Source organism: Monodelphis domestica, chromosome 4 (genome assembly GCF_027887165.1).
Source record: "Monodelphis domestica isolate mMonDom1 chromosome 4, mMonDom1.pri, whole genome shotgun sequence".
Classification (NCBI taxonomy): domain Eukaryota; kingdom Metazoa; phylum Chordata; class Mammalia; order Didelphimorphia; family Didelphidae; genus Monodelphis; species Monodelphis domestica.
Window position 1 is genome coordinate 415468374 of NC_077230.1, and position 70133 is coordinate 415538506.

The 70133-nt window shown below is 48.4% G+C and overlaps 2 protein-coding genes and 1 long non-coding RNA gene across 3 annotated transcripts in view; 2 read left to right on the forward strand and 1 right to left on the reverse strand.

The window, feature by feature from the left end:
• The first annotated feature begins 4260 nt into the window (after positions 1-4260).
• TNFRSF4 (TNF receptor superfamily member 4) lies at positions 4261-14657 on the forward strand. The gene is made up of 11 exons (XM_056826207.1): positions 4261-4366; positions 5583-5705; positions 5926-6031; positions 7425-7494; positions 8070-8230; positions 9227-9289; positions 9645-9766; positions 9898-9964; positions 10120-10325; positions 10943-11062; positions 11194-14657. Exons 1-11 carry the CDS (start codon positions 4261-4263, stop codon positions 11253-11255), a joined length of 1206 nt encoding a protein of 401 aa, XP_056682185.1. The 3' UTR covers positions 11256-14657.
• A 10350-nt stretch (positions 14658-25007) lies between these two features.
• Positions 25008-41749, forward strand: TNFRSF18 (TNF receptor superfamily member 18). The gene is made up of 6 exons (XM_056796049.1): positions 25008-25346; positions 27601-27732; positions 35048-35135; positions 35720-35805; positions 37382-37513; positions 37842-41749. Exons 1-6 carry the CDS (start codon positions 25184-25186, stop codon positions 37961-37963), a joined length of 723 nt encoding a protein of 240 aa, XP_056652027.1. The 5' UTR covers positions 25008-25183; the 3' UTR covers positions 37964-41749.
• A 27035-nt stretch (positions 41750-68784) lies between these two features.
• The window catches only part of LOC130453576 (uncharacterized), a 2659-nt gene continuing 1310 nt past the window's right edge, over positions 68785-70133 (reverse strand). Inside the window, exons 2-3 of the long non-coding RNA XR_008911595.1 lie at positions 69776-69862; positions 68785-68861 (exon numbers count right to left, since the gene is read on the reverse strand). This is a non-coding gene — a long non-coding RNA (uncharacterized LOC130453576). The remainder of the gene's footprint in view (positions 68862-69775; positions 69863-70133) is intronic.

Sequence of the window (70133 nt, forward strand, 5' to 3'; positions counted from 1 at the left end):
AAATAGATCTTGATCAATGACACATGTGAAACCCAGTGGAATTGCGTGTTGGCTATGGGAAGGGATTGGTGGGAGGGGAGGGAAAGAACATGAATCACGTAACCATGGAAAAATATTCTAAGTTAATGAATTAAATAAATAAACTTAAAACACATTCTGAGTTCTACATTCTCTCCCTTCCTCCCTGCCTCTTCCCTAAGATGATAAGCAATCTGATACAGATTTGACATGTGCAGTCATGTAAAACATTTTTCCACATTAGTCATTTTATAGACAGGTACCGAAACAGAAAAAAAGGAAGAAAGAAAGTTAAATATAGCATGTTCTGTGGCATTTAAACTCCATGAGTCCTTTCTCCGGAGGCGGGTGGCATTTTTCATCAGAAGCCCTTTGGGATTGGCGTGGATCCCTGTATTGCGGAGAAGAGCTTAGTCATTCGCAGTTGTTTTTCATCCGATATGGCTCTCCTGGTTCTGCCCACTTCACTTTGTATCAGTTCATAGAAGTCTTTCCAGGAATCGTGCTGCTCGTCCTTTCTTATACAGCACAAGAATATTCCATCGCCATCCTCTACACAGTGTACTCAGCCACTTCCCAATTGGTGGACGTTCCCTCAGTTTCCGGGTCCAAAAGGAACTGCTGTCGGTATTTTTGTCCAAATAGATCCTTTTTCTTAAAGCAAAGACAAAGACTTTCTAACAGCTAGAGCTATCCAAACGGGGGTGGGCTGCTTTAGGAGGTGGAACTCTTCCCTCCCTAGAGGTCCTCACGCAGAGATTGGGCAGCCCCTTGTTGGGACCCAGAAAGGGTTCCTGGCCAAATATGGGTTGGACTGGATGGACCCCAAGGATGCTTTCCGGGTCTCGAGATTAGGGGTCCATTGAGGCTAAGGAACTGAAGGACATTTTGCTTGGCCTTCAATGACAGAATGTTGACAGGGCTTGGTAGACCATCGCCATCCATGGGAATCAATCATTTGATATGGCAGCTGAGAAAGCAGATACTTCCTCAGGCTACCTGGAAGAGGCACAGTGTGGGTAGAGCACCAGACCTGGAGTTGAGAGGACCTAGATTTAAATCTGATCTAGCTGTGTGACCCTGGGCAAGTCACTTGACCCCAGTTGCCCAGCCCTTATTCTTCTGTCTTAGGGTTTTTTTTAAAGGTTTAAAAAGAAAAAGAGGCATAGAGTGTCCAGGAATAGGGAAACAAGAGTCTAATACTCAAGTCCACCTTGATCAGACCACCCCAGAAGTATTCTGCTCCATATTTAATGCACGAGGTTTGTAAATGGTTGAAGGGTCTCAAGTTCACACCACGAAGGCAGGTTGAGGGAACTGGGGAAGAAAAGGTTGGGGGTAGAGGGTGGGGCGCACGTGACACCCGGAAGGGTCCAGGAGGGGGAACAGTGGAAGGCCTCCCAGAGAAGCCAATTTAAGCTTCATGTCAGGGAGGTCTTCCTCACCCTCCTCACATCCGTCTTCAAGCAGAGGCAGAGGACTCGTCGAGACTCTTCCCATCGTGGCAGAGTCTGCTGTTTCCAGGTACAGATTGTAGTAGGGGCCTCGAAGGTGGATCCAACTGAGATTCTGTGATTCTATGAAAAACACAACTGACAACCTCAGCATCCGCTGAAAGGGGCTTTCCCCTGTGGGGGAGGAAGGACCTCAGGCGCCCGGGGCCCTCAGTGCAGAGGCCGCGTCCCAGAGGGAGGCAGGAAGATGATGAGCTGGCACCAGTACCCCTGGAGGCCTCTGGCACTCCTCTTCCTCCTTGCTGCCCAGCTGCGTCTGGCCTCTCTGAACCAATGTGACAAGAATACCTACTCCTTAGGGGGCAAGTGCTGCCAATATTGTCAGCCTGGTGAGTCCTGGGATGGGAGGCACCCCCGGGGACTGGGGAAGAGGAAAGCCACCAGGGCACGGCACCAGGGGGTGGGCACGAAAGGGCTAAAACTGGAAGGGACCTCTCAGGTCAACTAATCAAAGAGGAAGGAACCGAGGCCCCGGGAGGTGAAAGGTTACACAGGCAGGAAAGAGCAGACGAGGATTCCTGGACTCTGAACCAGCCCGGGAAGCAGGGGATTGAGGGGAAAAGTCAGGACGAGAACAAGCATCTAACGAACGTCTGGCACTGCGCCAAGTGCTTTAGGAAGGGTTCATTTGGTCCCCAAAACAACTCAGAGAGGCAGATGTTATTGTGATGCCCATTTTACAGTTGGGGAGACAGAGGGCGACAGGTTTGCCGGTTGGATTTCAGGTCAGGTCTTCCTGATTCCAGACCCAGAGCTCTATCGACTTCGTAACCTGTGTTATGCCTGTGTGAGGCGTAGACTAGGTGCCAGGCACGGACATAGGGGAAGGGGGTCCAGAGAAAGGTCAAAAACAGTCCCTGCTCTCACAGACCCCCCAGTCTAAGCAGGGAGGCAACATACCACCAACTATGTACAGACAAGACGTAGACAGATGTAGTCTCAGAGGAAAGGAACTCTGAGGAGATCCAGAAAAGGCTTCCTGCTGAAGATGGAATTTTAGCTGAGACTTAAAGGAAGCCAGGAGGAGGGAGAGCATTCCAGGCACTGGGTTCAGCCAAGGGAAAGGCAGGGAGTTGAGGGATGGAATCAGGAGAAAGAGCAATGAGTCCAGGCTCACTGCTTCACAAAATGTATGAATGGACTAAGGTGTAAGTCTGAAAAGGTAGGGAGAGGGGGTGATCAGGTGGCTCCGTGGATAGAGCACTGAGCCTACAGATGGGAGGTCCTGGGTTCAAATCCGATCTCAGACACTGCCTATCTGTGTGACCCTGGGCAAGTCACTTAACCCCCATTGCCTGGCCCTTACCACTCTTCTGCCTTATTATAGAAACTTAATATTGATTCTAAGACAGGTTATCAGTTTAAAAAAATTAGTCCAGACAGATGTGAAGTGACAAAGGTGTGGACCAGGGGAGTGGGAAGGCAAGAGGAGGGAAGAGGGTATATTTGAGAGATATTAGGAATGTAGAAATGGCATGACTTGACAACTGATTGGGCTTGGGGGGGTGACTTGTGTTGTCCCTGGGGCAAGTCTCCTTTCCCTGGTCCTGGGTTTGGCTGCAGTCTGCTGGAAGGGGTAGAGTATGAGCAGGGGATGGCATCTTCTGGCTTTTTTTTTTTAATTTGAAATTTTTTATTTAATTTATTTAATTAATTAATTTCCATGGTTACAAGATTCATGTTCTTTACCTTCCCTCCTCCCCCCTCCCCCCCTGTAACCAATGAGCATTTCCACTGGGTTTTACATGTGTCACTGACCAAGAACTATTTCCATATTAACATTTACACCAGGGTGATCATTTAGAATCTCCATCACCAATCATAGCCCCAGCGACCCATGTGATCAAGCAGGTTTTTTTTTTTTTCTGTTTCCGCTCCCACAGTTCTTCCTCTGGATGTGGATAGCATCTTTCTCATAAGTCCTTCAGAATTGTACTGAGTCATTGCATTGCTGCTAGTAGAGAAGTCAGTTACATTCAATTGTACCACAATGTATCCATCTCTGTGTACAATGTTCTCCTGGTTCTGCTCCTCTTGCTCTGCATCAATTCCTGGAGGTTGTTCCAGTTCACGTGGAATCCCTCCAGTTTATTATTCCTTTGAGCACAATAGTATTCCATCACCAACAGATACCACAATTTGTTCAGCCATTCTCCAATTGAAGGGCATCCCCTCAGTTTCCAGTTTTTGGCCACCACAAAGAGCGCAGCTATGAATAGTCTTGTACAAGTCTTTTTCCTTATTATCTCTTTGGGGTACAAACCCAGCAGGGCTATAGCTGGGGATGGCACCTTCTGGAGCATCCTGGAGGCAGAGGGACAGCTTCACTCCCTTTGAAGGCACTGTGCCTCCTTGGCATCTCTGTATGAGAGCTGTGGTCCTTAGGCACGCCCCCCTCCAACCTTGGGTCCTGGGGGTAATGCTCTTGGAATCGGCAGATCAGAGTTAAAGGGTCCTTAACTGGGGTTGTGGAGGTCCCATCCAAGTCACTGTTGCCCCAGCAAGACCCTGCGGCAGGGAGTCCTCCCACACCCCTCCTTTCTAGGGCCAGGAGAGGGACAGTGTGTGCCCATGGGCCCAGGGCTATGTGTGGGGAGGTGAGCTTGCCTGCCTGGAGGAGACAAGCCTGGGGGTGGCTGCAGTAAACCTCAGGGGTACCCGGCCTCCCTGGGATCTGGCTCAGATATTAGACTCCAACCACAATATTCAACAGTTAGTGCCGGGCACCATGCTACATGCTGGGGATCGGAAGCCAGAGGGGAAGCAGTCCCTGCCCTCGAGAAGCTTACACTCCGCTGAAGGACCCATGGTGAGCCTCGAGGCCAAAGACCTGGGTTGGAATTGTGCCCGAGACCCTTAGGCAGGAGCCACCATTTGTGCCAGGTGGGCTGAGCTCTCTGTCCTTCGGGATGGACTCAAGGACCTCATAGTCAGAGAAAACCATCCAGACCTTCCTGATGAAGGCCAACCTCCTGTCTGTCCCAAGCCCTCCCACCCTTCATCCTGGGTGGGATGCTGACAAGGGCGGCTTCTTGGGCTTCACTAGTCATTTCCCACCAGTACTGCCCCGGGAGATCGGAATCCAGCCTTCTGGGGCTGCAGGAGTCATCCTCACCCCCATTTTGCAGATGAGATCATTGAGGCTCAGACTAGTGTCAGAGCTGGGACTTGAGCTCAAGGCTAGCAGTGTTTCCACAACAGGGCATTTCTATAGCACCTACTATGTGTCAGGCACTGTGCTAAGCACTTTACAAATAGCTCATTTGATCCTCCCAACAGAACTGGAAGGTAGGAGCCATTGTACAGGGGAAACTGAGGCAGACAGAGGTTAAATGACTTGTCCAGGGTCATAAAGCTAGTAAGTGTCTGAGGCAGGATTTGAACTCAGGCCTTCCTGACTCCACCATGCCACTGGCTACATCCATGATACTAGACTGCCAGCCTCTAAGTAATTCCTGTTTTGTTTTGTTTTTTAAAGGCCCTCCCCTTCCATCTTAGAATTAATGCTGGGTATCAATTCCAAGGCAGAAGAGCCGTAAAGGCTAGGCCATGGGGGTGAAGGGACTTGCCCAGGGTCCCCCAGCTGGGACGTGTCTGAGGCCACATTCGAACCCAGGACCCCACATCTCTAGGCCTGGCTCTCCATCGACTAAGCCACCTCCACCCCCCATGATAGGTTCTTAATGCATTTTAGTCTGTAAGGCTGGCCCCAGAAGAAGAGCATTCCCTGAGCAGGGCATAGGATCAGCAGCTTGGGCCTCAGGGAGGGCTTCCTGGGAGAGGTGACACCTGAGCTGAGCCTAGAAGGAAGACAAAGGTTCTGAGGAGCAAAGATGAGAGAACTGTTCCCCAGGCTCAGGGGCTGACTAGTGCAAAGGTGTGGAGGTGGTAGATGGCGCATCTCACTTGGGGAAATCGCCAGAAGCCCTGTTTGGCGAGGGCAGGATGGGCAGTTGGGGGTGGAGGGAGGGGATTGCGAAGATGAGGCGCTGCCCTGGGGATTGGGCGACAGAGCAAAGCTCACGCTGGCTCCCCTCGGCCCCACCGCAGGTTTTGGGATGGTGAAGCGCTGCACCAACAAAGAAGACACTCAGTGCCAACGCTGCGAGGAAGGCTTCTTCAGCGAGGGTCGCATCTACTACTCCTGCAATCCCTGCACTAAGTGCAACGTCGGTGAGAGCTGGAGCCTCCTCCCCTCCCTGCCGCCTCCCTCCCGGGCCGCCTCTGGGGTCCCTCGCTTTCCCCGAGGCCTGCCTTGGCCTGTAGGCACCTCCCTCACAGCTCCCGTGGCCGAGGCCTCCCCTGCCTCCCGCAGCCGCTCGGGGCCTCCCCAGAAGGGCAGCAAATGGAGTCTGGGGCTCTTAGACCAGACTCGGCCTCACTGGACCCCAAGGCTGGCACGACCGCTTCTTCCTGCCCAGAGCTGCCCCCTCCATCCCTCCCGCCAACCGCTGGAAGCAACGTCGTGGGCACCCCCTGGTCTTCCCAAAGAGGGTGTCGTAACGGGCCTCCCCCCATTCCGAAGTCTTCCAATTCTGACATCCTGGGTTCTGAGGCTGCTTCTAGCTCTGATGTTCCCTGTTCTAGGGCCCTCCTAACTCTGACATCCCCTGTTCTAAGGCCCCTCCCGGCCCTGACATCCCCTGTTCTAAGGCCTCTCCCGGCTCTGACATCCCCTGTTCTAAGGCCTCTCCCGGCCCTGACATCCCCTGTTCTAAGGTCTCTCCCTGCTCTGACATCCCCTGTTCTAAGGCCCCTCCCTGCTCTGACATCCCCTGTTCTAAGGCCTCTCCCGGCCCTGACATCCCCTGTTCTAAGGCCTCTCCCAGCCCTGACATCCCCTGTTCTAAGGTCTCTCCCTGCTCTGACATCCCCTGTTCTAAGGCCTCTCCCAGCCCTGACATCCCCTGTTCTAAGGCCTCTCCCGGCCCTGACATCCCCTGTTCTAAGGTCTCTCCCTGCTCTGACATCCCCTGTTCTAAGGCCTCTCCTGGCCCTGACATCCCCTGTTCTAAGGTCTCTCCCAGCCCTGACATCCCCTGTTCTAAGGTCTCTCCCTGCTCTGACATCCCCTGTTCTAAGGCCTCTCCCAGCCCTGACATCCCCTGTTCTAAGGCCTCTCCCAGCCCTGACATCCCCTGTTCTAAGGCCTCTCCTGGCCCTGACATCCCCTGTTCTAAGGCCCCTCCCGGCCCTGACATCCCCTGTTCTAAGGTCTCTCCCTGCTCTGACATCCCCTGTTCTAAGGCCTCTCCCAGCCCTGACATCCCCTGTTCTAAGGCCTCTCCCTGCTCTGACATCCCCTGTTCTAAGGCCTCTCCTGGCCCTGACATCCCCTGTTCTAAGGTCTCTCCCAGCCCTGACATCCCCTGTTCTAAGGCCTCTCCCAGCCCTGACATCCCCTGTTCTAAGGCCTCTCCTGGCCCTGACATCCCCTGTTCTAAGGCCCCTCCCGGCCCTGACATCCCCTGTTCTAAGGTCTCTCCCTGCTCTGACATCCCCTGTTCTAAGGCCTCTCCCAGCCCTGACATCCCCTGTTCTAAGGCCTCTCCCTGCTCTGACATCCCCTGTTCTAAGGCCTCTCCTGGCCCTGACATCCCCTGTTCTAAGGTCTCTCCCAGCCCTGACATCCCCTGTTCTAAGGCCCCTCCCTGCTCTGACATCCCCTGTTCTAAGGTCTCTCCCGGCCCTGACATCCCCTGTTCTAAGGCCTCTCCTGGCCCTGACATCCCCTGTTCTAAGGCCCCTCCCGGCCCTGACATCCCCTGTTCTAAGGCCCCTCCCTGCTCTGACATCCCCTGTTCTAAGGCCCCTCCCGGCTCTGACATCCCCTGTTCTAAGGTCTCTCCCGGCTCTGACATCCCCTGTTTTAAGCTTGCGTCTCCCTCTCAGTGCTCTGATGCTGTGGCTGGAAGGCGGTTTCTGGCCGGCCGCGGGCTCCTGGGACAGCGCCAGTGATCCGGTGATCCGCTCTGGCTCTGTCCTCCCTCATGCCTGGGCAATCCCCTGCGCAGGGTGTGAGGAGGCTTCCTGCACCCAAAGGCCCAAGCAGGGCGCCAGTGCGTGGCCGTCGGGCCACTCTCGCCTTCTGGGGTCACGGCGGTCCGATGAGCCGCTCTGGGGGGCAGATAGCGGGGGCAGAGGCTGAGCGGGAGTCAGTCCAAGCCGAACAAAGGCTCACCTCCTCTGGTCAGCGCGTGACAAAACAGACAAGACAGCAGCAGCTGGGTGGCTCAGGGGAGAGAGCCCAGCCTGGAGAGGGGGGCGGGCCTGGGTTCCAGCGTGGCCTCAGGCTCTTCCTCACTCCCCTGGGCAAGTGGCTTCGCCCCTGGCCTGGCCTTCCCGCTCTCTGCCTGGGACGATGCTCCACACTGTCAAAGGCCTCCCTTTTGTCTCAGAGACGCCAAGTACGACTTCCAGGGCCGCAAAGGAAGGGAGGGCTTAAGAACCCCCAGAGAGGTCGGGGCCGCCCAGGGGGAAGAGGTGGGCCTCGTCTGGGGATCCCTTCTAGCGCCCTTCTGTCCCCCTGCCACCAAGCAAGACCTGCCCGGGGGTGGGAGAGAAACTGCAGAGACCCGGAGGAGCTGCCCTGAGCCTGGGGAGCCCCTGAGCCGGCACCGGGGCGTCGGGAGGCTACCGAGAGAAGACGGCCCAGGAACGCGCGGGAGCGTGGGAGGCCGAGAGGGCCGGAGACAGGCGTGAGTGCGGAGGCTTCTGGGAGAGACGAGCCCAGAGCGGGCATCCCCCGGCACGGGGCTCCAGGGATTCCACGTTGGAGCCAGGGAGATGGAAAAGGGGGCAGGGCCGACATCTGTTATAGATGGGCAAACTGAGGCCCAGGGAAAAGGGGCGCCTCCGAGGCCATCTCCAGGGAGCAAGTGGCCCCATGGGCATCGGCTGTCCTGTGACGGCCAGCCTGGGCTTTCCCCACTGCCAGATGCCCAGGACTAAGAGTTCAGGTCAGGGAGGACTGCTCCATGGAGGTGGTTCTCTGTCCAGTCTTTAGAGGGAGGCTCCCGAGGCGGGAGAGAGTGGAAGGGCATGCCACGTGGAAGGAGGAAGACAGAGGGGGGAGAGGCAACAGGGAAGCCCGAAGAAGCCTTCTCCCCATCTTCCCCTTCCTTCTCCTCCTTCCTCCTCTTTCTCCTCCTTCCTTCTCTTCCTCCTGCTTCTTCTTCCTCCTCCTTCCTCCTTTTTCTCCTCCTTCCTTCTCTTCCTCCTGCTTCCTCTTCTTCCTGCTTCCTCTTCCTTCCTCCTCCTTCCTCCTCTTCTTCTTCCTCCTCCTTCCTTCTCTTCCTCCTGCTTCTTCTTCCTCTTCCTTCCTCCTCCTCCTTCCTCCTCTTCCTCCTCCTTCCTTCTCTTCCTCCTGCTTCCTCTTCCTCCTGTTTCCTCTTCCTCTTCCTTCCTCCTCCTCCTCCTTCCTCCTCTTCCTCTTTCTCCTCTTTCTCCTCCTCTTCCTCCTCTCCCTCCTCCTCTTTCCCTTCTTCCTTCTCCCCCTCCCCCACACTCAGAGCCGGGGAGCCCCCTGGAGCATAGACCTCTGCTGGGGTGTGGAGGAGCCTCCCAGAGGGGGCAGAGGGGACCCCTGCAAGGCAGGTCTGCCAGGGTGTAGATCAGGGGTCCCCAAGGGGCACCTCTTCCATGGGTGGTCAGTGAGAGGAGCACAGGATGCCCCTGCATCTGCTGCCCCGTAGAGTGGTGGTGGTGCTGGGCCTGGGCAAGGTGTGGCAGGCCCATCCCAGCCAGCAGTCCCAGCGGTGGGAGGGACAGTGAACTGGGGAGCCCTGGGGAGCCCTGGGGAGCCCGCCTCTACCCAGCTCTAAGCCCTTTCCAGCTATGATGCCATTTGGTGCTCACAGCAGCCCCGGAAGGAGGAGCTCTTCTTAGCCCCATTCTACAGCCGGGGAAATGGAGGCAGCAGAGGCGAAGGGACTTGCCGGCTGCCTTTGAACTCGGGTCTTCCCGGCGGGCCCTTTCCACGGTCTTGGGGGAGGGAGAGGAGGCCCGGGCCCTGTTCTCTTCCGTTCAGTTCCGAGGCCAGGAATGCGCCCGGGGGCAGCTTGTCGGCCCGGGCCCGCCCCGGGGGGCAGAGGGAGCCCCGCACTGACGCCCCTTCCCCTCGTGCTGCCCAGGAAGCGGGAGCCGGGTCTGGCAGCGCTGCAACAGCTCCAGGGACACCGTGTGCCAGTGCACCGCCGGGACGCAGCCCGTGGAAGCCTTCAAGCAGGGAGTGGGTGAGCGGCTCCCCTCGGAGAAGAGCGTGGGGGGACACGGCCCGGGCCGGGCCCTCCTCCCTCCCCCTCCCCCCTCCCGGAGCGGGGGAGCCGGCTGGGGCCCGATACGCTCTCCTTGTCTTTGCTTCCAGAGTGCTCCCGCTGTCCGCTGGGACACTTTTCCCCGGGAGGAAACACCAAGTGCAAACCGTGGACCAAGTAAGAGGCCTCCGCCGCGCCCGCCTGCTGGGAGGGGCCGGGAGCCCCCGCTCTGCCCCCGCCCGGCGCCTTGAGGGACCCCACACCCCAGGGGGGGGCGGCAGAGGCGGGGGGGGGGGGCCGCTCACGCGCCCGCCTGCACTCCCACTCCTCAGCTGCACCGCCCTGGGCAAACGCACCCTGCGAGCAGGGAGCAGCGAGGCAGACGCGGACTGCGAGGACCCCGACGTGCCCCGGCCCCCCCGAAGCCCTCCAACGTCCCCCCGGACCTCGACCCCTGGCTCCTCCCCCACCAGTGCCTCGAGGGCCGCCACCCAGAGCCTCAGACCGGACCCGAAGCCCAGACCTGACCGAGACCTGTGTAAGCCGCCGTGTCCTCCCCTGGCTCTCCGGGCCCTCCGCCCGGCTGTGTGTAGTGCACTTTGGCTGTCCCTAGAGCCCCCAGGCGGGAGTCCTCGGTTCGAATCCTGCCTCTGGAACTCCTCTTTTGGTAAAGCCTCCCCTTCCACCTCAGAAGCAACACTCTAAGCACCGGGCTGCCCCCGAATCCTCCTTGTAAAGATGAGGAAATGATGGGGGCCGCTGCGGGGCTCGGGATGGAGCTCAGCTCTAAAGAGGGAGATCTTGACCCGCCTTGGCCCGAGCCAGGCCTGGGTTCCAGAGTGGCCTTGGATCCTTCCTAGCCGGGTGACCTTAGGCAAGTCACTTCCCCATGGCCCAGCCCTTGCCCTTCTGTCTCAGAGTGGTTACTAAGACAGAAAACAAGGGTTAAACAATCGAGAGCGCACGAAGTGGGTTCTCCGGTTCCCCTTTGCTCCCGCGGCCTCCCGGGCCTTCAGAGGAGCCTGCCTGGAGGGGAAGTCGCGGTCCCTTCCTTCCTTCTGCAGGGAAACCTCCCGGGAGGCCCGGGGGTTGCTGGTCCGCGGCGGGCCCAGAAAGCAGGCCTCAGCCTCCATCGCGTCCTCTCTCGCCCTCCAGTTCCGTTATCCGTCATCTTCCTAGCGGCGCTTGTGCTCTTGGTGTCTGGCTTCATCTTGCTGCTGCTCATCGCCTTCTTCTGCAGGAGGGACAAGAGGCTGGCTCTCTGCAAGCTGTCCGGTGAGTCCTCGCGGCCCTTCTCCTGCCCCCCCCCCCCCCCCAGCCGGCCGGGGAGCCCGCAGGGAGAGGGGGGCGCCGCGCCTTCAGCCTCAGCACCTCGGTCAGCGGCCTCTCCCTCCCTCCGCCAGCAGGGACCAACAGCTGCCGGATGCCCATCCAGGAGGAGCACCAGCCCAGCCTCGCCAAGGTCTGAGGCCGCCGTCCTCCGTGCCCCAGGCCCCGGCACCTCCTTCTGCGTCTGTGGGGCCGTCTGCGGTCCCAGCCAGGGCAGACCCCCAGAACCCAGGGGGAGGGACCACGGTCATCTCCCTCTGCCAGATGGGGCCCGCTGGGCCTCGCCCCCTGGGCGCTGCCTCGGGCCCTTCTTTTCCTCAATGAGCCTTTGGATTCGGTGACCTGGAAGGCGCCTTCGGCTCTGCCCGGGAGCCTTTGCAGGAGGCCCCTTCCACAGAGGGACTCTCCCGGGGCCCAAAGGAGGCCCCCTTTTATCTTTGCGCCCTTCTTCCTCCCACCACCCCACTTCTGTCTTCTCAAGGCTGGGGAGAGAAGCGTTCAGAGGCCTTGGCCCCCTTTGCCCATCTGCCACCTCCTCTGCCTCCTCCTTCTCCTCCTCCTTCTCTTTCCTCTTCCCCTCCCTTTTTTAAACCTTGACTTTCTGGGGAAAGCTGGGTGACTCAGTGGATAAAAAATCAGGCCCAGAGATGGGAGGTCCTGGGTTCAAATTTGTTTTCAGACACTTCCCAGCTGGGTGACCCTGGGCAAGTCACTTAACCCCCATTGCTCACCGCTCTTCTGCAGTGGAACCAATACACAGTACTGACTCCAAGACTGTTAGACACTTTTATCTTCTGTCTTAGAATAGATATAACTATGGATTCTAAGGCAGAAAAGTTGTAAGGGCTAGGGGTTAAGTGACTTGCCCAGGGTCACACAGCTAGGAAGTGTCTGGGTTCAAATCCAGGGCCAGTGCTTGAGCCACTATGCTGCCCCTCATATTCCTCTTTAGGGCCTTCCGCAACCCTCATCCAAGAAAATAGAAAGACATTCCAGATCATTTGGGCTGGGCATTGTCCCACTCTCCAGATGTAGCACCCACCCCCTCCCCCGGCACCCCTGCCTGTATCAGGCCCCCCTCTGTAACTGTATCAGTTTCCTTATGGCTGGTCATTCTTTCCTGCCCTCTCCCCCTTCCCCATTTCAGGCCATGCCCCCATCTCTGTAGCAGCTGAGCCCTGAGCTGCCCCGCTGGGGCCAGGCCAAACGCTGCAGGCCCATCTGCTCTGCTCTGAATATTCACCCCTATGGGGTGGCCTGTCCTGTGAGCAGAGCCCTGGGGGAGCCTCTGGGCCCCCTTCCAGCAAGCTGAGCTCCCCCTCTGAGGCTGAGCAGCCAGTGCTGCCAGGGGGCCTGAGGCCCTAAATGGGGTTTATTATATAAACCTACAGGCTGGCAAAGCAGGCTGGGAAACTGAGAGGGGGGGCATGGCTGTTTGGGCAGCCAAGGAAGCAAGTGGGGGAGTGGAGACATGGGACAAGGGGGGGAGAAGAAGGGGGAGAGGGAGTGGGAGAGAGAGAGAGGAGGAAAGAGGGGGAGAGAAAGAGAGACAGAGAGGGAGAGAGAAGAGAGACAGACAGAGACAGAGAGAAAGAGAGAGAGACAGAGAGAGACAGAGACAGAGAGAGACAGAGAGACAGAGACAGAGGGAGAGAAAGAGAGAGAGGGAGAGACACAGAGACAGACAGAGACAGAGACAGACAGAGACAGAGACAGAGAGAGACAGAGAGACAGAGAGAAACAGAGAGAAAGAGAGACAGAGAGAAACAGAAACACAGAGAGAGACACAGAGAGAGACAGAGAAGGGAGAGAGATAGAGGGAGGGAGATAGAGACAGAGACAGAGAGAGACAGAGAAGGGAGAGAGATAGAGGGAGGGAGATAGAGACAGAGAGAGAGAGAGGAAGGGAAAGACAGAGACAGAGAGAGAGAGAGAGGAAGGGAAAGAGAGACACACACAGAGAGACAGAGACAGAGAAGGGAGAGAGAGAGGAAGGGAGATAGAGACAGACAGAGAGAGAGAGGAAGGGAAAGAGAGAGAGAGGAAGGGAAAGAGAGAGACAGAGAGAGAGAGAAAGAGAGACAGAGAGAGAGAGGGACACAGAGACAGAGAGAGAGAGAGACAGAGACAGAGAAGGGAGAGAGAGAGAGGGAGAGAGAGAGACAGAGAGACAGACAGAGAGAGACAGAGAGAAAGAGAGACAGAGACAGAGAGAGAGACACAGAGACAAAGAGAGAAACAGAGACACACAGAGAGAGAGACAGAAAGGAGAGAGTCAGAGAGACAGAGAGAGAGAGAGAGACAGACAGAGAGACAGAGAGAGAGAAAGAGAGAGACAGACAGAGACAGACAGAGAGAGAGAGAGGGAGGGAGGGAGAGAGACAGAGAGAGAGACAGAGAGAGGAAACAGAGACAGAGAGAGAGAGAGAGACAGAGAGACAGAGAGAAACAGAGAGAAAGAGAGACAGAGAGAAACAGAAACACAGAGAGAGACACAGAGAGAGACACAGAGAGAGACAGAGAGGAGGGGAGAGTTGACAGGCAGACAGACAGACAGACAGATGGGCAGAGAGAACCCCTGTGCGTGCCTCTGTCTCCTCCCAGCTCTGCTGCTAGCTTGCTGTGGCTCCTCTCTCTTCCACCCTGGGCTCTGGTCCTCCAGGGGAGCCCCTGCCATTCTCCATACTGATAGTGCACTAACTCAAGGCTTTCTCCCCCTGTGGTGCTCCCACTGGTTTCAGGGCGCACTGTTGTAGGTGCCCCTGGCAGCAGGAAGGCAGACTGAGGCCAGGAGCCCTCTGGGCAGATCCCTCTCCCTGACCTTGTCCTGGCCTGCCTGGAGCAGCAGCTGGGCTAGACTGTGCTCTGGGCAGTTCTGGAAGGGATGCAGCCTGGTCCAGCTCTGCCCTCTCTGTTCGCCTCCCCTCCCCACCCCAGCCCCAGCACCCAGAATGCACTTACAAGGCCGCAGGCTGCAGACACGCAGTTAGCTTGGTGAGAGGCAGGGGGATTATAGCAGACCTACAGACAGTTTAGTGCTCTTGGTGTCAGGAAGGCCTGGGTTCGAGTCCCGTCTCCATCACGGATTAGTTCTGTGATATCCTGACCAGGGCAAGCTGATCTGCCTCTCTGAGCCTCAGTTTCCTCACTTGTAAAATGAGAATAATAACAGCACCCACCTCACGGGTCCTGCAGGTGAAGCACTCAGCCTGCCTTGCCATGTGAGCAGCCACTGACTCTCAGGGAGTGCCGAGTTCCCATTCTACCCCAGACTCGATCTTCTCATTTATAAAATGGGTCATTGGAACCAGAGTCCTGATTTGTAAACCTGGAATCCCAGTAGCAGACAGTCTCCGGCTACATCACCCCCTTCCCCCCCCCCCACCCCTTCTGTGAAGTGGCGGCAGGAAGTCTGGCTTTCTCAGCCTCAGATACAGCCATGTTTGTGGAATAAGTATTGTCTGAGCCTGAACTCGGGCACGGACACAGCGAAGTAAGTGTAAGGTCATTGCGATGCAATTCAATAAACATTTACTAAGCACTTGCTGTAGTCAAGGTCTTATTTCTAAGCCAAAGACTTAAAGAACTAAAAAGCCGGAGCAGCCGGGTTGCTCAGTAGCTAGAGAGCCAGACCTAGAGATGGGAAATCCTGGGGGCAAATGACAAAAAGACCCTTCCTAGCTATGTTACCCTAAACAAGTCACTTCACCCTGTTTGCCTCAGTTTCCTCATCTGTCGAATGAGCTGGAGAAGGAAATGGCCAACCACTCTGGGGTCTCTGCCAAGAAAACCTCCGAAATGGAGTCCCAAAGAGTCAGGCACGCCTGAAAAAGACTGAACAGCAAAAGATAATCGTGGAGAGTGGGATGGGTTGGAGAAGGGATTGACTTGAGTCAGGGAGACCCATTATAAGCTAAGGTATAACAAAGAATTATCCTTAGTGGCTCTGGGCTCGAGAAGGAGCAATGGGTGACAAAGAGACACAGACGAGTCCATCTTCGTATGGGACGGCGTTGATCCCTGATGCCATTCTCCTTAGAAAGATAATTAAAGGAAAATGTGAGAAATAATAGAACACGGGGAGGCAAGAGGAAAATAGATAGAAAAGAGGAAAAGAGTATCAAGCGCAAGAATGGAAAATCCAAGAGGAAAACCAGGGGAGGGAGTTAGTGAGTTCGGTGGAAATTTGTTGTTTCTTTTGATTGGTAAATAAATAAATAAATTACAAAACAAAATAGAAAAGAAAACATACCAAATCGAGGTCCGACTTTATTGAATAAACACAAAGAGGGAACTTGCAAGTTCAGAAAGCCTGCTTGGATAGTGATTTGATTTGGGGGAAGTTGGGGAGAAAAGGGGTAGAAAGGGGGGAAAATAATCAGTTCTGTTTGGGGGTAGGTTGAGTTGGAAAATCAGATGTAGGAATGTGTAGCAGGCAATAAATTGGCTGTCCTGTCTGAGTCTCTGGGTAAGACCCCCTTATGGACCAAGATCTAGGGGTACAAAGAAAGAAGACAGTTCCTGCTCTCAAGGAGCTCATGGTCTAATTCACTAGAGTGAAGGGGGATTGGGAAAGGTTTCATGTAGAAGGTGGGATTTCAGCTGGGTCTAGAACGAAACCAGAGAGCCCAGGAGGAAGAGATGAAGAGGGAGAGCATTTTCTTCATGAGGGACAACCAGTGAAAATGCCCAGACTTGGGCATTGCTACTAATGCCTCCCTTCAGAAAGGACTGCCCATTTCCCCATCAGATATGTTGTCTATATGTATGTAGTCTGCCCCTTGTTATGTGTGAGCTGGGTGAGAGCAGGTGCTGTTTTTGGCTCTCTTTGTATCCCAGCTCTTGGCACACTGCCTGTCTGACCATGTCCTCCTCATCCCCCTTGTTGATTCTTCAGAGATCATGTTCTGAACGTGTTTCCTCAGGGCTCTGGTGGCTTGAGGCAAGTCACTTCACCTCCTTGGTATCATTCTCCTGGTCTAGTCTTTTCCCACAGACAGACCCCCTAGTGGAGTGGAGAGAAAAGTAAATTTGGAGTCAGAGGACTAGGGTTTGGATCTTTGCTCTAACTTATTAGTTTTGTGACCTTGGCTAAGTCATTGAGCATTTCTGGGAGCCTCATTTACAAAATGAAGATGGGGTCTGCCAACATGAAATCTAGAAACCCCAAACTTGTAGCCTAGTAAAATCTGATGAAGTTTTGCAAGTTGGAGACCCCAAAGACTCTTCCAGCTCTCAATGTACAACCCACCTATTTCCACTCTCGCCCCCTCAGCAGATTATCCAGCCTCCCCTGGTCTTCCCCTTGGCAAAGTCCTTCTCTTGGCTGCCAGGCATTTTCATTTCCCCCCTTACTCAGCAGTCTGCTCCTCTCACTTCCCCTGCGCAGCCAGCTTCCTGCCAAGGATGCTCACTGGAGGGCTTTCTTACTCCCACCTCTGGGAGGAGTCCCTCGCCCTCTCCTGGGGTTCTGGCACACAGCAAGCATCCCCTGGCCCATGAGCCTCTACTTCTTCCTTCTTCTTGACCACTTCTCCTAACTGGAGCTGTCTCAGAATGGGCATTTTTCTTCCCCCGCATCATATCACGGACATAGCCCACATGCTATTGGGGGAACCTTTGCTACAGATAACTAAGCAAAACCAAGTTGTGATTGTCTGCCTCCCCCCAACAATACTGTTGAGGACTGCCCCCCCCCAGGGTCAATAATAGCAAACAGCCACCCACCCCCTCCCTGACTGTGCTTGAGTCCCTCACCCTTGGAGGATTCCAAGGTGCCCAAAGAGCAATGACCGCCTCACAAGCTCTCCTCTTCCCTGGCCTCCTCCTTTCCTTCTTCTCTCCCCATCTCACCTGCCTGACCCCCATCCCTCCTTCTCTAGGTCTGCCATACATCCTTTTCTGCCTCCCAGCTGTCCTCTGTGACCCAGGTCTTGTTTCCTCCTCCTCTTGCCGTGATCTCTTCTGGCCCCATCTCTTCTCTGCCTGATCCTTCTTCCCTGAAGTGCTCCCTCCTCATCCCCATCCTTCAGCATCATCTTTTGTCAGGGTCTGTGGCTAGATGGCTGAGGCAGAGGCAAACAGGGTTAAGGGAAGTCCCCGGTGATTATCCATGCACTGGCAGGAACTCTGAGATCAAATACCCATAATACACTCCCCTTAATGCAGGCAGCGGAGGGGAAAAGGCATCTATCTTTAAGATCGTAACAGCTACCATTTACATAACACTTCCTATGTGGCAAGCACCTTACCTCATTTGGTTGTTATCTCATTTGGTCCTCATAACAATCCTGGGAGTAGGGGCTAGTACTATCCTCGTTTTATAGATGAGGAAACTGAGTCAAACAGAGGGTAAATGACTTGCCCAGGGCCACACAGCTACCCTGGGATGGGGACCAGCTCTTAATCTCCCCCCCATCTTTGATGTCAGGGCCTGGATTGAAATCCCATCTCTGATGCTTACTGTCCATTGGACTTTAGCAAGTCCTTTCCCCAAGTCTGGGTCCCCGATTCCTTATCTGTAAAATGAGGACGTCTTACTTAATAGCTCTGATAAGGTTTCTAGGAATTTCCCTCTGCCTTCTGCTCTGCTCCTCCAGGCCATCCCAAGGGGACGCCGTACTCTTCCTCCCCCACCACCCCCCCCTTAAATGTTCCTGAGTGAGTGGAGGGAGGACTGAAGCTAGCAGAGAAACACCTGACCACATTTAGTCCAGAGAAGGAGGAAGCATGATTGGGGGGTGGGGAGAGAAATACCACTAGCTGTTCTCCTTGGGGCCAGGCCCTGGCCTCAGTTTCCTCATCTGTAAAATGAGCTGGAGGAAGAATTGCAAACTTTACCAAGAAAACCTGAAATGAATCATGAAGAATTGGACATGACTAAACTGAACAGCAACAAAAATGGACACAATTGGCTTAAAGAAAAAGCATTTACTAACATGGGAATGACAGCAGTGGTATAAAACATTCCATCATAATCGCTTCTAAATACAGTGAAAATATTGGGCATGAATTTGAAAATATACTGGGAGAATGTACATAATATTTATAAGGAGGCAACGTAGAGTGACTTAAAGAGCTTTGTGCCCTGTCCCCCCCCAACCTGGGGTTCTTTTTCTCCTCCTGCCACCTTCCACACATGCCATGTCTCTACTGGGTGGGTTGCTCCTGGGCTCCCTGGGTCTGCTCCTCTCCACTGAATAGCTTCCAGCTGCAGATTCCTAGCACTAGGGAAACTGAGAGGCAGGAGGGAAGGCGTGTACTTGCTTGCATGTTGTATTTCTCCTGGCCCCCTAAGGATGTGTAAGCTCCATGAGGGCAAGGATGGCCTTATATTGATTTCTGGATTTATTTTTGCCTTTATCTTTTCAGCTTTTCACACACCAGCTGCTTAATAAATGCTCATTGGATTGATGGCCAAAAGGTGAAATGTATGAGGAAACACAGCTTGATCTTCTGAGCATATCAATTTATTAAGCAATATACGCCAACTGCCTAACAGACCGGGACCAAGTCCCTTCCTCCTCTGTTTAGAGATGGACCCCAAATACAAGAGGAAATAGACGTTTATGCATTAAAAACAATTGAATAAGGCCACATGATTAAGAGGAAACCATAGAACATTAGGCAATCTGATTTCTAATTAGAGGAAAGATTAGGGACTTTTCAGGTTGGGAAAGGGAAAGTAATTCAGTTCTCTGAATTCAGGAAAAGAAGTGCCCCAGCCCTCCTCCACAAGTATCTGGAAACGATCAAAGAAACACGGAAACAATAACTGATGGATTAATAGGAGGCCAGTTTTCAGAGAAGGCATATGGGTTGCTTGAGGTGTCCAATTGTGAGAAAACTCCTTACAATATTCTTAGAATTGTTTCTGATCACATCGCCTAGGTCCTTGGTTAAGGATCTCTAAGCATCCCAGAGAGGTGGTCCAGTTTCCCAGATACACAGGGCTACGTTCAAAGAGTACAATAAGGTTTTCTCCCATTCCCACAATTGAATGAAGCTTTCTCCTAGGACAGAATTTGGGCTAAGCCTGTAATTGAACAGAAAGGGAACTGGACCAGCTCCAGAATTGAGTCCCAAGATGGAATCAGGGTGATTCGCTCAATTCCCACAATTAACCACTTGCTGTTCTAATCCCCTCCCCAGTTTTCTCACTGTGGTCATTGTGAGCATCACTGTATTATCAGCAATGACTTAAAAAACCCAATCCTTTTGTCTTAGTATGAATTCTAGGGTAGGCAATTGAGGTTAAGTGACTTGCCCAAGGTCACTCATAGGAAGCGTCTGAGGCCATATTTGAACCCAGATCCTCTTGACTGCAGGTCTAGAGCTCTAACCACTGTGCTACCTAACTACCCATGGCAACGACTTGTTTATAAGAAGCAGTATTAACTTCGTTACTGACAAGTCTGATGAGGCAGGCTGGGAGTTTACTGAGAGCACGGAATAGCAAGAAGCTGACTGTACTGAGTCTAAAGGATGTCCCACTCCCTCCCCCCATCTGGGACATCCCCACTGGGACAATCCTGGCCAAATCATTGTCCACTGTCAGAAATGGAGCTCGGAGGTGTCCAAATCACAGCACTTCAGAGCTTCGTGATACAGGAGAGGAAAGTTGTGGAACCCACTCCCATGGGACATTCTCCCTTTTTTGATTAGTACAAAACAAGCTTCTACAGCAGTTTTCCCTCCAGTTCACAGCAGCTCCATTTCTGACCCTGGATAATGGGCTTCCACTCTGAATAAAGTAAACCCTTGCTCTCTTTCCCACTGGCCCCTTCCTGCCTTTCCAGCCTTCAATTCTGCTTCTCAGTTTCCCTGGTTTGTCTTTGCCTATTGGACTGCATGTGCCCTCTCCTCCTCTTTAGATTCTAAGCTCCCGGTGAGCAGGGAATCTTCTTTGTCCCCCCTTTTTTGCATCCCCAAGGCTTAGCACAGAGGCTGCCTGGAACACAGTAAGGGATTAGACAAAGACTGACCACCTGCCTTCCACCAAGGCTCAGCTGTAAAAGCACCACCTCCTACAGGAAGGCTTCCCTGCTAGTACCCATAGGCGTTTTGTGCATCTACTTGGGGATGTTTATAGCATAATACCCTGGCAGAATGGAAGCCTGTAGAGGGCAGGGACTCTTTCACTGTCTCTTCAGTGCTTAGTCAGATCCAGGACACATCAGGATTGTTGCTTGGTTCTCACTGTGTAAAGGGCTAGCATATTAAGTGAGTTCAGTGTCCCAAACTTCCCATGATGAGTTTGCTGGATAGGAGAGGTGATGGGACCTGGCTGCCCCCTTAAACGGAGCAGAGAAGGGCTCTAATTTGTCCACACACCCAAGAGAGAGACAGGAAGCCGGATGGAGTGTGACATGGTACAAATCAGGGGAGGGGCTAAAAATCAGGGGAAAGGGGTAAAAGGTGAGACCAGAGTAGTCACAGGTCCAGTGGAGTGGTGGGAAGGGAAGGTATTATTTCTTGGATCAATCTGGGAAGGCTGTTTGGTGGCAAGAGAAGAAGATGTGAGGGGGAAACAGGTGTGTAAATTTTTCATTTTTAAAAATTTTCTTTTGATTATCATGCCAGACCCACTTCCATATGGGCCCTTGTTGTAAGAGCTCACTCACACAAAAGCAACCCCCAAAGAAAACTGTAAGTACACCGACTCGAAGGATCTTTATCCATCTGACTCCATTAGTTCTCTCTCTGGAGATGGACAACATTCTTTGTCACAAGTCCTTCAGGATTGTCCCAGATCACTGCATTGCTGACATTAACCAAGCTTTCACAGGTCATCATCATCCAATATCACTGCTACTGTGTACCATGTTCTCCTGGTTCTGCTTATTTCACTCTGCATCAGTTCATGGAGCTCTTCCCAGGTCTTTCTGAATCATCCTTCCTTAGAGAGCAACAGTATTCCATCCCCATCATAGACCACAATTTGTTCATCCATTCCCCAATGGAGGGACGCCCTCTCCATTTCCAATTCTTGGCCTCCACAAGAAGAGCAGCTATCAATATTTTTGTACAAGTAGGTCCTTTCCCCCTTTTTTATGATCTCTTTGGGATATAGACCCAGTGGTGTTATTAGAGGATCAAAGGGTACAAAGGCACAGTTTTATAGCCCTTTGGGCATAATTTCAAATTGCTCCCCAGAATGGCTGGATTGATTCACAACTCTACCAACAATGCATAGGTGTCCCAATTGATCTACGTCCCCTCCCACATTTATCACTTTACTGTCACAGTGGCCAATCTGATAGGTGTCAGGTGGTACCTCATTGTTGAAACAGGCTTTTTGAGGAAACCCAGAACTCAATGTGCCATACTTCATGGGATGCTTCCTGCCCTGCTTTCGGTGGTGTAGTAGTGGAATATCTTTTTTGTTTCTTAAACCCTTTCCTTACATATTTGTACCAATTCTAAGATAGAAGAATAGTAAGGGCTAGGCAAACAGGATTAAACGACTTGCCCAGGGTCACACACACAATTAAGAAGTGTCTCAGGTCACAATGAACCCAGGAAGGACTATCGCCTTTATACAGATGACTCTCACTAGCATCTTTTCTGAGTTCCAGTTCCTAATGGCCAACTACCTCCTGGTCACTTTCATGAGCTTATTTTCTGCCTGTCCCATAGTGATTTGGCCTGAACTGGAGGTAGGGTAGTGAGGCTTCGGATCTGGATTCAAATTTGACCTCAGATCCTTACTTGCTGTGTGTATTTGGGCAAGTCACTTAATCCCAATGACCTAGTGTGTGCTGCTCTTCTCTTAAATACTGAGAGAAGGTAAAGGTTTAAGAAAAAATAATAAAGGGGAATTATGCCCAGGGATAAATATTTAACAACCAACTCTTGGGGTGAGAGGGTTGTTGTCCCCTGTAATGCAGAAGTTTTGTACACAAAGTCAAAAAATGTCCTGAAAAATTCAAAGAGGGCAAGATCATGTCTGGTTTGGGGACTATCAAGAAAGACTTCTTGGGAGGAAAGATGGAGATGAGGGTCAAGGAATAAGGGCTATAGGCTTCTAGAGAGGACAAAACCAGGGAGGTGAAGAGGAGCAGGATGAGACAGAATGGAGTCTGGCTAGTCTAGGAGGTGGCTAGATGAACCAGAGGATAGAAGTCCAGGCCTAGGGATGGGAGGTCCCCAGTTCAAATCTAGCCACAAATATTTCCTAGCATTGTGACTGTGGGCAAGTCACTTAACTTCTATTTGCCTTCAATCCACCGGAGAAGAAGTTGGAATGTTGCTCCAGTACCTTTGCCAAGAAAACCCTAAGAACAGCATGGTCCATGGGATTACAAGAATTGGACATGACTGAATGACTGTCTGGAACATAGGGTATGGAGATGAGGAGAAACATGAGATGAGGCTCTTGATTGTGGAGGGCTTTGAAGGCCAGGCAAAGTTTGGATTTTTCCCTTCTTCTCTGGGCAGTAGGGAGTTATTGAGAGGAAAGGGGCAAGTTGGTCAGAATACCTGGGATGGTTCAGACATTGTAAGCAAGGAGAACAATCAGAGGGTGGTAATGAGAGTCTAGACAAAAGGAGATGAGGGCCTGGGTTAGGGTGAGAATGATGGAGGTGGTGAAAAGGGACCGGAAAAAAGAGATAATGAGGAGAAAAATCTCCCATAAGCACAGATGAAAAAATGGTTGAGAGGTCATCATGATACATGAGACAGCCCCTCCCTTTACCCCACATCCTGCCCACACAATTCATCTTTCATTCAGCTATCACATCGATCTTAAAGCACAGGTCGACTGTGTCCCTCCTCCACTCAATGAACTCCAGTGGCTGCCTATTACCTCCAGGATCAAATATAAAACCTTCCATTTGGCATTCAAAGCCTTTTATAACCTGGTCTATTCTTACCATTCTCCATATACTCTGCCAACCAGTGAAACTCCTTGTTTTATTTTATTTGTTATAAAAATCTTTCCCTTCTGTCTCAGAATCTATCCCAAATATTGGTTCCAAGGCAGAAGAGTGGCAAGGGATAGGCAGTGGTATTAAGTGACTTGCTCAAGGGCACACAGGTAGCAAGTATCTGAGGCCAGATTTGAACCCAAGACCTCCTGTCCCTAGACTGGCCCTCTAACCCACTGAGCCATGTAGCTTTCCTTATTCTTTGTGCCTCAAGATGCTCCATCTGCCACCTCCCTGCCTGTTCTTCAATGCTTGGGACTGTCCTCTGACATCCTCCGCTTCCTTCAGATCTCAGCAGGCATCCTAACTTGGACCAGTAGCCTTTGCCAGTCTTCCTTCATCTTGGTGCCTTCTATCTGAAACCATCCTTGCTCTACCCTGTCTCTATGGTTTGTACAGAATCATTTATGTGTTGTCTCCTCCAGCTCCTTGAGAGCAGAGACTGCTTTTGGTTTTCTTTCTTTTTACCATCAACCCTTGGCACACTGCCTGCTGGTACTTTGTACGTGCCAAATAAACATTTGTGGACTTGAGCAACCAGATGGGTCTACTGTCTTGGGAAAACACTCTTGGGATGCCAGTCTTCCCTTGGATCTATTTGCATGAAAGGATTTATAGCTGCACTTATTGTGGTGGCAAAGAATTGGAAAAATGAGGGGGTGTCCCTCCATTGGGGAATGGCTGAACAAAGTGTGTTCTGTGGTGGGGATGGAATACTATTGTGCTGGAAGGAAGGATGAACAGGATGATTCAGAAAGAGCTGGGAAGACCTGCATGAACTGATGCAGAGTGAAGTGAGCAGAACCAGGAGAACATGGTACATAGTAGCTGCAATAGTGTGGAATGATCTAGTGTCATAGACTTGGCTACTAGCAGCGATTCAGTGATCCAGGACCATTCTGAGACACTTAGGAGAAAGAACGCTGTCCACATCTAGAGGAAGAACCATGGGAGTGGAACTGCTGAAGAAAACATACAATTTGTCACTTGTTCATATGGCTATAGGATTGGGGGCTTGGGCTTTAAAAGATGACTATTACAAAGATGAATAACATGGAGATAGGACTTGAGTAATAACACATGTATACACCCAGTGGAATTGCTTATCAGCTCAGGTGTGGGGAGGGAAGAGGGAAAGAAGAAAACATGACTCATGTAACCATGGGGAAAAATATTTTAAAAAAAGATGTATCTCTGGAGGCAATTAAGGAGATAGAAAGTGGATAGAAAGCCAGGCCTGGAGATGGAAAGTCCTGGGTTCAAATCTAACCCCAGACACTTCCTAGCTGTGCACTCCTGGGCAAGTCACTTAACCCCAATTGCCCAGCCCTTACCCTTCTGTCTTAGAATTGTGACTACAATGGAAGGTAAGGGTTAAAGATTAAAGGAAAAAAATCGATCCACCTGATGAATTCTCCGGGTCCATGCAGGGTCCTGGATGATAGGAACTACCTCTCTGTTGACTTCCTATTCCCAATCTGTCGGCCGATAAATATTTCTAACATCCACCAAGCATCGGGGATGCAAAGGAAGGCAAAGAGACAGTCCCTGAGCGGAGGAGCTCTCAGTCCAATGGGGAGACCGTCCGGGAACAGCTCTGTACAGCCAAAGTATAGCCAGGATGAACTGGGGCCGGTCTGCGGAGGGGAAAAGGCTCCAGCACTGAGGGCTTCTGGGAGGGGGACTTCAGCCAGGGCTGGAAGGAAGCCAAAAGGCAGAGCAGAGGAGGCCGGGGGTCAACCAGCCAGAGGAAAAGGCTCAGAGGCGGGAGATGGAGGGTCTTGTATGTGCCACAGGAAGGAGGTCAGCGTTACTAGTTTGAAGAGGAAGGGAGCTTCCCCCCCCCCGGGGGGGGGGCTCTCCCGTACCTAGCCCAGGACCTGACACAGTTAGAGGGGCTTAATGACCGCGGGCGGCACGCCACCAGCCCCTCGAGGATCCGGAGAGCGCTTAATAGACCGAGAGACCAGATAGTCGTCCTCCCGGCCTGGGCCCGCCCCCCACCCCCGGCAGGCGGGCTGGGCGAGTCACGGAGGGCGTGGGGCGGCAGGGGGCGGCTCCTGACACCTCAAATAGGCCCCTCAGGCCCCGGGGCGGGCGGGCAGGCTGTACTCGTTCGGTAGCTCGTTGGCTCGCGATGGTTGTGGGGACCTCCTGGATCATGGGCCCTTGGTGGGGCATCATCCTCCTGTGCTCGCGGGGCCAGGGGCAGGATCCCTCCCCGTCTATGCGCTGCGGCTCCGGCCAGATCCTGCACCCGGCCAGTAGCGTCTGGCGCTGCTGCAGCCAGTGTAACTCGAGTAAGGAAGGGAGGGGATGGGGAGGCTGGGCAGGCTGGGCCCACTTTCGGCCCTGGACAAGGGTTGCGAGCGTGTGGGAGCGCGCCCGGGGAGGGAGCTCTGTCACCGGAGAGCGGATGGTGGGCAGGGAGAGGAGAGGAAGCGCTGTGGCGCTGCGGGGAGCTGGGGAGAGAGCTGCGGGGGGGCTTCCGCGCTGGCTCTCTTCTTGATCAGACTCAAGCTACCCCAGTGCCATGGGCTCGAATTCTCCCCCACCCACATTCCTAGACCTGGGACCCCCTCATGCCGCCCCTTGGGTAAGAGTAGGCGCTGGCCGAAGAATGAAAAGCCTTGGAAGGCAGGGATTCTTCATTCTGCGCTTCAGTGCCGGGTGCTTGGCATGCTTGCGCATATTGTTGTTGTTATTGGATCGTTTCAGTCGGGTCTGATTCTGTGATCCCATTTGGGGTTTTTCTTGGCAAGGCTACCAGGGTGTTCACTATTTCCTTCTCCAGCTTATCTGACAGATGAGGAAACTGAGGCCAGCAAGGTTAAGTGACTTGCCCAGGGTCACATAGCTAGTAAGTGTCTGAGGCTCGATTTGAACTCGGGTCAGGCCCAGCACGATGCCCCAGTGTGTATTCAGTGAGTGCTTAATATAGGCTTGTTGAATTGAGTTGTCAAGGCCGGCACACAGACGATGAGGGGATGCCTCCTCTAACAGGAAGCCTTTCTGAGCCTATAAGCGTCTCAGAGCCAGGGGACCCGCTAGTGGTCTTTGATCAGAGTTTGCGTGGGGGTCTCCTGGACAGCTCACTGGTCCCAGCTGTACTGGAGGCACCAGGCTGGGCGTGGAGGTGCCCTGAGGGGGGCTCCCACTCTGGTTTCTGTCAGTGGGGTGTGTTGGCATTCATCCAATGTGTGGGTTGTGTAGGGGAAGCCCTGCTCAGGGGAAAGATGGCTGGTGGGTGGCTATTGAAGTGAGTTTGGGGGATGCCGTCTAGAGGGGCGGCATCTAGAAATGACATTTCATTAGGGTGGGGAACTTTTGTTGGGTAAACTCTCTCTGGTAGGCGCCTCTGTGTCAGAGTTTTAGAGAGTTGCCTAGAAGCACAGGAGGCGAATGACTTGCCTAGGGTGTCTTAGCCGGCTTTAGGATATGTTCGAGATGGGATAGAACCTGTGAGCTCCTGACTCCAAGGCTCATCCTCTGTTCATGATGCCAGCCGGTCTGGAAAGTGGGAAACTGAGCTTGGAGGAGACATGATGGCTGTGTTCATATTTTTGAAAGTTGGCCTTATTCAGCTTGGGCCCCCGGGGGCAGAACCAGGACCGGAGGAGTCTGGGGAGGGCAGCAATGGAGGGAGCTGTCCACAAGATGAGTGGATTGCCTGGGGGTTGGGGGGTGGGTAAGAGGCTGGAGCCCTCCTCTAGTCTGCATGGACCGGACAGTAGTAGATATCTTGGTTTTTGTTATTTATTCCCATGTTCTCTCCCCTTCTAGAATGGCATCTTCTTGAGGGCAGGGATCGTCTTTGCCCTTCTCTCTATCTGGTGCAAGGCCAGTGATTTCATAAATATGAGCCTGCTATAGGTAAAGGGCTTTGCATACCTTAAAACACCATATAAAATTTTGTGAGTGATGAATGCTTCTTTTTAAACCCTCTCCATTTCATAATCAATACTGTGTATTGGTTCCAAGGCAGAAGAGTGGTCAGGGCTAGGCAATGAGGGTCAAGTGACTTGCCCAGGGTCACCCAGCTGGGAAGTGTCTGAGGTAAGATTTGAACCCAGGTTCTCAATTCCTGAGCCACCTACCTGACCCCTAAAAATGCTTCTTGATTGATCCACTGATTGGTGGATTCAGTCTCAGTGAGGCTAGATGACTTCTTGACAGTCAGGGGAATAGGATTGTGGAAGGGTTTCCCCATCAGATTCAAGTTTGCTTGGATGGCTTCTGAGGTCCCACTGTGAGAGGTAGCATGCTAGTGTGAATGGTGTTTATTTGGGGTCAAGAAGATGCAGGCTCAGATCTTACTTCAGACGTTTATCAGCTGGGTAACTGTGAGCAGACCCTTCCCCCTTCTAAGCCTCAGTTTCCCCCTCTGTAGAATGAGGGATTGGGTCTAACTCTGATCCTGTGACACAGTGACAACATCTTGTGAGTCTCTGACTGGGGTCACAGTTGTCTCCAAGGCATCTGATCCCCTGGATCTAAGAAGGGGCTGGTCTTGCCCTGAAGATTGTCTTTAACACCTCATGCTCTGGCTCCCAGGTACCAAGGCATGCCAACCTAACCAGCTGAAGGACTGCACCTGTGCCATACCTGGAGAGTACTGCACTAAGTCTGACTGCAAATACTGCAAGAAGCACCCGTGCTCCCCTGGCCAACAGATCCATATCAAAGGTGAGCACCAGGGCATGGCATTGCCCCTCCAGAGGACCTGGCTCTGGGCACAGGCAGCCAGATTGGTCCTCTCCCTTTTCTGCTTTGTGGCTAAGTCAGCAGCTTCTGCCCACACATGTGCCAGGAGCCCAGGGGATGCTGGAGCTGGGCAAGAGGTGCTGGAAAAAAGCCAGCTAAGAGTGGGTGCCCAAGCCAGTTTAACCCAAGGGATCAGTGGGCATTTAGGAAATACCTGCTTTATCCTGGCACTGTGCCAAGCTCTAGGGACACGAAAACAAAACTTGTGGGGTTTGCATTTGAGCAATTATTAAGCACTCCTGTAGGGAATGAAAGCCTGGCATGTAAGACTCTTTACAACCTGATCCTGACTAACCTTTGCAGCTTTGTTTATTATGTTCTTTCCTAGACAAATCAGGTTAACTTCCTATCCCAGAATTCAGGGCTCCATCCCCTGTCTACATATTTACACATTCTCTCCCCCATTAAGGAGAAAGTATAGTACAATGGACAGGGCACTGACTCTGGAGGGCCAGGGTTCAAATCCTGTGTGACCTTGATAAGAAATTCCACAGTCCTGTGCCTCAGTTTCCCCCTCTGTAAAATTAAGGAGTTGGACCAGGCAGACTCTGAGGTCCTTCTAGATCCAAGTGCCAGATGCTTGGGTCCTGGTCTATGCCCTCTCTTCTTCTCTACCTCTTGAACTCGGCTCAGGTGAGGCCACCTCTTCCTGAAGTTTTCCTTGATTCCTTGACCTCTCCATCACTGCTCCCTTCCCCAGTCAATTTACGGGCTCTTCCCTTCCCCAGATTACCTTCCATATACTTAGGATTATTGATTCTTTGATTTAGAGATGGAAGAGACTTTAGGTTCAACATTTATTAAGCTCCTACTGTGTGCAAGGCACCATGTAAACTGTGTAAATCTAAAAATAGTCCCTTATTTTAAGGAGCTCACCTTCTCTAGGTGGCTAGAACATGTGGTCAGATAAGTGAGTTGATAAATTTGAGAAGCAAGAAGGGGCTGGGGAACACTTCCAATAGGAAGTAGACCCTAACATGAATTCTAAGAGGTAGAAGTGAAGAGAGGGAGAACAATCCAAGCACAAAGGACAGCCTGTGCAAAGGAAAGGAGGCAGGAGATGTGGGCAACTTTGTCAGGAACCTTGAGAGTGGGAGGCTTCCTACTTTTACATGTGAGGAAAAGAAGGACCAGAGACTTGTCAGGGTCACACAGTCAGAAAGTGATAGAGCCAAAATCTGAACTAAGCCCATCACTCTAGAAGCACAGACAACCGAAGTCCATTTACCCACAAGCCCTCATTCTAGATGGGCTTCCTCTGTTTCCACTCAAGCAGAGTGAGGGGTGAAGGGTAGATGGACACCCCCGACCTTAAATTCAGTGATTGTTCCTCCCGATAGGGCACACCATCTGTGTTTTCTCCACCAAAGAATGTGAGCTCATGACAGGGGACTGCATTCTTTATTACTTTTGTCTTTGTATCACCATTATAGTACCTGCCACACAGTGGGTACCTCTCAGTGGTTGTTAACTCGAAGGCACTGGGATGGGCCCTGGGGAGGCAATGATAGAAAAATAGCCCAGGCTGACCATCTAATGGGGGAAGGCTGTGCATCAAGGAAGGAGCAGCGAGGCTAGTCATTATGTGGAGGAGAGAGTGATAAAGAAAAGCCAGCTCTTTGGGCTGAGGGTGGAGGAAGTAGCAGCTGAGTTGAACCTTAAAGGCAGGAAGGGATTTAAATGAGTGACCATGGGGGGGGGGGGGAGGAGAGGTCAGAGGAGGCTGTTTCAGCCAAAGAGGATGCTAGAATAAAAGTGTGGGGGTGGGAGAAGGCTGGTGAAGAAAACAGGACTGGGGCGATACAGAGGGGCTAGAACTTGGAGTAGGTGAGAGAGAGGAGTGTGATTAGGTTTGACTATTTGGTTCAAGCCAGATTGTGGAGGGTCTTGAATGCTGGGCTCAGGAAGTTCTGCATTATCTGCTGGGCATTGGAGAACCTTTGAAAGGCTGAGCAGGGCAGCCATGTGGCTAGAACTGTGGGTTGGAAGGATTCTGTGGGCAGAAACACAGAGACTCGGTTGGGTTGGAGGAAGACCAGAGGCAGGAAAACCATCCTAATGGACCAAGCAGAAGCAGCAGGGAGAGGTACCTGGAGCTGTCTCATCAGCACCACTGGATTCAGGGACCTTCTTTATACAAATGGTTCCCATGACGAAAGATTCCAATACTCTATATCATACATTCTTCTATTCTATATAAATTTTTCTACTATGCCATGCAATATATTCTCTGCCTATATCAATCTATTCCATTATTCTATATCATAAGTTCTTTATAATATTCCACACCAACCTGTTCTAATATTCCATATAATATAGTCTAGTATTAGATGTAAATACTTTCTAATATTTGAGATAATATGTTCTACATTTGAATACAATCTATCAATTGATTTTAATATTCTATATAACATATTCTATACTAATATTCCATGTCAATATTTCATAATATTCTATAAATTCTATTAAAGGCTATTAATATATTCATTATCACATCTTTTATATGCTATATCAGTCTATCCCAATATTATCTATAATATTGTATGTTCGCTAATATTGATGTCAGATAGTCTATCCTATTAACATATATAATTTATTCTAATATTCTATACTATGTATCCTACAAATTCTATTCAAAGCTATCAAGATATTCTACATATAATATTCTTTATTAATCAATTTTAATATATTCTCTATAATATACTATATAGAATAACATATTCTATATTACATGTAATATATTCTACATATGCTAATATTATGTATAATCTGTTTGAATAATCTACATCATATATTCTAATAGCCTATATTTTAAGTCTATATAAATCTATTCTAATGTCCTATGATTCTATGTCACATATTCTAATATTCTATATCAATCTATTCTAATAGCCCATGTCATATAATCTAAATATTATATCTCAATCTATTATAATCTATGCCTTTATGGTCTCATATCCTCATATTCTATATATTTTAACACTCTATAAAATCTATTCTAATATTCCATATGATATGTTCTACACATTCTAATATCTATGCCAATCTATTCTAATATTCTATACAATATATTCTACAAATTCTATTCAAATCTTTTCAAATGTTCTATGTAGTCTAATATTTTATTATCTGTTCTAATGTTCTGTAATATATTCTATACATTCTAAGTCTATAACAATCTATTTGAATATTGCATATCATATATCCTGTTTTCTTCTTCTTGAAAAAATCTCATCCTTTTATTTGGACTCTAACACTATTTCAAAGAACATGTGTTGTGATAAATGACTTATTTAATAATAAACGATAAACTTATTTGTGATAAATGACCCAGGAGGATCTGTGTAATCTCACTGAGCCACGATTTCCTGGTCTGTAAAATCATATGTGTCCTACTTACATCATCATACATTGAGGTTTGAATTTTTTTTTATTTTCTCTTTTATTACTGTGAATTTGATAAGCATGAACAAACATGAACATTTGCCCATTCAAAGAACAGAAAAAGAGGACCACAGATGAAATTGTGAGTCTTCATTACATATAGCTTTTAAAACACATATTTCGAATTTAACATGGTCATTCCAACACTGTGATATCATAAATTCTACATTCTTATTTTCTACGCTAATCTATTTCAATATTCTATATAATATGGCTTATACATTCTAATAGTCTATATCATATATTCTCTACAGTCCAATAGTCTATGTCAATCTATTCTCATCTCTCTCCTGAGCCCCAAATCGCCATTATGGATTAGCTGCTTAGATGTGCCAGAGGTTTACTTCCTTTTTGCCTTTCTATCCCCAGTGTCAGGTACATGAACACTTAATAAGTGCTTTCCAAATTCAATTATCAGGCTTAATATGTCCATCATACTTCTCTCCAAATGCATTTCTCCTCTACATTCCGTCTTCTGTTGAAGAAAGCAGTTAGTACGTGCTTATGAGGGACTGAGTGACACATTCTTTCTGTCCCCATGATTCAGCCCCTTGGAATCAGTCTTCTTCTTCACTCTCCTTTGCTCAGCCTCCTGACAATCGGCTGTCAATTCTGGCCCATTCTCCTTCCTCAGCACCTTTTGTATCCATCCCCAATGCTATTCACATGACTTTTTCTCTGGTTTTTGTCCTTGCCCTCTCTCTTTTCTAGACTATGGGAATATTCTCTGCATTGCTGTGCTTCTGGTAATTCCACCTGCCACATAGCTCCCAATGTAATATGCCCTCAGATGTAAACTTGACCCTGTCACTACTTTATTCAAAAAATTTCAGTAGTTCTCTACTGCCTTTAGCATAAAATACAAACTCCTCGGGCTGCCATTTAATCCTTCCATAATTTGACTTCTGCCTACTTTCCTTTAAAATTTTTTTCTAAATTAAAACAAAAATTAACTCTTACCTTAGAAGTGATACTAAATATCAGTGTCCAGGCAGAAGAACCATAAGAGTTAGGCAATTAGGGGTAAGTGACTTGCCCAGGGTCACACAGCTAGGAGGTATCCAAGGTCAGATTTGAACTTAGGACCTTCTGTCTCCAGGTCTAGCTCTCTATCCATTGCAACACCTAGCTGCCCCATACTTTTCCAGAACTGTATTATATTACTCCCCTTTACATAGCCTGTGTTCCAGCCATACTGGCTTTTCCCACAAATCATTGTGCCATCTCCCAACTTTGGGACTTTGTATTTGCCATGCCCCCTCACCTGGAATACATTCTTTCCTCCCTCTATCCCTTACAATCCCTAATTTCCATCAAGATTCAACTCAAATGTCATGTCCGATAGGGACCTCCATTCTCCATCCCCTTTCCATCCTAATTTTATTTATTTATTTGTACAGGATTATTCTCCTGAGTAGAATAGAAGTTCTTGAGGCCAGGGACTAGTTGACTTTGTATCTCTAGTACCTAGCACAGTACCTGGTATGTAGTCAATGCTTAATAAATGTTTATTAAATTGAGTTGTAGAATGTGTGGGGAAGAACTCAGTCAGAAGTGAATAAAAGGATTGTCCTGCAGTGGTGAAAGCTTGGGTGAAGGTCAACGATATTAACTGCAATATTGTAGCTGCCTCAGTGTTTTTGAGATGGTCTTCAGGGGACCTCATCAATTTAGACAAATAGAAGCCAGACAGAAATAATCCACCCACAAGCATTTATCAAGCACTTACTGTATATAAGCACTATGCTATGAGGATCAAGAATACAAGGCCAAAAACCAAAGCCATTCCTTCCATTAAGGAATTTACATTAAAAAAAAAAAAAACTCTTTACCTTCCATCCTAGAATCAATACTATGTACTGGTTCAAAAGTAGAAAAGCGGTATGGGCTAGGCAATGAGGATTAAGTAACTTGCCCAGGGTCACATAGCTAGGAAGTGTTTGAGGTCATATTTGAACCCAGGACCTCCAGTCTCCGGGCCTAGCTCTCACTGAGTCATCAATCTACTTCCAAAGAATTTACATTCTTACTCTCTCTCTCTCTCTCTCTCTCTCTCTCTCTCTCTCTCTCTCTCTCTCTCTCTCTCTCTCTCCCTCCCTCCCTCCTTCTCTCTCCCTCTCTCCCTCCCTCCCTCTCCCTCTCTCGCTCTCTTTCTGTCTCTCTGTCTCCCTCTCTCCCTCCCTCCCTCCCTCTCTCTCTCTCCCTCTCTCTCTCTGTCTGTCTCTCCCCCCCCTCTCCCTCCCTCCCTCTCTCTGTCTCTCTTCTCTCTCTCTCTCTCTCTCTCTCTCTCTCTCTCTCTCTCTCTCTCTCTCTCTCTCTCTCTCTCTCTCCCTCTCTCAAGTAAATTCTATATAATATGTGTTTTGGTAGGTATGGAGAAAGGGATGAGGAAAGCCATTAGCCACTGAGAGAATCAGAAAAGCCTCTGGTGATGTTTGGGCTGAGCTTTGAAGGAGACTGGATGGGGAAGATGAGGAAAGAATCCACTCTAGTCATGAGAGACAGCCCAAAAGGCATGAATGCAAATGAGGGAGTCATGAGAAGTAGACAGGCTAATTTGATTGGAGTTGTGTGTGTGTGTGTGGGGGAAGTGATGCATTACAAGCCTAGAAAGCTAGGTGGGAGGCAGATTGTAAAGGGCTTTGAAGCCTTTCAACTTTATCCTCAAAGTCATGGGGAGTGACTGAAGGTTTTTGAACAAAGCAGTGACTTGAACAGATCTGCACTTGAGGGAGAATATTTAGGCAATATTTAGAAGAGAGACTGGAAACAGGGAGTATATAATATGAAGCTAAGCCAAGGAGAGAGATGAGAGGAACAGGCTGGTGCCTGTGAGGGTGAATAGAAGGGGTAGATTTGAGATTATGAAGATTATGTGCTTTGGGCAGTGTCAGCAGGTTACAAGTATAAGAAAGTGGTGAAATGGCCATGTTTGGGGCAGTAATAATCAGACACCATATGTTATATATATATGTGTGTGTGTGATATTATATGTCTCTTATAGATATAACATATTATATGTCAGACATATATTACACAATGCTTGGTATATATAATATATGGTGTATATTGTAGAGAATATACATAATATCTAGTGTCTGTAATATACATGATGTACATTGCATGTAATATATACCATGTCAAGTATATGTAATGTGCATGCTATACATTGTATAGCATATAATGCAATCTAGTATATATAAGGTACACAATGTATGTTGTATGTAATATACACAATGTCTAGTGTCTGTAATATACATGATATACATTGTATAGAATATACATAATATTGAATGTATGTAATATACACAATGATTATTATATTATATTATAATATATACAGCATGTAGTTTATGTAATATACATGATGTGTATTGTAGGTAATATACACAACTAGTGTATGTAATATACATGCTGCATATTGTATGAAATATACACAATGTCTAGCATATGTAATATACATAATGCATATTATATAGAATATACCCAATATCTAGTATGTGCAATATTCATGACGTATATTGTATGTATTATTATACACAATGTCTAGTGTATTTAAGATCTATATTGTATGGAATATACATGAGATATAAGATGGACTCTGCTTTCCCGGTGGTGGTCATGGCCATAGAGGCATGCCCTCTGTTGTCATAGGAAGACTTGCCTGAACAGAGGGGGATCTATCCCCTCTTTAGGAGGAGGAGGCCAGACAACCTCCACCGGTTTCTGACTCTTTCATCCTCTTCCTGCTCCATGTCTTTCCCAATCATCCATCCCTTGTTCTTTTCCCCAGGGGAGTTCCTATTTACATTCCTTTGCAAGGACTGTGAAGATGGAACCTACTCAGATGGCATCGATGGCAACTGTGTGCCCTGGACCGAGTAAGTTGGGGGAGAGAGATGGACAAAGATCTAAAGAAGACCTGCCCTAGCACATACTTGAGAAGATCGAGGGATTAAGGGCTGGATAGAATGCTTCTAGCAGCTTGATGCAAACTCCCCCCCCCCCCCCCAGTCAGTATGCATTTATTAAGCACCTACTATATATGTCAGGCACTGTGCTGAGCCCTGAGGAGACCAGAAAGGCAAAAATATGGTCCCTGCCCTCAGGAAGCTTCCATTCTAATCTGGGAGACACTTACCCACTTGAGCTGGGTAGCTCTGGTGTTGGGGGCTTGGGAGCCGGAGACTTTCTGGCTGTTGCCCCCGCCTCTCCTGGACAGGCAACAACAACAGCAACAGAGGACTTGGGCGCCTGGCAGACTCCGGTTCTGTGGGCTGAGGCTACCGCAAATGTAGCTCTGGTTCAACGTGTGACTGGCTGCATCTGGGGCTGGGGTTGAGGGCGTCCAGCCCATGGCAGAGGCTGAGGGGATGCGCTGTAGCTGCTTCCCTGTGGAGATGGGGGCTAGAATCCCCCAGGCTGCTCTCACCCAGGGTCCTCTTTCTTTGTGTCTGGGTTACAGCTGCTCCAGGAGTGGATTTCTCACTGTCCGTCCAGGGAACAGAACCCATAATGTGCTGTGTGGCTTGGCTCCACTCCCAGGACCAGGTACTTGTCGCGCCTTCCGCCTCTCCCTCCCCTCTTCCCATGCACGCACACATCACTTCCGGACTGCAGCCTCTTTGGTCCCAACTTGGTCCCACATGTAAACCCCTGGGACTGAATAATTCAATTACCAGCATTTATTAAGCACCTACTGTGTGCCGGGCAACTGGGCTGGGCCAGAAAATGAAAAGGGCTTTGCCCTCTGGGAACTCACATTCTTCTGGGCAGGGGGAGGGAAAGCTACAATTGTTTACGGAGAATACAAAGTATTCTTGAGGAGAGAGAAAGTATTTAGAAAGTTATTCTAAATAGCTCTGGGGGGGGGGGGGGCGTAGGGAGCATAAAGGGCTTCCTGTAGGAAGTGGCATCTGAGCTGGGCATTGGAGGAAGCTGAGTACCCTAGTGGGGCAGGGTGAAGAGGGGCAGCATTGTGGGTGTGAGCCAAAGGCACCTGGGCAGAGGAAGTATTATGTAGGAGGAAAACGAAGAAATCAGTTCCGTTGAAATAGAGGGTGAAGGAGGCAGCTGGGTAGCTCAGTGGATTGAGAGTCAGGCCTAGAGACAGGAGGAGGTCCTGGGTTCAAGTCTAGCCTCAGACACTTTCCAGTTGTGTGACCCTAGGCAAGTCACTTAACCCCCATTGCCTCTTGCCTAGCTCTTAATGCTCTTCTGCCTTGGAGCCAATACACAGGATTGATTCTAAGATGGAAGGTCAGGGTTAAAAAAAAAAAAGACATAGAAGGTGAAGGGAAATGGCCTAAAATGAGTCTGGGAAGGTCGGAGGGAGCAGTCCTATTGAGGAGGATTTTTTTTTTTTTACCCCTTACCTTCTGTCTGAGAATCCAAACTAAGTATTGGTTGCAAAACAGAAGAAGGGTAAGGGCTAAGCAATTGGGGTTAAGTGACTTGCCCAAGGTCACACAGCTAGGAAATGTCTGAGATCAGATTTGAACCCATTCCTCTCAACTTCAGGTTTGGCTCCTTATCCACTGAGGCACCTAACTGCCTGGGAGGATTGAGGCTGAGAGAGACTGGGTTTTATCCCAAGGAGATAGGGCGATTTTTCTTTAAGTAGAAGAATATGTTCAGAGTTATCAACATTATTGGTGTGATGGATAGAGCTGGCCTTAAAGCACAGGAGGTCTGGAATCAAGTCTAGCACAGGATACACCCTGACTTTGATCCTGGGCAAATAAATCATGGGACCTCTTAGCGATCTAGATAAATGAATCCTCTTGGCCTCGAGGGAGTTTTCAGGGGCAGCCAGGTGGATAGAACACTAGATCTGGAGGTCTGGGGTACTTCCTGGCTGTGTGACCCTCAACAAGCCACTTAACCCCAATTTCCTGGTCCTTTCTGGAACTGATACTTAGGATCCGTTCTGAGACAGAAGGGCTAAAAGAAGGAGATTGAGGGCATTTTCTCACATGGGCGTTCCTTACATCCATAGAACCTCAGGTTCAGTACCGATGCCTAATCTGGATGCAGGGGTGGGCTGCTGTGCTTCTTGCTGTCCCTCTCTGTGCTGCACTCCACCCCATGCCCCAACTTAAGAGTCTCACCAGCTTTGCCCCTACAGGTTTCTTGGATTCCTACAACATCCCCGTGGCCATCCTTACAGGCTTAACTGTTGTTATCATCCTGATTGTCTTATTCCACCTGGTCCTCCACATCTGGCCGGTGAAAAGGGAGCCCTCCCCCAAAGAAAGAGGTCAGTCCTGCTAGAAATGGGTGGAGTGGGAGGTAGTACCTCAACTGTCTCTAACACCCCCAGTGAGGGATACCACCCTTTAGCTAAGGCCCTCCCCAGTTTGGGACTTGGTAATGGACCTCAGTTCCCCCAGGAGCTCCTCCCCAAGAAAACCCAACAGCCTAGAATTTGGAAGACCCTTCCAGGTCTTTACCTTCCATTAGAATTCTGGTTTACCTGACCTCCAGTAGTAAAAAGGGCCTCTCTTCCCCTTCCCCATGCTCCCTTGCCTCAAACAAGCCTTGGAGTGACACCCAGAACTCACCCTTTCTTCTCTCTCTCCCTCTAGAACCCATCTTGCCCCTGGGGCCTGGGCCCCCTGATGATATCGGCAACTGCCCTTTCCCAGAGGAGGAATGGGGGGAGAAGACAGCAGAGGACAAGGTCCAGATGGGTCATCCATGGGTATGAAGATTCTGCCCTGATTTGCAAGCCTGGCACAGTCTGGAACTTTGGAGGGGACACCTCAGAGACACAAGGAGAGAAAACAATTTCCTGGACTGCCTCTCTTTTCTCTCTTCTCTCCTCCCTGAACTTGGAGCTTGTTCTGCTTGAGGGTAGGCTCAGGTGGTCTTACATGCAAACCAGATGGGTTCCACCCTAAACAAGAACCCTTAGATTGTGAGATGGTTGAAAGGACCTCGGGCCGGACAAGTGGAAACCTGGATGTTACTCCAGATGTGGGTCCAAGCCTTGAGCTTCACAAAGGAAGCATCAGGATTGGGGGGACCAGTGTGATGACACCCCAACCTGGATCCTGGCACTGAAGAAGGAAGAGGAGGAGGAGGAGGAGAAGGAAGAGAAGAGCCAGCCCTCTGGCAACTTCAACTGTGAATGTATTAATTCCCCAGAGTGGAAATTGGGGAGGACACTCATCGAGCTGGATCCCAGACATGCTATTTCTTCTCCCACTTTTGGACTTTTCCCAGTCTGTTCTCCATGTCTGGAATGTTCTTCCATCTTCTAGAATCCCTTTTGTGGGTTGTTTTCAGTCAATTAGTCATGTCTGACTCTTCATGATTCCATTTTGGGGGGTTTTCTTGGCAAATATCCTGGAACACTTAGTCATTTCCTTCTCCAGCTCATTTTCCAGATGAGGACATTGAGGTCCACAAGGTTAAGTGACTTTTCCAGTGTCACACAGCTAAAATGTGTCTGAAGCCAGATTTGAACTCCTGACTCCCCCTCCCCAGGCCAGTACCCTGGGGACAAGGAGGAGGAGGGGAGTTAGGGATAAGTCCTTAAATCCAGAGACTGAGTGATCTCTAGCCCTAGTCCTTAATCCTTTGTTGGCCTTAGCATGCAGCTATGGAGCAGTTGAACTTATAATCTTTGTGTCCCTTTGACACAAGGTGAAGGAACTAAGTGGCGTGTCTGGAAGATCAGAGTTCAAATCTTGCTTCAGACACTTACTTGCTTTATGACCCTGGGCAAATAATTTTACCTTTCTCAGACTTAGTTTCCCCATCTGTAAAATGCAGATACCTACCTCATTAGATTACTGTGCAGATTGAATAGGATGACATTGTACAAAACTGTTACAAGCCATAAATCACTATTATTACCCTTAACTAGCTGTTATTATGTGTCCAGTGTCAGGTTCAAGCAGAGACCAGAAATCTTTTGTTTCCCCTTCATCAGTCTCAGCAGCAAGGGCTTCCCTCCCTGAGAGGGACCCTCCCAGGTTCGTCTTGAGTCTCACAGCCCCTCTGTGCCTCTGCCTGGTTCCCCTCCCTTCTGCATTAGGGGCAAACTTGATCAGGGGGGAGAGCCTTTGAACCCTCTCTCTTTTTCTATCTTTAGGACCGTTGTCCTTTGATTACAATAACAACCAGCAATTTATAGAGCAATATGTTCTTTCTCATTTCATCCTCTTAACCCTGTGAGAAGGGTATTATGGTGTTGGCTTCCCCCCACCTTCCTCCACCAGAGCCAATTGCATCAATGTAGGGAGCTCCCAGGTGAGGAAAGTCCATCTGCCAAGGTAGATTGTCACCTTTGCAACTCAGAGTCTTAGGGCTAACGGATGTCATCACACGTGTGTTGGGGGAAGATTTGACTTAAAATCTTCTTGGCTTTGAGTCTAGAATATTGTCCTGTCTGCCCAGCTGCCTCTAGAGGACATGATTATTTCATTTATAGATAAGGAGCCTGAGTTTCAGTAAGGAAGGGGAAGGCCCCTAGTGAGTGTCTGAAGTGGCTTTTGAACACACATTTCTGCTCACTTGAAGCCCTGCACTCGGAAATTCCCATTGCTGTTCAGTCATTTTCAGCAATGTTTGACTCTTCATAACCCCATTTAGGGCTTTCTTGGCAAAGGTACCGGAGTGCTTTGTCTTTTTATTCTCTAGCTCATTTTTACAGATGAGGAAACTGAGGCAAGTGGGGGAAGAGACTTTCCCAGGGTCACACAGCTAGGAAGTGTCTGAACTCAGGAAGATGAATCTTGCTAACTTTCAGGCCTGACACTCGATTTGCTGTGTTACTTAGCTGCCCATTTCCCACTCCCGCCATCTTTAAAGGGATGTCCTATGATCTCTTTCCTGTTTTCCAGAATCTTTTCCTTCTTTCAGGCCCTCACTGCCTCACTGCTCAGGGGACCTATTTTCCATGTCAGCCAGACTTGACCTGAATCTCTGATCCCTTAAGGAGCTTACTCTTCAATCTCATCGTTTCTGCCTCCCTAACCTCTCTTCAGGAGTTCCCCTTCCTTTACTCACTGGGATACCATTCCAGTTCATCCCCTTACTACCTTTCACTGGGATTCCTGCAATGCCCCAAAGGTACCTCAAATTCAACAAGCCCAAAACAATTCATTGGCTTTCTTGTCTCAAGTCTTAAGGAAGGTGATTTGGTGCAGTGGAAAGGATGCCAGTTTTGGAGTCCAAGGGCTTGGATTCAAATCCTGACTTCTACTTATGACTGTGTGGCATTGGGTAAGTCACTTCCCAGTTTCCTTCCTTTTAAATGAGGGGGCTGGGATAGAGGACACATGGAAAATTGTGCCAGGTTTGGAGTCTAAGCCCCTAGATTTAAATTAATTGGCCTCTCTGGGACTCAGTTTCCCCATATATAAAACGAAGGCACTGGATTAGATGGCTTCTCCTGCCCTTTCTAGTCCCTTCTTCTATCCATCCTCCCCACAATTGCCAAAGTGATTTTCTGAAAGCCAGGTTAGACTACAGTGCTCACTCCCCTGATCAGTAAACTCCAGAGGTCTCCTGTTGTCATTAGGATCATAGTACAAAGGCCTCCCAACATGGTTCTCCCTACCTTTCTAGCCTTATTCCACATTTATCTCTTTCCAACACTTTTTGATCAGGCTAAACTGTTTTTTTGCTCTTCCTCATATGTGACACCCCATTTTGCTTTTCCAGGTGTCTGCACTAACATGCCTGGATACACTGCCTCTTCCTCTCTTCCTCTTTCAGCCCATTGTTTTTCAAAATTCCCTTCTAGCAGCACTGTGAATTCCTTCCTGATTCCCTCAGTTCCTAGTGGCCCCCATTTGTATTTGGAGAGTCCAGGGAAGACTAACACCTCTGGTAGAAGGGCTTGCTGAGTCCTTTTCAGGGCTGCTCAGCCACCTTTGGTCTCTACCCATTGTCAACTCTCACCTGTGGCTCTAAGAAGCTGAAGCCTGTGCAGCAGCCCTGGTAAACTGTCTTGGTGGATGAGCTAAACCAAGTTAAGGATAACCAAGGGCACAAAACCATTGGTAAGTTAGAGTGGTACCTCCCCAAGCATTGAAGACTTCCCCTGGCCGAATGGGCATGATAGAACAAATTTTCCCAATGGTCATGAAGGTGGCTTGAAGGGAGTGCTGTGGAGTGCTTAGAGCTTGGTTGGCCATCGAGGATGCTGAGGTCATTAGTGGTATCCCAGGCCACCTCCAGTCATCTTGACTTTTGTCTCGTTGCTGGATTTGGATGACTCTGGAAGAGAGTGAGTAAGGCTGATGATTTTGTGTAACTGCCTCACTTCAACCCAATTTACTAGCAAGTGAAGACACTGTTCTGTCATTGGTCCTTGTTGAAAACAAGTGCACAACAGTTGCCCCCATCTAAATGACCCTGTGTTTATTTTGTTGATGGTTATTTGTTGTTTCCCAATAGAATGGAACCTTTTTGAGGGCAAGAATGGTTTCATTTTTGTATGGGACAAATAATAAATGCTTGTTATCTCACTGGTTGATAATTTCTCTTCTGTATTTGCCTTATTCTTTGCTGTACCATGTGATAAAGTAGAATTACAACTGTTGGGCCACTTGCTTCTCCTACCTGGGCCTCAGTTTTCCCCTCTGTAGGCAGAATTAAGGGACTGGACCAGGTGCTGGTCCCTGATGTAGGTCTAGGACCCTCTGGCTTCTGTTCCCAGAACCTTTGCTTCGGGCTCTATGCCTTAATTTTTCTCTCCGTAGCTTCTGGAGTGGGAGGAGAATACAAGTTCCAGAATGATTGTCCCTTGGAGCCTAGGACCAAGAAGTCCTGCTATGAAGGGCCTGCACTCCAGGATCTGTTTTTTTTTTTTTAACCCTCTCCTTCTGTCTTAGAATCAATCCTATGTATTGTTTCTAAGGCAGAAGTTCTAAGAGGGTAAGTGACTTGGACCACACAGCTAGGAAGTGTCTGAGGCCAGATTTGAACCCAGGACTTCCCATCTCTGGGCCTGACTCTCGATCCACTGAACCACCCAGCTGCCCCACCAGAGTCTGTGTTTACACCCAAGAGGCACTGGCCTCAACATTCTTGTTGGGTTTGAGCCAAAGCTTGAGAAGATGGATGTGTGATATCACCTGGGAGGGGTGCTCCTGATGTGGGTGGGGAGGCAGGTGGGGGTGGGACCAAGCAGGGACTTGTCTGATAAGGCCAGGGGGTTCTTTTTCCAAGTAGGAGGGGAGGGGGAAGAGGCTGGTGTGAAGGAGCCCCCGGACAGAGGGTGAGACGGTTTCTGTCTGGAGACTAGAGCTCTCAGTTGGAGGGAAGGGTAGATTGGCCCTCTGTGCCCAAGGACCTCCTGCTCTGAGGGGGGACGGTTCTGCCCTCAGGGGCTCCCCTTCTGGGCAGGGTAAATCTGACTTCTATCCCCAGGAAGCTCTGGGTCTGAGCTGGCGATGGGGAGAAGAGGGGGCCAGGGCACGAGGAGGAATCCCCTTGTGTGGGTGCTGGGAGATCCCTGGCTTGGGGGATTCCTCTGGCAGGGGAGCTCCTTCTCTGCCACTCTTGCCCAGCGTGTGGCCCCTGTGGCTAGTGGGAAGGATCAGGGTGGCACCCGGGGACTTTTTGAATGTCAGGGCTGATGTTTTCTCCTGAACCTCACCTTGCCACCAGTCTCCCAGCCCCTGAGATGGGATGGTGGGAGGGGAGGGGGGCGGAAGAGGTTTGTGGTTATTGTCAATGTGCTGACGCCAGGCTCGGCCCGGCCCCCCTTCCCCCCTTTCCTTCCCGGCTGAGCTGTGGTCAGGGCCGGCCTCCTGATGAGACACCTGGGAATTTTGCCGTCAACCCATGCAAGGCGTGGGTGTGCTGAAGTTTCCAGGAAGTCTGCTGGAACCCAGAAATGGCGACTTGGAGAGCTGGGGACCCTTGCCATTCGCCACCCACTCTTGGCACTGGCAGAGAGCCCGTGCCTGGACAAAGCAGGCAATTCCCTCTGCCATAGCCTTGAGGCTAGTGGGGCAGGGGAGACTACACTCCCTGTCACCCAACGATGGAAACAGAGTGTGTTTGCAGCTTTTAACTACAGAGAAACGAGTCTGGAGTGGAAGCCCTTCAAGGGACAGCTAAGAAGACAAGTTGGATGGTATTCATTCATCTGTGGATCAATTAAGAAGCAGTTTCTTTTTTAAACCTTACCTTTGTCTTAGAATCAATACTGATTCTCTGGCAGAAGATCAGTAAGGGCTGGGCAACTAGGGTGAAGTGACTTGTCCAGGGTCACACAGCTAGGAAGTGTCTGAGGTCAGATTTGAACTCAGATCATCCTGACTCCAGACCTGGTACTCTACCCACAATGCTACCTAGCTAGCCCTCACAAGCATTCATTAAAAGCCCTATTTTGTGCCAGGCGCTATGGTTGGAGATAGTGACAAAAAGAACAGCCTTTGTCTCTCAGGATACACAAAAAAATCCACCTTAACTGTAAGTGGGGAGAGACTAGGAAAGGTGTTGTGGAAATCTGCCCTTGGAGTGAGCTCTGAACTGTGACAGGGATTCTAAGGGCAGCTAGGTGGCACAGTGGATGGGGCGCCAGGTTTGGAATCAGAAAAGCTCAGCATTTTGGGTTCAAATCTGGTCTTGAACACTTCCTAGCTATGTGACCCTGGGCAAGTCACTTAACCCTGTCTGCCTCAGTTTCCTCATCTGCCAAATGAGCCAAGAGAACCCTGTGTGAGGTCATGAAGAGTGGGATGTGGCTGAACAAGTACGCATTTATTTGGGCAGTGAGGTGCAGTGCAATCCATAGAGTTCTGGACCTTGGCAGGAAGCTGCCTTTCTGAGTTTAAATCTGGCCTCAGAGACATATTAATGGCCAACCACTCTAGTGTCTTTGCCAAGAAGATCCCAAAGGGGGCCACGAAGAGTCAGACATGACTTAAATGATTGAACAACCCCAAGTAGGGGATTCTAAAAGGCAGGGATGAGGAGGGGTTGTGTTCTAGGCTTGAAGGTCAGTTTGTGCGGAGGCAGGAGACAGAATGCTGTGGGTAAGGGACAATAGGAAGCCGATTTGAGTGGACTGCGAAGTGGGGGAAGGAGAGGACATAGAATAAGGGCAAAAATGGGTAGGTTAGAGCCCAGTCATGAAGGACCTTATATGCCAGACAGAGCATTTGGTATTTGTTCCTAAAAGCAATAGGGAGCCACAGGAAGTTATTGAGCTGGGGAGTGACAGGATCTGATCTGCACTTTAGGAAAACCACTTTGACAGTTGTGTGGAAGATGCTTTAGAAAGGGGACAGAGGAGCTAGGGAGACCAATTAGAAAACTAGTATAGGGAGCAGCTAGGTGGCTCAGTTGGCAGAGAGTCAGGCTTGGAGATGGGAGGTCCTGGGTTCAAATCTGACCTCAGATACTTCCTAGCTTTGTGATCCTGAACAAGTCATTTAACCCCATTGCCTAGCCCTTATTGCTCTTCTGCCTTAGAACCAACATGTAGTATTGAGTCTAAGATGGAAGATAAGGGATTAAAAATGAATAAAATAAAATAAAGAAATTGGTCTGGATGCCTTCTAAGAGTTCTTCTGACTCCATATCTGGGGTGCCACATCCACAGAGGAGTAAATGCAGAGGGATTTTGGTGTGGGGTGGGAAGGGGAGATCAGGCAGACTATGTAGGAGGGAACTCTTGAGGAAGTTCTACGAGCCACAGGTGGCTTCAGCTATGTGAGGAAGGAGGTAGAAACAGATGTGGCGGCTGGTTAGATATGGGAAGAGACTGAGGCATTGAGGATGATTCTGAGGTGGTGGAGGAGTGGGAGGAGTTTCCTGACAGAAGCAGGGAAGTTTGGAAGAAGGATGGGTTTGGAGAGAAAGATGAGTTCCTTTTTTGGGATATGTTGAGTTTGAAATGTCTGCAGGACATCCAGTTTGGTAGATCCAATAAACAACTGGAGTTGTGGTACTGAAACTTAGGAGAGAGAATAGACCACTGGGCTTGGAATCAGGAAGACTTGTCATTCGTGAGTTCAAATCTAGCCTCAGACATAGTGGCTGTATGACCCTGGACAAGTCATTTCACTCTGCCTCCATTTCTCATCTGTAAAATGAGCTGGAGAAGGAAATGGCCAACCACTCCAGTGTCTTGGCCAAGAAAACCCTAAATGGAGGCATAAAGAGTCAACAACAACAACAGATCTGAGAATCTGAGGTTCTAATGAAATCCACAGAAGCTGTTGAGGTCACCAAGCAAAATAGTGCAGTGGAAGAAGAGAAGAGGGCAAAGAACAGGGCCTCGGGGGACATGCAGGGCTATTGGACAGTCATGAGAAATATGATGCGTTAGTGAAGGGGAATGAGAAGGCAGGGACACAGATAGGAGGAAAACTAGGCAGCAGCAGGAGGATGGAGTGTTTGGTGGCTTCCAAAAGGTTGGGAAAGAGAGGATTGAGAAAAGAACACTGGATGGACAATTAATGGGCGTAACTTTGAAGAGAGAGAAAGAGCAGTTCTAGTTTGGAGAAGAGGCTGGACGTCAGATCATAAAGGTCTTAGGAGAGCCTGAGAGGAGAGGAAGGGGAGGCAATGAGAATAAACAGGGTTGTTGTTGATGTTTTGTTTTGTTTTTTTCCAGGAGTCAAGTGAGAATTCTTTTCTTATTTTAAAATATAGTTTATTTCATTAAATATTTCCAAGTTAAAAAAAACAAAACAACCTCTTATCTTCCATCTTAGAATGAATATTGTGTACTGGTTCCAAGGCAGAAGAGTGGTAAGGGCTAGATAATGGGGGTTAAATGACTTGCCCAGGGTCACACAGCTAGGAAGTGTCTGAGACAATATTGAACCTAGGACCTCCCGTCTCTAGGCCTGGCTCTCAATCCACTGAGCTACCCAGCTGCCTGCTTAACAAACTGTAATAATTAAAATTATGAGGCTGATAGTAGCTTATTAACTTCATTAAATCAAAGTAATAATAGTAGTAAAGAGAGAGAAAGATAGGAGAGAAGTAGAGAGAATACTTAGCTTTCAAATCTATTGGCCACCATCATCAGGGCCTGTGACTAAACTCCCACAAGGGTTCCTTCAGCTCTCCACGCTCCAGTCAGAAGACCCAAACAGGCTCCTGGTCTGACCTTTTAAGATCTTTTCTCCACCCACTAACCCTCACATGTCACATCTCAGGAACTAACCAGAGTTTCTTAATTTGCCTGGGCTGCCCAGTGGGGCAGTCAGTGCCTGTGGAATCAGTTTCCTGTCTTGTTGGCTCCTTGGATCTTTAACTTCCTTACTCAGAGGGCTTATCTATACCTGAATTTACTCAGTGGCATTTGACCTCCAGGTCCCTGAGAGATGACATTTAAAAAAGGAGACACAATGGAGAGAGAAATTTGCTTCCAAAAATCCCCTCTGTGATTCTATTGGGAAAATCTCCCCACTTGGGGTCTTGGGAGATTAACTTTAACAATTCATTTAAAAATTTTTTGAGTTTCAAATTCTTTCCCTTCCTCATGCCCCTCTCCCACCCCTGAAGAAGACGAGAAATATGATATGAATTATACATGTGAAGTCAGGCAAAACATATTTCCATATCAGCACTGTTGCAAAAGAACACCCACCAAAGAAATCCAAGAAAAAAAAAAGAAAGCAAAAAAGAAGTCTGCTTTACAATATGCTCAGAGTTCACCAGTTCTCCTTCTGGAGGTGGAGAACATTGCTCATCATGGGTCTTTTGGTATTGTCTTGGCTCATTGTATTGCCGAGAAGAGCCGAGTTGATTATTGTTGCTATATTGCTGCTGTTAATATGTACACTGCTCTCCTGGTTCTGCTCACTTCACTTTGCATCCGTTCATATAAGTCTTTCTAGGTTTTTTCTTTTCCTTCTTATATAATGATAAAATATATTTATCAATCAATAAAAATATAACAATAGCATTATCATTCATTTATTTTTTACATTCCTTTTTTAATGTTTTGAGTTTCAAATTCTCTTCTCCCCTTCCTCTCTCACTCACTGAGAAGGCAAGCAAAATGATCTCAATCACCTATGTGAGATGTAAAACATTTCCACATTAGCCATGTTCCAAAACCAAAACAAAACAAGAAAAACTAAAGAAAACTGTCCTTCGGTTTGCCCTCAGTTCCCTCTCTGGAGGCAGATACCATTTTTTATTCTGAAGCCTTCAGAATTGTCTCGGATCTTTGTGTTGATCAGAGTAGCTGAGTCTCACAGGGGATCCTTGTTCAGTATTGCTGCTTCTGTCTACAGTGTTCTCCGGATTCGGCTCGCTTCCCTTTGCATCATTTCATATAGGTCTTTCCAGCTTTTTCTGAAACTAGCCTGCTCATCACTTCTTTCAGCACAGCAATACTCTATCACAATCACCCAGCACAGCTGTTCAACCACTTCCCAGTTAATGGACATCCCCTCCATCTCCAGTTCTTGCCATCACAAAAATAGCTGCTATAAATATCTGTGTACACATTGTACTTTCCCCTTTTCTTTGGAATCCAGACCTAGTGGAATTGCTGAATCAAATGGAAAGCAGAGCTTTATAGCCCTTTGGGCATAATTCCAATTTGTTCTCCAGAATGGTTGGACCAGCTCACAACTCCACTATTAGAGTCCCTATTTTTCTTAAGTGCTCAAGAGAGGGTTTTCTAAGGGCAGAGGACACTTGGACATGTTTGTAGGCAGTGGAGAAGAAACCAGATAAAAACAAAGAATTGGGGCAAATGTTTATGGAGCCATAACTAGAAATTGTTTCCACCTGAGGAAAGAAAACAAATGAGTGGGCAGCTGGGTGGCTCAGTGGATTGAGAGTCAGGCCTAGAGATGGGAGGTCCTGGGTTCAAATGTGGCCTCAGACACTTCCCAGCTGTGTGACCCTGGGCAAGTCACTTAACCCCCATTGCCTAGCCCTTACCACTCTTCTGCCTTGGAACAAATACACAGTATTGACTCCAAGACGGAAGGTGAGGGTTTCAAAAAAAAAAATGAGAGGGTAGAATGGTGGTTCAGAGGACAGTCCAATCACACATCATGCTAAGAGAGTGGGTTGGGGAGGAAGTAAGGCAGAGGAGGAGGATCTCACAGCTATGGGACCACGTCAATGGGAGCTACTCCATGTGGCAGCAAAGAAGGTTGGCAAAGGACCACAAAGTGGATAGTGGTCATAGACGGAAGGAAGTACACGCAACCACATGGGGGTCCGGAAGCACAGCTCCACGGCTCCATTGGTTACTTGCATTTTACCTCTAAAGGTTTGAAACCTCTAACATGTCACTATGGTAGCATCAGTGAGTGGAACAAGCATGGATGGCACAGCATTTGAGAACTGAAAGGGACCTCAGCAGTCAACTAGTCCAACCCATGCTTACAGCAATCCTCCAACTGGGAGCATTTCATCAAAACAACAACAACACAACCTTATCTTCCATCTTAAAATCAATACTGCATATTGGTTTCAAGGCAGAAGAGGGGTACGGGCTAGGCAATGGGGGTAAAGTAGATTCCCCAGAATCACACAGCTAGGAAGACTCTAAGGTCAAATTTGAACCCAGGACCTCCTGTCTCTGGGCCTGGCTCTCAATGCACTGATTCACTTTGTCTTTGTATTGCCACAGTATCTGGCAAATAGTAGATGCTTAATAAATGCTAGGTGATAGACCAATTATCATTAATATATTAATATATTGTTTAATTAATTATTAATTGTATTAATAAATATTAAAAATTAAATAATAATGCTAGACCCATGCCCTTCTCTTTTTGAAGATATAGAAATGTGTTTATAGCTTTAATTCAAAAATAGCACCTAAAACTATACATTCTACCAAGAACTTTGGTTAAAAAATAACCAAACAACTTTAAACAGGAAATGTTTACCAAAGAATGCTGTCCAGGACAACAAAGGTAATGCAATCTCAATTTAGAAGATGATTTTCACTTCTAAAGTGTCGGCACCTTGGCAACTCCCTTAAGGTTGTTTTCAGAGGGCCGATAACATCATGGGTGATGTCCTGACTTGTGAATGGACTGGATCCAAATGAGGCAGAATTACACGTTGTCAGCAAGGTGGAAGTCAGGACGACCTGCAATGACCCAGGATGCAGTAGATGACCCTGGCGTCTCCAATGTCTGACCCAGCTCTAAGCGCTCCCTAGTGCCTGCTTCACTTGCCTTCATGGCCATTGGAGCAAATTCTGCTCATTTACCCATTGCTCTTAGAGTACTCTTCAGCAGAGAGTGAAATTCAGGGAGGATAAGAGTCCAGTTTGAGTGTCCTTCCAAGGGACTTTAGCTTCTGAATTCTCAAATGGATGTCATTATTTAGAGCACTCCTTGGGAATGGCAGAGTAGGGTTGGACAGAAGCACCTCTGAGTCTTCCAACTCTCACATTCTCTGATCCAGTTATTTCATCTGTAGATGGTCCCACTGAAGAAGAAAGGAGTAGAGGGGAGACGGATGTAAACACAAGGAAGGGGATCGTATTTTTAAAATCTTCCATATATATGCATACATGCAAGAAGAGTGATGAGAACATGGCCAACTAAACTAGTATGTAGGTAAATTGCACCTTTGAGAAGCTGTGGAGCCATGTCCAGCTCTTTCATATTCGAATCAACTGAATTAAGAAGATACTGCGATATTCTAAGAGTTTATCTGAAAATCTTTGGGCTTGTTAAAAATTTGGATCTCCTCAGATGGGGGCTCCTGGAGGACATGTCATTAGCAAGACCATGTCAAAAAACCTCTCAAAACCCCAATTGCCTGGCATCTTATAACAGTATCCATGGAAGATTTTTATCACTGATAGACTCTGCTTCACTTCTTGTTTCTTCTTGCAACAGTTTCTTCTTGTGGCTACTTCCCTTTTTGTTCAACTTTCAAAAGTAAAAATGTCCAGAGGTAAGCTTAGATTGTAAGTTCCTTGAAGGCAGAAATTGCCTTTTGCTTCTTTTGTATCCCCAGAGCTTAGCATAGTAGCTGGTACATAATGGGCATTTAATAAATATTTATTGATTGAATTATCAAACATTTCCCCTTCATTCGTTTGTTCCTTCCTTCCCCCCTCCCTCCCTCCCCCCCTCCCTCCTTTCCTTCCTCCCTCCCTCCCTTCCTTCCTTCCCTCTTTCCTTCTTCCCTCTGTCCCTTCCTCCCTCCCTTCCTTACTCCCTCCCTTCCTTCCTTCCTCCCTCCCTCCCTCCCTCCCTCCCTTCCTTCCTTCCTTCCTTCCTTCCTTCCTTCCTTCCTTCCTTCTCCTTCCTTCCTTCCTTCCTTCCTTCCTTCCTTCCTTCCTTCCTTCCTTCCTTCCTTCCTTCCTTCCTTCCTTCCTTCCTTCCTTCCTTCCTTCCTTCCTTCCTTCCTCCCTTCCTCCCTTCCTTCCTCCCTCCCTCCCTCCCTCCCTCTCTCCCTCCCTCTCTTCCTTCCTTCCTTCCTTCCTTCCTTCCTTCCTTCCTTCCTTCCTTCCTTCCTTCCTTCCTTCCTTCCTTCCTTCCTTCCTTCCTTCCTTCCTTCCTTCCTTCCTTCCCTCCCTTCCTCCCTCCCTTCCTTCCTTCCTTCCCTCTTTCCTTCTTCCCTCCCTCCTCCTTCCCTCCCTCCTTCCCTCTCTCCCTCCCTTCCTTCCTCCCTCCCTTCCTCCCTCCCTCCCTTCCTCCCTTCCTCCCTTCCTCCCTCCCTCCCTTCCTTCCTTCCTTCCTTCCTTCCTTCCTTCCTTCCTCCCTTCCTTCCTTCCTTCCTTCCTTCCTTCCTTCCTTCCTTCCTTCCTTCCTTCCTTCCTTCCTTCCTTCCTTCCTTCCTTCCTTCCTTCCTTCCTCCCTTCCTCCCTTCCTCCCTCCCTCCCTCCCTCCCTCCCTCCCTCCCTCCCTTCCTTCCTTCCTTCCTTCCTTCCTTCCTTCCTTCCTTCCTTCCTTCCTTCCTTCCTTCCTTCCTTCCTTCCTTCCTTCCTTCCTTCCTTCCTTCCTTCCTTCCTTCCTTCCTTCCTTCTGTAAAAAATAGACTCGAATACAGGACTACAATCCCCACGAGCCTTTGCTCCACTTCCCCAGAATGCCTTGTAATCTCACCTGGGCCGAGATCGAGAAGGTATTTAAGCTGATTCAAAGGCTTTTGAGGGGCTGTCTTGGCTCTTTTTGGACTTCTGTTTTGGAGCAGGCTCATCTCTTGCGTGATGTGAGGTTATTTTGTCTAGGCCTCTGGCCTAGGCACATGTTTCTTACTTGTATATTCTTTAATCCTTAATAAACCTCTAAAAAATATAATACTCCTTGCAGAGAGAAACTAATTTCTGCCCCAGATGCCTCAGTCTCCCCATCTCCCCTAAATTTTAACTGTTACACTTCCTTCCTTCCTTCCTTCCTTCCTTCCTTCCTTCCTTCCTTCCTTCCTTCCTTCCTTCCTTCCTTCCTTCCTTCCTTCCTTCCTTCCTTCCTTCCTTCCTTCCTTCCTTCCTTCCTTCCTTCCTTCCTTCCTTCCCTCCCTCCTTCCTCTTTTAAAATCAAATTTTGTTTTTTTTTCAATGAAAATCTGCCTTCTTTCCTTTCCCCCAAATGAGAAATAAAAACAAAATCTCTATTTAAAACATGAATAGGAAAACAAAACAAATTTCATAGCACTGGAACAGCTAGTGGATCAGTGAAAAGAGCCCTAGGCTTGCAGACAGGAGGACCTGGGTTCAATTTTGGCCTCAGATGCTTCCTCACTATGTGAGCTTGGACAAGTCATTTAACCCTCATTTACTGCTCTACTGCCTTAGAAACAATGCATAGTATGGATTCAAAAACTGAAGTTAAGGATTTAAAAAGATTCGTAGTATTGACTGTGCCCAAAAGTGTATATGTAACCCCCCAGCCTTTACTCAATCTTTGCCCGCTGTGTGAAGGGCATGGTGTGATGAGGTGAAGGAGACAAAGCTGAGTTAGGACTTGGTCCCTTGCCTTCATGGAGTTTATGATCTAGTACATTAATGGGAACAGTTAAGTGATGTAGTGGATATAGAGAGCTGAGCTCAGAGTTGTGAAGACTCATCTTGATTCCAAATCTAGCTTCAGACACTTCCTAGCTGTGTGACTCTGGGAAAGTCACTCAATCCTGCTGGCCTCAATTTCTCCATCTGTAAAATGAGCAGGAGAAGGAAATGACCAGACCATTCCAGTATCTCTGCCAAGAAAACCTCAACTGGGATCACCAAGGGTTGGACAAGCCTGAAACGACTGAACAATGATCCACAGTAATGGCTGACATTTCTAGAGCTTCCAGATTGGCATAGCTGGGCACGAAGGGTCGGTGCCTGCTGGGAGGCAGAAAGCTCCCAGCCTTCACCCTGTCAGGTCATGTTTGCATAAACATCTGTCTCGTTGAATCTTGTGTCCCTGGCAAGGAAGGCAACTCGTCCGCTCATTCCCGAGAGCTGGCTACGTGCACCAGCCTCCAATTTCAGCTCGTCTGGTCCACCACCTTTGCTTGGTGGATGGAGTAACCAAGACCCCGCAACGTGGCTGACTTCGGGCCCAGAGACGGAAGATGGTGCTGTGTGAGAGTCAACAAGCGTTTACCCAAGTGAGGAACACACCCAGAAGGCCAGTCTGGCCAGAGGCTTCATAGTATGGGCAAACCCAGGTTTGGCAACTAACCCATCGTCCTCCTCCATCCATCTAGCTCCTCATTGCCCACTTCCTCCATTTCCCCACCTGTGCCTTTATTCACAGATGTTCACATCAGGAACAAGCGAAGCCCTAAGTAACCAGGACTTTTCATTCCTGGAGAAGGGGTGGGGTGGGGGGGTGGAAGGGTAGGAAAGAGAGGGGGCTCCTTTAGGCGTATGCCCCGTGAGTGCCATGACCCAGTAGGGGCTTTTCAAGCTGCTGCTTGGGAGGCAGCATAGGGCAGGATCTGCTCTATGGGCATTTGGGAGAAGAAATGTGTCCTGGAACAAGGAAGCCTTCATTGGTTTGGGCAAGACAGGACAAAACTGGACTGCGGTGTAAGCACTGCAGGAGGGAGAGGAAGAAGGGCTCTGGCAAGTGGAACCCTCGACATTTTTGTGCCCTGAGGCAGAGTCCCAGTTGCCTTTTCCTAGTTACAGCTCTGTCCCTACCACTTTATCTCAACTTCAGGTGCTGCCTCCAGTTGGAAACACCCACCACCCAGCTGGACTTCTCCCACCTCAGCTCTCTCCTGGTGCTTTCCTTGGTCTTTCTCCTTTGACATTGTCTTTATCATAACCCATTTTACAGTCCCCTCCCTGGGAAGGAAGGAAAGAATTGGAATCTCTTTCCCCAAGAACGCCCGCCTGGTTCACAGCCATAGACACACAGCAAGGACTTCCTAGAGATGGGTTGGATGGGGGTCTCCCCCTCAGACTAGGAGCTCCCTGGAGCAGGATGTGGGTCTCCTCAGATGGAGACTCCCTTAAGGGAGGTACCGAGCTTTCCCTCAAGCTGGGAGTGTCCTGAGGCTCCCTCAAGGCAGAGGCTGGGTCTCTTTCCAAGCCTGAGACTCCACCATTGTAGGAAATCATCTCCTCCCTGCTCTGGGAACTGCCACAGGAGACCTTCCAGTAAGACTGGCTCGTGAGCCCTCTGCATCAGAATGGGGAAAGGGGGCAGAGATGCAGAGATGCCGTGAAATCCTGTCTGACCACGAAGATTTTCTTTCCTGCAAAAACCCTCCTCTCTTCTGAGTTCCTCTGTCACTGTCAAGGGCACCACCATCGCCTCAGTCATCCAGGCCCACAGCCTTGGTGTCATCCTCGATACCTCTCTCACACTCACCCCCCGGACCCAGTATCGTGCCAAATCTCATCATGTCTGCCCATGTGCCACTCAGAAACAGCCTCTTCAGGGGCAGCTGGGTGGTTCAGTGGATTGAGAGCCAGGCCTAGAGACGGGAGGTCCTGGGTTCAAATCTGACCTCAGACACTTCCCAGCTGTGTGACCCTGGGCAAGTCACTTGACCCCCCCATTGCCTAGCCCTTACCACTCTTCTGCCTTAGAACCAATACGTAGTATTGATTCCAAGATGGAAGGTGAGGGGTTAGTTAAATTAAATTTAAATCAAATTAAATTAAATTAAAAATAAATTAAAAAAAAAAAGAAATGGCCTCTTCTTTCCTCTCACCCAGATGTACCACCTTTGGCCAAACCCTCTTTGCCTCTCATCCGGGCTTTCATAATAGCCGTCCAAAGGGCTTTTCTTTAAGTATAAAACCCTTTGTGTGATGTAGCATTTATTTTCTCCCTAACTCTGATGCCTTCCCATTATGTCCTCAAAGGCTCAAATAGGAACTGTTGTCCTTAGCATTAAAAGTTCTTTGTAGAGGTAGCTAGCCATGTGACCCTGGGTAGGTCACTTAACCCTTACCACTCTTCTCCATTGGAACCAATATTGAATATTGCTTCTAAGAAAGAAGTTAAGAGTTAAAAAAAAAGTTCTTAATAATTGGTTCCCTTTCAGCCTTCTAATCTTTTTATACTTTACTTTCCTCCAGTCACGCTAGGATCTAGCCATACTAGCCTATATGCTATTTCTCAAACACAATGCTTTCTCCCATCTCCATACTGGCTATTCTCCATACCTGGAATGCCATCCCTCTTCACTTCTACCTCTTAGAATCCCAGGCTTCATTCAAGATTCAATTTCAATCACTCCTTCTGTAGGAGATGCTGAAGCCTATCCATCTAGTTCCATTTGGTGAACCTATGGCACATGTACCAGAGAGTGTCACAGGGAGCTGCTCACTTCCCCCTCTCCACGTGCATCTGAGGACATTTCTCTCATCTCTCATCATTGCTTCTCTGCCCAGCAGCCCAATGGGAGTGCTTCCTCCCTCCCCTGACTGGGATAATGCAGGGAGCTCACATGTGGCATGAGGGTTGCAGTTTGGGCATTCAGTCTCTAAGGTTTCAAAAAGGTTTGCCATCACTAATCTAGTCTACAATTATCTTGTATATATAGGTTATTTTCTCTTTCCAGTGGAAGTTCCTTGAAAAACAACTACAAGTAATTAAAAGCTTGTTTTATTTGGTGTTTGCATCCAGAATAAGGACTGTTTTTTGCTTTCCCTTTGTTACTCCAACATAACTTTTGTAACATGGAGCTTGGCCCCTAACAAATACTTGTTATTTGGTTTTCTTTCTTTTTCTTTTTCTTTTAAAATTCTTACTTTATGTCTTAGTAACAATCTTTAAGACAGAAGGGCAAGAGCTATGTAAAAGGGGTTAAGTGACTTGTCCAGGTCACATAGCTAAAAAGTGCCTGAGGACAGATTGGAACCCATATCTTTCTGATTCCAGGTCTGACACTCTATCCAACAAACTCCCTAGCTGCTCCCATTGGTTGATTTTCTCAATGAAGACTAGATAATAGGAAGCCAAGTTAGGAGGTCAATATACCAGACCAGGCTAGAGCTGATGATCTAGAGGCCTTGGAAGTGGAATGGAGTGAAGGGATGGACCCAATGAATGTTAGCTAAGTAGAATTATAGAACTTAGAGGCTAATTTTTGCTTAAACAGAATTGGGAAAATAGAAGAGTTTAGGGTTGTGCTTTTCAGGCTGGTTGCCTAGGAGGATGATGGTGAAGCAAAAGGGAAATCTGGAGCAGCCAGTTTGGGGATGGACCATCATCTACTTGGGTCGGGCCATGCAGAGTTTGAGTTTTGGGGACAGGAAGCCATTCAGGGAGTGTTTTGGATTTTGAGTCATTAATACAGGCTGGGTAGCTCAGGACTGTGGGCGTGGAAGAGATTATTAAGGGAAAGACTATACAGAGAAGGAAAGAGGGCTGGGATACCTCCATAATGGGGGCAGGAGAAGAGGCGGCTAGCAAAGTCATTGGAGAATGTTAGTCAGCTCGTTACCCAGGGGCTATGGAGCCCCACCTACACTTAAACATCAGTCCTCTGGGAGTATGCCTGGTTTGATTCACGCTGCAATGGGAGAGATTGGAACTTGTAGAAAATATGATAATGAATAAAAGGAGATTTTATACAGCCAGTGTGCCAGGGAAAGCTATTCTGAACAGGAATAAATAGCTGGGATACAGAACTGATTCATTCGGGCGTAGGTTCTCTGCCCCTGGGTTGTCTGTGATGATGTGCTGTTCCGAAGGTTTCAGGGAGTGGGGTGGAACATATGACTCCTTAAAAAAAATCAGGGGTAGGGAGGCAGCTAGATGGCTCAGTGGATTGAGAGCCAGGCCTAGAGAGGTAAGGTCCTGGGTTCAAATCTGGCCTCAGACACTTCCAACTGTGGAACACTTTTATGCAACCAAAATCAAAACACAAGGATAAGAAGGGAAACTTCTAATTGGTGGGGAAATCTTTGCATCAAATATCATAGGATCGTAGATTTATTGGCGGAAAGTATCTTAGAGGCCACTGAATCCAAGCCTCTTCTTTTACAAATGAGGAAACTGAGGCAGAGAAAACTTAAATGATTTGTCCAAGCTCATACTGCTAGTACCTGAGGCTAGATTTGAACATGTCTTCCTTTCTCTAAGTCTAACCCTCTACACCACCCTCCAAGATTTATGGGAAATTAACATAAGTACATAAGATTAAATCATTCTTCAATGAATAAATGGTCAAAGGCTATGAATCACAAACTATTCATAGTTCATTAAAGATGACTCCAAACTACCGAGAAGAAAAATAAAGATGACAAGGACTCTGAAGTTTCATATCACACCCATCCTATTCACAAGAATGACAGCAATGGAAATAATCAATGATGGCGGGGCTGAGGAAAGATGGGTACACCAACATGTTCACGGTAGATCTGTGAGTTGTTCTGGAAAGCATCTTGGAACTCTGCTAAGAAAGTGACTTAAAAGCCAAACCTATTGACCCAGAGATTTCATTGATATATATATAAACAAAAACAGAAAGATTCCATGTAAATAAGACCAGCTAAGTAGTTCAGTTGTTCAAATGTGTTAAACAGGGATAAATGACTCGCCCCGGGTCACACAGTTAGTAATTAAGGCCAGATTTGAATTCAGGAAGATGAGTCTTATTATTAGTTTTCAAAAGGAGAATTGCAAAGTATTCAAACTCATATGAAAGAACTCTCCAAATCTTGAATAAGAGGAGATGAAAACCAAAACAACCCTGAGGCTTCACTTGACATCTTGAAAATTGGCAACGATGACAAAAGAAGGAAATAGTCCGTGTTGGAGGGATTGTGGGAAAATAGGCACTCTGATGCATTGTTCTTGGAGTTGTGAACTGGCACAGTCATTCTGGAAAACAATTTGGAATTCATGCCAAGAAAGTGACTAAAATGGCCCTGTCTTTTGACCTAGAGATTCCATTGCTGGGATTACACAGCCGGGAGTCCAATGAGAAGAAGAAAGTCCCCACGTGCACCAAAATATTCATGGCAGCTCTTCGTGTGATAGCAAAGACTTGGAAGCAGAATGGATGCCTGTCAATCAGTGAAAGGCTAAACAAATAGTGGTACGTGAGCAGAATGGAATAATCTGATGACGTTAGAAAAAATGATGTGGGTGATGAATGAAAAAAAGCATGAATAGATAGATCATCAGGGGCCAATACAGATCATATCTTGGCAGAGCCAAGAAAACGACGCTGCACGCAAAGGCTCCAACAATGGGAATGGAAAGAACAACCACTTCCAAATAAATAAGGAATGTTGCGAAATTACAAAGAAGTGAGACTTGAAAGAAGAGAGAAGAGAAAACACCGCCTACCTATCCCTTTGAGGAGGTGAGAAAGTCCACACATGTCACACGTTCCACACATTGGGGACTTTTTTCAGTGTGTTGATTTGTTGTTATGATTTTTTCCTCTTCCTTTTTGTTGTATAACCAATACTATTTGTTATAGGGGATGGCTCCGGGAGGAGGAGAAAATAGGATGGGAAAGTATAATGATGCCAGGAAGAAAACATCAACAAAATTAATTTCTAAAAGAAAAACATGCCTCTTCGTTGCTCCATAAAACCTTTTTGTGGCTTCATTTCAGCATATTTATGCCTCATTCTTCTTTGAGAAGCCATATGGATGGGGAATGCACATCTTCAGTTAGGAATGGTTGAAATAGTGGTTGATTTGCTGAATGATTTTTCCTCTCTTTGTATTTGTTTTTGTTGTGAGTGATGGCTTAAAGGGGGGGGGGGAAGGAAAAGATATATTCAGAAATGACTCCCTTATAATACCCCCCAAAAGGCAGATCACAGACTTGCCACTGAGGCACTATATGGTAATAATGACTGACTTTAATTGTCCAGACATCTTCCAGAGCTTTATTCTCTACAAAAGTAGTTCCTAATAACTTCTTTTTAAACCTTTACCTTCCATCTTGTAATCAATACTGTGTATTGGTTCTAAAGCAGAAGAGCGGTAAGGGCTAGGCAATGGGGGTTAGGTGACTCGCCCAGGATCACACAGCTGGGAAGTATCTGAGTCCAGATTTGAACTCAGGACCTTCCGTCTCTAGGCCTGGCTCTCAATCCACTGAGCTACCCAGCTGCCCCCCCCAATCTTATCCTTCTTGTTGGAAGAACTAACAGAAGGGGTCCTAATTTGGATCTCATTCTCACCACCAAGGAGAAAGTGGATGCTGGGCAGAAATGATGGCAACCTTGGGGAAGTATTGCTTTGTCTTATAGAGTTTGTGAATGAAAAGGTGAGGAAAATCCTTAGGGGCAGTTGGATGGCTCCATGGATTAAGAGCCAGGTCTAGAGATGGGAAGTCCTGGGTTCAAATCTGGCCTCAGATACCTCCTAGCTGTGTGACCTTGAACAAGTCACTTAACCCCCATTGCCTAGTCCTTACTGCTCTTCTACCTTGGAACAAATATACACTATTGATTCTAAGATAGTACGTAAAGGTTTAAAAAAAAAAGACATGTGGATGCACAGGGAACTCATAATTGACAGTTTCCTAAAGTTACACACAGAAAATAGAAACAGGGGCAAGTAACTGAGCTTTCAATTCATTAAACTCAAATAAACATTTCTTAATCAACTATCATGATAGAAAATAGGGACCCAAAGGCAGAAATGGCAACAGAGGCAGCGTGGTCCTACAAGAATAATGTCAAGGTAGGATCTGCCATTTGGTCATGGGTATAGGACTTGGGGATTGGGCTTTAAAAGATGACTGTTATAAAAATGAATAATGTGGGACTAGGTCATGAGCGATAATACATGGATAACCCAGTGGAATTGCTTGTCAGCCCCAGGAGGGGTAGGGAGGAGCAGAGGGAGACAACATGAATCATGGAATCATGGGAAAATTTTTTAAAAATTAAACAAAAGAATAATGTTAAGGGTGCTGAAGTTCAGATTGAGCCACGCTTGGCAAAGAAAGCTAATGAGAACTTTGTGGCTTTAACCTATAAGAGGAAAAGGAGGAGGATAATAAAAGGGATAAGACTTCTCCTTGGGGTGGATGGGATAGCAATCAAAGATGGAGAGGAGGGATAACTTTTCCATTTTGATTCTGGTTGTTTTCTCTGCCAAGGAGAATGATCTTAGGGCTAGAAATGTTAGAACCAAAAGGACTAGCCGGGAGCTGGTATCCAAGATCATCAGAGGATCTCCTGATGCTCTTGATGAAGTCGCATCACCTGGCCCTTTCTAGCACTCAAAAAACTGGTAGATACAGTTCCCCGGTTGTTGACAATGACATCAGAAAGATCTTGGAGAGCAGGAGAGAAGGCTGGAGAAGGATAAAACCAAAGAGAATGGAAGTTATGAATTATAAGCTCTGGGCGCTTGACTTCGATTCCTAGAAATATCATAAATGTTATTGGTCCCAATGACGCCATGGGGCGACGTCTTGACTTGTGTAGGAACTGGATGGAAGTGGGGCAGAGTTGCACAAGGTCATCAGCCTCCCTCTCTCTTCCAGAGTCATTAAAGTCCAGGGGCAAGACAAGATGACTGGGGATGGCCCTGGACGCAATGACTGACGGTGGCTGGTTCCACGGCCAACCAAGCTCTGAGTGCTCCCCAGCACATGCTTCCCCCTCCTTCATGGCTATTGTTCTCATCTGCCCATTCTTCCCAGGGAAGTCTTCTCATTATTGGGGCAGTCATCTCCTGACTCACTGCCAGGTTTGAGGACTGTTGGTTACCCTCCACCTGGTTTTGCCCATCTGCTGTGAGACTTTTAATAGGAGTGTGGCCGCTGCTCATGCTACAGTTTCTCGGAGCCACAAGTGAGAGCTGGGGGACAAGTGGACACCAAAGGTGGGTGAGTGGTCCTGAAAAGGGCTCAGAAAACACCCCATCAGCCCAATATTATAGAACGCTATTTTTTTCACTTTAAACTTTTTCTTTATTTTATTCCAATAACAAATTTACACATAAATTTTCCAAAATTACGTGATTTGTGTTGTCTTCCTCCTCTCTTCCCTCACCCCTCCCAGAGTTGACAAGCAATTCCATTGGGTTATAGAATATATTATTTAAAAAATGCAGAGAAAAAGCCAACACTGAATTCAAATAAGTGCAAAGAATATCATTTTTCATTTTATTTTCTTCAAAGTTTTTTAGCAATCTGAATGTCTTTTTCCACAGCATGACAAATATGGAAATATGTGCTACATGTGAGCTCACATATAGCCTACATCAAATTGCTTATCGTCTCATTGAGAGAGAGAGGAGAGGAAGGGAGGGAAGGAAAGAATTTGGAACTCAAAATGTAAGAAAATTTGTGAAGGTTAAAAATTGCTTCTAGGGAGCAGCTGGGTGGCTCAGTGGATTGAGAGTCAGGTCTAGAGTTGGGAGGTCCTGGGTTCAAATCTGGCCTCAGACACTTCCCAGTTGTATGATCCCAGGAAAGTCACTTGACCCCCACTGCCTAGCCCTTATGGTTCTTCTGCCTTGGAACCAATTCACAGTATCTATTCTAAGATGGAAGGTGAGGGTTAAAAAAAAAACAAACAACAAAAAGGGGCAGCTATGTGGCTCAGGATATAGAGAGTCAGGCCTGGAAATGGGAAGTCCTAGGTTCAAGTCTATCCTCAGACACTTCCCAGCTGTGTGACCCTGGGCAAGTCACTTAACCCCCATTGCGTAGCCCTTACAGCTCTTCTGCCTTGGAACCAATACAAAGTACTGAGTCTAAGGTGGAAGGTAAGGGGTTAAAAATGCTTCTACATGTAATTGGGGGAAAATAAAATATTGTGGGGGTGGGGGACAAAAAATGTAGTCAGAGAACATGTAGAAGCATAAGTAGCCAGCACAAAAAGGCCACAGATTCAAGACCGAAAAGGTCATGCCAGACCAAGCTCATTTCCTTTTAGGTTGTGGTCACTAAATTACTTGGGCAGGGGAAGGCTCTGGCCTTTACCTAGATTTTCAGGTTTAGATTGTCAGCAAAGCTCTAGACAAAATAGCTCATTGGAAAAGATGGAGAGATGTGACCCAGAGGGTCATCCAGTTAGATGGGTTCAGAACTGGATGCGTGGCTAAATTGAAAGAGAAAACCAAATGCTTCCACTGCCTAGAACAATGTCCAGTACATAGTAGGTTCTTTTTTTATCCCTTTAAGCATTATTGATTCCAAGGCAGAAGAATGCTAAGGGCTAGGTAATAGGGGTTAAGTGACTTGCCCAGGGTCACACAGCTAGGAAGTGTCTGAGACCAGATTTTGAACCCAGAACCTTCCATCTCTAAGCTTGGCACTCAATCCATTGAGTCACCAGCTGATCCCCCTCCCTCCCCCCCACTATTTAGATATCTTAAACTTAGGTTTGAGAGATCAACTTCACAAAGACAAAAAGGTAAAATTAGACCGCAATTGTCTGAAAAAAGATCTGCATGTTTTAATGGCTTGTAGGCTCGATCTGATAATAACAGCTAATGTTTATATAGTACCAACTGTGTGCCAGGTGCTATGCTCAATACTTTTACAAATATTATCTCCATTTAACAGATGAGGAAACTGAGGCAAATAGAAGACAAATGACTTGCTCAGGGTCATACAGCTAATAAGTATCTGAGGCTGTATTGGAACTCACATCTTTGAACTCTATTATGCCAATAGCCCAATATGAATTCCTTAATATTCTGTCCTGGCCAGACCACAGCTAGAATTTGGTTCTCTTCTGGGTGCCATTGATGATGATGGCGGAGATGATGATAGCTAGCATTTATGTAGAGCTCTAAGGTTTGCTGAACATTTCAGGAAGGGGAGAGTAAGTAGGGGGAAAGACTTGAGTCCATGCTCTCTGAGGCTCAGCTGGAAGACTGAGGGATGTTTAATTTGGAGAAATGAAAACTGAGTGAGAGTCGGAGAGCAAGGACTTGGAAGACAGTTCAGGGGAAGAGGGAGCACATTCATTTTGCCAGAAGCCATGCGTGGAAGTTCCCAAGAAACTACCTTAGCACTGGGCTAAAGGGAAAAGACAATATTATTTTTGGGTCTAGCCTTGATTTCATTGATAAAGGAAGCTCCTGAAGAGAAGTGTCTCTGGATTACTGTGCAGGTTGGTACTTGCTCTGTAAGGTGGAGAGAGTTGCCTAATCACAGGAGATATCCCAAAGTGGAATGGGCTGCCTCGGGCATTCCTTGGCATTTAAGATCTGCAAGCAGAGACTGGAGGACCATTTTGAATATGTGCTTTGTGTGGTTCCTTATCCCTTCCTTTTCCCTTTCCCTTTCCTTTTCCTCCCTTCCCTTCCCTTCCTTTCTCTTCCCTTCTCCTTCCCTATTTCCTTTCCCCTTCCCTTCCCTTCCCTTCCCTTCCCTTCCCTTCCCTTCCCTTCCCTTCCCTTCCCTTCCCTTCCCTTCCCTTCCCTTCCCTTCCCTTCCCTTCCCTTCCCTTCCCTTCCTTTCTCCTTTCCTTCCCCTTCCTCTTTCCCTTCCTTTTCTTTTTCCTTCTCTTCCCTTCCCCTTCCCTTTCCCTTTCCCTTCCCTCCCCTTCCCTTCCTTTTCCTTTTCATTTCCTTTCCCTTTTCTTTCCCTTACCTTCCCTTTCTCTTCCCCCTCCCTTCATTCCCTTCCCTTCCCCTTCCCTTCTCTTCCCATTCCCTTCCGTTTCCTCTTACCCTCCATATTAGAATCAATAGTATTGGTTGCAAGGCAGAAGAGTGGTAAGGGTTAGGCAATGGGGGTTAAGTGACTTGCCCAGGGTCACCCAGATGGGAAGTGTCTGAGACCACATTTGAACCCAGGATCTCCCATCTCTAGTCCTGGCTCTCAATCCCCTGAGCCACCCAGTTGACCCCAGGATGATAGATTTAAAGACATATGGGCATTAGTCCAAGCACTTCATTTTACATATGGGAAAACTGAAGCCTTGAGAAGCAAAGACTAGTACAAGGTCATACAGATAGCATCAGATTACATATTTGAACCCAGGTCTTATGACTCCCCTGAACACTTACTTACATGAATGAAACCAAGTTTCTTTTTAAGGCCTGATAAAAAATACTCAAAAACACCGGGCTCTGATTTGAGCACTGGGCATATAAAGATAAGTCCAATATGGATCCAGACTTCCAGGGACCTATTGGATGGAAGGAGATGTGTACACAGCTAACTAAATCCATATTAATAATAACTTCAAATTAAGAGGTTCAATCAAGTAGCCTGAGAAATTAAGAGTGGGAGGAGTCAGATTAGACATTCTTAAAAATCTGGCACCCAAATGGGGAATCAGAGGACTTCAATTGGCAGGGGAAAGTCTGTCCTAGGCATGGCTCAGTGCTAGTCTTAGCTTGGTCTTTAAGAAGCTATCAGGTGGGTCAGGTCTAGAAGTTGGAGGTCCTGGGTTCAAATCTGGCCTCATATACTCCCTAGCTGTGTGACCTTGGGCAGTTCACTTGAATCCCATTGCCTTCTCTTCTGCCTTGGAACCAATAGATTCTAAGATGAAAAGTAAGAGTTAAAAACAAAAGAAGCTCCCAGACTTGGGGTGGTGGAGCTCATTTCTCTTTTCAAGAATAAGTTTCTTCATCTGTCAAATAAGATGGTTTCATTAGCTTTGAGGTTCCTTCCAGCTCAGAAAGTCTACGGCTGAGCTAAATTGTCTGGGAACAATTAAATCTTCATTATTACTCATTATCTGGGAACAAGGCATGGATTTCCCACATAACTGAAACACATCCCTTGGGGGGCCAAAAAACCCTTTTTTAACTTTGACTATTTTGAAAACAGGTTCAAATTCCAGTTTGACCATTTGTTGGCTAATCTCTGGACCTGCCAAAGGTTGAAAGAGATGGCTCTAGGATTCCTTCTGACTCAAAATCTAGGATCCCATGATGGGATAGGATCGTTTTGGCAAGCCTATGGTACACATTCTGGAGGGGGCAGCTCCCCTTCCCCTCTCCATGTGCCCCTGAGGACATTTCTCACATCACCCATCCTTCTGCACAACAGTCCAAGGGGAAAGCTTCCTCCCTCCTCTGTTTGGGGTAAGGCAGGGGGCTCACATGTAACATGAGTGTGGCAGTCTGGGCATTCAGTCTCTAAAAAGTTCACCATCACCGTGATAATTTGTCAACTCCTCAAGAGCATGGAGGGATAGTTTCCTTGTGTCCTTGTATGCCTAGCTCCTGGTACAATAAATGCCTTGCACAGGAAACAGGCACTGAAATAATTAATTACTGCTGGATGATTGATTAAGGGTGATAATAATAATAATCGCATTTAAAGAACCCTTTAAGGTTTTCAAAGAACTTTACAAATATTATCACCTTTGAATCTCACAACAACCCTGGGAGGGAGGTTTGCTATTATTATCTCCATTTTGTGAATGAGGAAACTGAGGCAAACAGAGGTTAAGTGACTTTCCCAGGGCGATACAATGAGTTACCAAGTGTCCAAGGCTAGATTTGGCTTGGGGTCTTCCTGACTCCATCCACCTTGCCTACCTGAAGGCAGAGATTCAGGTAAAGGTAGGTCAAAATCAAGGAGCAACTCCTGGCCTCTGGATTGGTTGGAACAGAGATTTCTAGGAGTAATGATTGTAAAGACTGGCTGGAGGTAGATTGAGGAGGGGTTGAACTTTATACTAAAGGCAGTAGGGAGTCATTGAAAGTTGTGAAGAGGGGAATGAGGGTGTGATCAGTTCCATGGAACTGAACAAACGTCTAAGTGCTAAATGACAGCGTCACATCCTTTCCGGCTCTAGAACTATTATCTCATGATCCTGTGTAAGCACTTTTTGTGGTCCTAGGCTGGGAAAGAATAAAACAGCTCCTTCCTTCAAAGACCTCATGTTCTACTCAGGGATGGGGGTAGATCATAAGAAATGATCATTCCAGCAACTGACATGTAGATGGTTGGCAGCTTAACATATGAAAGATACTTTACACCCAGGAACTCGCCATCTTCTGAGTAGGAATTGCAGGTGTTATTACCCCCATTTTATTATTTTATTTTATTTTATTTTATTTTATTTTATTTTTTTATTTTATTTTATTTTATAAAACCCTCACCTCTTGGGGGCAGCTGGGTAGCTCAGTGGATTGAGAGCCAGGCGTAGAGACGGGAGGTCCTAGGTTCAAATCTGACCTCAGACACTTCCTAGCTGTGTGACCCTGGGCAAGTCACTTGACCCCCATTGCCTAGCCCTTACCACTCTTCTGCCTTGGAGCCAATACACAGTATTGACTCCAAGACGGAAGGTAAGGGTTTAAAAAAAAAAAACAAACCCTCACCTCCTGCCTTAGAATCAATACTATGTGTTGGTTCTAAAACAGGAAAGTGGTAAGGGCTAGGCAATGGGGGTTAAGTGACTTGCCCAGGGTCACACAGGAAGTGTCTGAGGCCATATTTGAACCCAGGACCTACCATCTCTGGGCCTGGCTCTCCATCCACTCAGCTGCCCCTGACCCCCATTTTACAGAGGAGAAAACGGAGGCTCACAAAGGTGGTTTTATAAGGTCATAGATTTAGACTCAGAAGGATTCGTCTCTCCTTTTACAGTTGAGGAAACTGAGGCAGGGTCTGATCTTGACTTTGAGAATCACACATATGTTATATCATTGGAGGAAGAGGGAGCACAGAGCTCTACCTCTGGAAGAAAGCCCTTTGGAGGATGGATCACAGGGAAAGGAGAGAAAGGACCCTGACTTTCCTGTCCGGGAAGGGTCCTCTCCACCTTTACTGAATGCCTGGGGAGACTCTGGAACCCAGGACGGCCATCCCGACTCTTGATGGCTCTGAGGAGCATTTGAGAGCCTCCATCCCCCTCCTTCTGCTTTCCCCTTCTCAAGTCCCCAAGCCCCTGGTGTGTGTATGTGTTTTACTAGAACCAATGTGGCCTCTACCCAGAGGCACCCTTCCCTGGGAGTGGGGAGAGAGCAAAGCTTAGCAGGAAGAGCCCAGCTGATAAGGGCCAGGTAGCTGGCCAAGGTCTCTGGCTTCTGAGAACCGTTTCCTGTGTTCACAGGAGCTCTGATGCTGGTGGCCACACTTTTGAGTAAACACAACTCTGGGCAGCAGAAAGAAGAGGCCCTGGAGGATTAGAGGGAGAGGCTGGCACCTCCACCCCATTCCTCTCTTTTTTTGGCTTCAAGAAAAATCATTGGGAAACTACAAGGCTTCTTGTGTGTGTGTCAAACTGGGTCATCTCTGGGGAGACAGCTATCTATCCTGGCAATAAGCAGGGGAGCCAGGGCAGGCCAGAGAAGTCTTGGCTTCCTGGGAGGACCCTCTTGGGCTTCCCTATGCCCCCTGGCTCTCTTGGACTGATGCCAGTAGAGACTGGAATTTAGTGATAGCCCTTTTGACTCCTTGGGCAGGAGGCAAATTCCCCTACCTGTCCCCCACCCCCAACATCCTGATGACTCAGAGAGAGAGAGAGAGAGAGAGAGATCGGTAGAGGCCCTCCCAAAGATGGGCTAGATATCTTCTCCAAACACGGAGAGGAGTAAGGAGGGTCTTATTTGTACCCATTAGTCAGACGGGAGCTCTGACCTAGAGCATCGGACCATCTCCACTCTCCATTGTGGAGACATGGACCCTGGGCCATGGAAATATGTGGGGGTAGGAGCCTCTTGGTTTAGGGGAGAAATTGGGGGGAGGTGGCCTTAGTTCTGGTCTCCTGCCTTGCAAGGCATGGGTCCTTGGAGGTCAAAAGAGATAACAGAATTAGCATTTGCTGTGCCTGGGCCCATTTGGGGGAGAATTGTACATGGGAATTGTAGGAGGCCCCACTAGGAGAAGAAATATTTGAACATCCTTACTAAGCAGATGTTAATGTCCTTCTGAAGGATTGTGCATGTCCTCCAAACCCAGCACCCTGGAGCAAAGTCCTGGTTGTGTCACCTTGGTTACATGTGGAATCAGACCCAGCCCTTGCTCCGAGCCAGGCTGTACTCTGAGGAATATTTCTGGGAATTCCCAGGCCAGGAATTTCCTGACAGTTACCTGGCCCTCCCTCATCCCAAATCTCCTGCCACTGGCCCGAGCAGCTTTCCTCGGCTTAGTCATCTTTTCTGGTTCCCCAGTGCCCACAAGACATGCCTCTGAGCTCAAGTCACGCTTCTAGCTTTATTTCACATTCTTATAAATTGTATGATCTGGCCACGCTGAACTCCTCCCCGTTCCTGAATATGTCACCAGGAAGGAGGAAAGGCAGGGAAGGACAGCCTGTGGTCTGGCTCCTGGTCAGCCGTGACTGGGAAGCGGGTCAGGGAGAGGATGTGTGGGTCCCTTCTTCTGTCCACTGGGACAGAAGACGTCATCCAGGACCGTTCGGTGCTGTTCTAAGGAACTGGCAAAGGGAAGATGATTCCAGGGGAAAAAAAAAACTGGTCCAACATTCTGGCACGTCTTATTTACAGAACCGGCCTCCTCCTCTGGGGGCTGCTGGGTCCCGGAGTTGGGGTCCTTCTTCAGAGTCCTGAATGTTCAGGCCCCATAGCTTCCTGCTCTGTTCCCCAGAGTCCTTTGCAGGAGGACGGCCCAGAGAGTGGCACAAGGGGTTGGACAGGCTGTAAGAAACAGGGCCGAATGCCTGCCTAGCTCTTAAGTTCTCTTCAGCTTCTTGGGAATCATGGGTAGTGGCTGGCTGGGCATGGAGGGTGGCTGCGTGTCAGGCTGGAAGAGATGGACGGTGGTCAGTCCCCAGGACCACCCCTGCCCCTCTCTCTTTCTCCTAAGTCTACTAAGGAGGCCAGGTTACCTTGTTCTCTAATGGGCCATTCCTGCCCCCCAATAAAACAAGACAGGAGCCTCTGTTTCAGAGGTCTGTGCCCAGTTTTCCTGGTGTACCCAGGCTGTGAGCCCCCTGAGGGTTTCTTCCCACAGACCCTTCCCATCAGAGATCATCCATCCCTTCCTCGCCCACTCCAAACCATGTTCTCCCTCGAAGGGCAGGGCAGGACCTCATCACCATGCTGAGGAGATGGCTGTGCTAGCCAGGAGTGGAGATCCAGGGGTAACCTCCTCTCCCCTTACCTTCTGAAGGAGGAACAGACACATTTCATAGTCCTCTACCTCTGAGCAGGCCACTAGGATTGGTTCCATTAGGTTGCCTGGGGAAGCCAGAAGGGGAAACCGGGGTGAGATCAGGTGAGTCTGAGTGGGGTGAGGATCGGGAGGGCAGTGCTGTCCCGGGTCACTCCATCCTCATTCCCTATACCTGTCATTTCAAATTCCAGCCTCCCGAGAATGGCCGACTTCTCCTGAGCCCGGATTCCTGCCCGAGGGAGCTTTCCCTGTGGAGAGGAATGAGGACAGCTTTGGATCCTGGCTCCCATCTGAGGTGCAGCCTGGTACACTCCAGAAGGGGACTGGATTTAGAGTCAGGAAGACCTGAGTTTGAGTCCTCCTTCTGCTGCCCACTTAGAGTGTGACTGGGCAAGTCACTCATCTCTGTTTCAGTTTCAGAGCTTCAGTTTCCTCTTTTATAAAACAAGGGTAATCACAGTGGTTGGTAGAGTCTCGTCCGGGAGACTGTCTGGAGCAAATGAGATAATGTCTTGAAAGTGCTTTGCAAACCTTAGAGTAATATGATTGACATCTCCAGAGTCCAGTTCCCAGCCCCACTCATCCACACCTTCCTCACTTCTGGGAATTACCTCCCTGCTGCTCTAGACCAACCCATGAGCATCATGGCTTCCTTCAGAAACCACCTTCCCTCCTCCAAGAAGTCTGCCTTGATTCCTCCAGCCCACACTCATTACTTCCTCCCCTGAGACCTGAGAGCATTTATGGGCTTGTCTGTCCTTCTTCTCCCTGCCCATTCACCCTTCTTTTGTCTAAGGTTTCCAGAAAGAATCTCCTGAGCCCTGAACACTCCCAACTTGGTGCCAAATGGTGAGCTTTTCGATGGCAGATCCAAGGTCTCATCCTTTTTCTTCCTGAAGTTCTGCTCCTCTCTCACCTCCATTCTAGACTGTGTCCACCCCTGAGAACCGGGCTCCCAGCTTCTCTGGCTCTGTTTTGGCTTTCAAAACAGTCAAGATCAACATTGGCCAGACAGGGAGGTTGAAGGCTGGAGGCAGGCAAAGGCGATTGAATGAAAGAGAGAGCTCCTTGGTTTGTTGTCAGTCCCTCATTCTCTCCTTGGTCTGGGGCCCCTTCCTGTGCGTAGTAGGAAAACCCTGGGGCCCAGGGGTGGCTTCCCCACCTGGTAGATGAGGCCAGAGCCTCCCGAGCTCAGAGACAGGAACACCAGGTCCTCAGCAAACAAAATCAGAAGGCGATCCTGGAACTCCTAGAGGAAGGACAGTGTGAGGCAGTCTAGGGTCCCCTGCAGGGGCCAGTCGGTCTTCGCTTCCTCCCTGACTGCCCCTGAGAGGCCACTGCTCCTCTTTGTAGCTCACCTTTCTTCACCTACATAATGGCAGTCACATTCCTCAGTTGTCCTCCCCATCCATGATTGTCTTAAGACAAAGACTTTGCAAGCAGCAGTCATGCTACTCGTTATTGTCTTTGGCATTATTTTTCATAGCTAAGGGAGCTGGGCAGCCAGGTGGCAGTGCAGA

What these genes read in the sequence shown, in the direction of transcription:
- TNFRSF18 (XM_056796049.1), top strand. Translation starts at nt 25,184, where the DNA reads ATGGTTGTGGGGACCTCCTGGATCATGGGCCCTTGGTGGGGCATCATC. An exon ending in CCAACAGATCCATATCAAAG is followed by an intron (nt 27,733 to 35,047) that starts GTGAGCACCAGG and finishes TCTTTTCCCCAG; the next exon opens with GGGAGTTCCTATTTACATTC. An exon ending in AACTGTGTGCCCTGGACCGA is followed by an intron (nt 35,136 to 35,719) that starts GTAAGTTGGGGG and finishes TCTGGGTTACAG; the next exon opens with CTGCTCCAGGAGTGGATTTC.
- TNFRSF4 (XM_056826207.1), top strand. Translation starts at nt 4,261, where the DNA reads ATGCTACATGCTGGGGATCGGAAGCCAGAGGGGAAGCAGTCCCTGCCC. An exon ending in CCTCGAGGCCAAAGACCTGG is followed by an intron (nt 4,367 to 5,582) that starts GTTGGAATTGTG and finishes GCCCCACCGCAG; the next exon opens with GTTTTGGGATGGTGAAGCGC. An exon ending in CTGCACTAAGTGCAACGTCG is followed by an intron (nt 5,706 to 5,925) that starts GTGAGAGCTGGA and finishes CTGGACCCCAAG; the next exon opens with GCTGGCACGACCGCTTCTTC.